Source organism: Lygodium microphyllum, chromosome 8, assembly GCF_053477565.2.
Source record: "Lygodium microphyllum isolate KBCC chromosome 8, Lygodium_microphyllum_v1.1.10, whole genome shotgun sequence".
Taxonomy (NCBI): domain Eukaryota; kingdom Viridiplantae; phylum Streptophyta; class Polypodiopsida; order Schizaeales; family Lygodiaceae; genus Lygodium; species Lygodium microphyllum.
Genome location: NC_141142.1, coordinates 62,712,245 through 62,784,333, shown reverse-complemented (window position 1 = coordinate 62,784,333; position 72,089 = coordinate 62,712,245).

Below are 72,089 nucleotides of genomic sequence, written 5' to 3'. Positions count from 1 at the left end.
AACAATGTGTGCAACACATCAAATTACTACCATGCATGCAACAATATCTCTTTGTGTTGTGCTTCTAGTTCTTTGAACCACTAGCCAATGAGGGTGAAGATATGGAACTATTTTTTCTCTTCCTATTGGATGCTTGTGAGTAGGCTTCAAAGATGTAATGGATGTTGGTGAGTAGGTTGGGGAGGGAGAGGAAAGTACATGTCTTTTTGAACTCTTGGAAGAACATTGGGGGGGGGGGGGGCAGTTTTACCTTTTCCATCTTTCAATTCCATTGAATAGATGACTTCTTTCCTGCTTGGTGGGTTTGTTGTTGAGCTTCATGTTGCTAGCCCTCAAAGACAATTTCCTAGTGGTGCAAACCACTACCTTCAACATTCAAGAGCCAACACAAACATAGCAAGCTTGTTGAGAACTAGAAAAATCTTTTTTCCCACTCATAATATTTAATGATAACATTTGGAGGATCATTTGATATTTCCAAAGGTAGTATTAAAGTTTTTTTTCTTGGGCCTTTCTCTTCTCTAGAATTCACTAGCTACTAGAGTACTAAACCTCTTGTCACCACCCCCAAAAAATGGTAGCTAGTGTACCACCTATACATGCATACACCCCTCAACTCTCTCTCTCTCTCTCTCTCTCTCTCTCTCTCTCTCTCTCTCTCTCTCTCATCTTCCTACATATCAATGGTTTAATTATGGCTTCTCTATTTAATGGGCTTGTGATTCTCTCATCATAGCTTAAGCATGGTTCTTTGAGGCTTATTCTTTGCACTCAAAGTATGCTTGGTTTATGAGGCTCCTCCATTACACATTCTTCACTTATGCTTTGACCATGTTCCCAAGCTCATGGACCTAATTTGTGTCTTAATGCTTCTAGAGGCGTCCATGAAGGATGGTGATTTCCAACATCTTTAGCCATTGATATTCCTTAGTGACTATGCTTTAGGGATGAGATGATGCCATATTTCCAATCGGTGTCTTGCAGATGGAACAACTATGATTGATGTAGAGAAGGTCACCACATTTTTAATTGTGTGGCTCATTCTATCTAGATAGTGGATAAGTGGTTGCTACATCGATTGAGCTTTATTTCCTCAATCTAACTTGATTTCAATTCCCTAGCAAAGAAGGATACCTACATCTCTTACAAGGTGTATGGACAAGCCCAACTCTTGGACTATTGGGTGCTATGATCTTGAATCTCCAATGCATTCTTTCACACAAAGCATGAATGAATTTGTCCTATAGTGGAGAATTGACACTACTCATGTGTATTCAAACTAGAAAGGGACTATGAGAGTGGAGGTTGGGTGCGCTTATGCCTATTATACATCTATATGATGTAGTGAACATAGCATTCTATAGGAATCACTTTTATGGTTGCTAACAAATCCTAAAGATGGTGTACATTTTGCTAAGGAGCTGACTTTGCTTCTAGTTGGATCTCAAATGGGGAAATGGTAGGTGGTTGAATGTGATAAATCTATCATCATGTGTTCCTTTACAAGGTTATTTGGGACATGCAACGAGACTCACCTACTTTCACTTTCAATGTTCAATGTTTAAGCATTTTCAACATCATCATTCATACTTATATACTGAGGTGCATCTAGTATTGGCTAGTGATGGAGTGTCCATAATGTTCCTAGTGTCATTATTGTATGTACTATGATGTCACAAGTTATTACGAGGCTTACTACTATGATATGGGATGCAATGATGCTTTTGGGAGATTTGTATGCTATATCTTGTTATATTGATCACCCATGATCTGAGAGGGTGTGACAGACGGGGAAAATTCATAGCTAAAGTAGCAATCAATGCTGACAGCAATGGTGGAGTAATGAAAGGTAGTTGTCTACCCAAAGATAGTGACAAAAGGACTTCAAGACACGATAGGCAGCAAAGACTATAAAAGGAGAAAAAAGGAAGTGAGAACACCAACCATCACAATGTGTGACCTACCTTCCCTTTATTATTCCATAGTAAAAAATAAAGAATAAATATGACAGTGATGGAAAATCGCCACCTATAGTGTACAAGAGTGTAGACACTAAGTATAATATAAATATAGTAGCTAGACATAGGAAGCCTTCAACCCCCAACAACCTCCCAATTAAAGGTAAATGTTCCTATAGTAAGGAGAAAAAATACAAAAAATATACATACGAATACAAGTAGGTGAGGAAAGATGTCATCTCATCCAATATCCATTATCTTCATATGAAAGGCATAACATTACACTAGCAGACTTTCAATTAGTAGGTCAACAAGATTATCATCTATGGAGATCTTGACAAGCGCCACCTGCTTGTCCTCAATTACCTCTCTAATGAAGTGATAATGGATCTCATTGTGCTTGCTCTTTGTATGAAATACTAGGTTATGTACCAATTAGATAGTACTCATATAGTTTGAATATAGTGTTGTAGTTACAGGAGTGATACCAAGGTATGAAACTAGATGACCTAAGCATAGGGCCTCCTTGCAAGCCTCAGTGGTGGCTATAAGGTACTTAGCCTCAATAGTAGACAAGGTAGTGCATTTTTTGCACCCTAGTCATCCAATACCTACTATCTACATATCCTCCATAATCTGAGTCAATGTGGCCCATGACTCCAATATCCTAGTTGCAATAGTAAAGGCACAAGTCTGTAGTGCCCTTAAGGTATCTCATGATGCGCTTCATACCATCCCAATGTCACCTTCTAGGTATCGCTATTTAATGAGCCACAACTTCCATTGCAAATGCTATGTCACGTCTAGTGGCTATCATGGCATATATCAAGTTGCCTACTACGGATGTGTACGGGATCTTCGACATTTTGACCCTTTCATGAGATGAGTTTTCAGGTCTTGAAAATGCCTTTTAACATGTAGAGAGAGAGTTTTCTAGACCAATGGGAGGAAACCCTTGATAACGTAAGTTCTATTTTTGAAGTAAAAATTCATTTTATAAAAAGATATAGATACAATATTATTATAAATTTTTATTATAAATATCTATTTTCATAATCTCATAATTGTAATTATGACATCCTTTATGTTATTGACATAGGGTCTTAGTCACTTTACATTAATGATATATATGGGATTATGTGATAATGATAACTGATTCTAAATTTAAATTACAAAAAAGCTTAGTGTTCATCTTTTTTTCATCCCTTGTTTTGTTCTTTTCATCTCTTTCCTTTCTTAGTGGTAGCTTGATTATCTCTCTCCCCTCTCTTTACTATGGATACAAAAATTTGACCGAAGCTCTAAAATCACATCATTATTTGTGTTTAATTCATTCCAAACAGATGGAAGATGGATTCATATTATTATAGCATATGTAGTTGAATTACCATGCAACAAGCAAAACATAGAAGAAGACATAGATATGAGAGCTCTATCATCTTTGCTTGGAAGGGTAAGATCAAATAATTTAGACTTGGAGCAAACAAGAATAGCATAAAAGAGACTTTGGTACTACATGTATTTATGGATAGAGAGTCACATTTGAAACTTGAAGTTTCAAATCTTCCATTGCATAGGCTAAATTATAAGTATTTTATTCTCAATTATTTTCCTATATTAAACTTGGTATTGTCAAGATTGTGGGAGAGAACGAAGGAGTCTCACTTGTAGCTTTCTTGCTTGCACAATGGGGGAATACACACAAAGGTGGAGGCTAAAAACAGTTTTTCTCTTCTTAGTTGTGTAAGCCAAAAAGAACTCTCATACAAAAGAAATAGAAGAACCCTATATATGGGTCTCAAAACCAAACTCAACTAACTAAGGTGGCATACTAACTGAACCACGAACTAGAGTAGATAAGGATAGCTGTCATCTAGCTATTATTCATGGGCGGTGTACCAACCGCATCTGCAACTAACAAGTCGATGACATAAATGCACAACGGCCACCCTGGCATATCACGAGTCGAGCTCGATATCTCAACACTCCCCCTCGAGCTCAATCCCAATTCCTGCACACCAAGCAGGTCTCTGAACTTGCGCTGCTTCTCTGCGCCCAATGCCTTCGTGAATATGTCAGCTACCTGATCCTCTGTGCTGACATAAACTAGATCAATAAGACCTAGTAAAACCCTCTCCCACACATAGTGATAATGCACCTCAATGTGCTTTGTTATAGCATGATATACTGGGTTATTTTCCAAGTGTATACTACTCATGTTGTCACAATAAATGACAACTGGCCCATCTGTAGGCTGATGCATATCATAAAGTAGCTTATGCAACCAAGCTACCTCACATGCAGCCATTACTGCACCCCTGTACTCAGCCTCTGTACTCGACAAGGCAACTGTAGGCTATTTCTTGCTGCTCCAAGTGACTGCAACACTTCCAAAAGAGAATACATATCCACTAGTAGATCGTCTATCAGAAATACTACTAGCCCAATCAGCATCAGTGTATACATGCAACTGTATCTGAATCCCAGTTTCATAAAATAGTCCATACTACAATGTGGACTTCACATACCTGAGTATGCGTCTAGCCGCATCCAAATGCGGTTTCCTTGGAGCCTGCATAAACAGACTTACCAATCCAACAGCATAGCTCAAATTTGGCCTAGTAATAGTCATATAAATCAAACTTCCTACTATGCGCCTGTACATAGTAGGGTCTTCCAAAAGCTCACCTGCATTTGCGCTCAGCTTCACATTCTGCTCCAAAGGAACTGAAATAGGCTTACAGCCTGTCATCCCATATTTGGACAGCATGTCCAATCCATACTGCCTCTGCAAGAGTCATATCCCACTTGGTGATCTTATCACCTCAATGCCCAAGAAATAACGCAGCTCTCCCAAATCCTTCATCTCAAACTTCTGCTTCAATAGCATTTTCACATGAAGGATATCTTCATCACTATCACCTGTGATAATCAAATCATCAACATAAATGACAAGCAGCATAATATCTTTCTCTATTTTTCTTACATAAAGTGAGAAATCTGCCTTGGAAATCTGAAAGCCAATAGTGACAAGATACTGTCCTATCTTGTCAGACCATGCTCTAGGTGCTTGTTTCAAGCCATACAAGGCTTTCTTCAACCTGCAAACAAACTCAGGATGAATAGTATGTACATAACCTGGTGGCTGCTCCATATAGACCTCTTCTTGCAAATCACCATGCAAGAAGGCATTCTTTACATCCATCTGATGTAAAGACCATCCCTTTGATGCAGCCATAGCAATGACTGCTCTTATGGTTGCCATCCTTGCAACCGGACTGAATGTTTCTTCATAATCAATGCCATATGTTTGTGCATACCCCTTGACTACTAATCTTGCCTTGTATCTGTTCACAGAACCATCAGCATTGTGCTTCACCTTATAAATCCACTTACAACCAATTGCATTCTTATCTTTAGGCAAAGGTACCAATTCCCATGTAGCATTTGCTTCCAAGGCATCCATTTCTTCATCCATGACTTTCTCCCATTTTTCTTTTCCCATGGCTTGCTCAAAAGAAGTGGGTTCTGGTTCCTGTATTACTTTGACTATATAAGCATAGTGAATGGATGTAAATCCATCATATTTCAACCTATCCACAGGATACCTAGCTCTGGTAGACCTATGCAAAGTAGACTCACTTTTAGGTGCTCTCAAAACATCCCTGGTCTTCCTTACTCTAGGTGTAACAATAGAAGAAATACCCAACTCATCATCAATGCTCTGTTCTGAGCCACTGGATTCACCATCCACATAAGAGTGACCTGCATTCACATCAACCATGGGCTGATCTACCTTCTCTTTTCCTTTTCGTGATACTTGCATACCACTATTTGCATTGCTTTGAGAAGATTCTCCTGATCTCAATCTGCCTGTTCATGGCGAAGAATGTGAACCACTACTAGAGGACACTCCAGGTCCACTAATATCTTGTGACTGCTGCTGTGAATTCTGTGTAGCATTACCATTTTGTGCATCTACATTATCAATCGCATTTACTGGTTTATACTAGCTACTCATCTCATCAAAACAACATCTCTGCTCACTGTAAATTTACGAGTAGAAGGGTTATAGCATCTATACCCTTTCTGCTACAGAGAGTAACCAATAAAGATGCACTTCTCAGCTTTTGGATCCAACTTGGATCTCAACTCATCTGGCACATGAACATAGGCAATGCAACAAAAATTTTTCAAATGAGAAATATCTGGTTTCCTACCAGTATACCTCTCCTCTGGAGTCATGCCATGCACTGCTGCAGTGGAAGTCCTGTTCATTATGTAGACTGCTGTAGCAACTGCTTCAACCCAATAAAAATCTGGCAGGTCTTTTTCGTTGAGCATGGCACGAGACACCTCTCCAATATGCCTACTTTTCCTTTCTGCAATTCCATTTTGTTGTGGAGTATGACTGCATGAATATTGCTGCTTTATGCCATGCTCGTGTAGGAACCTTGCAAACTCATTTGAGAGGTACTCTCCCCCTCCATTTGACCTTAGGCATTTTATTTGCAGGCCTGTTTCTTTTTCAACCATAGCTTTAAGAGTTTTGAAATGCCCAAAAACTTCACTTTTCTTTTTCATAAAATACACCCAAACTTTTTTGCTATAGTCATCAATAAAAGTGACAAAATAATGACAGCCTCCAATAGATGCAGCTTTAGTAGTCCACACATCAGAGTGGATTAATTCCAATGGCTTTTTACTCTCTTGAACATGTCTAGGAAATGGTTTCCTTGCCTGCTTTCCAAATTGATAGGCTTCACATACCTTATGCATTTCTGCAACCTTGAATTTAGGCAATCCTGCAACAATATTTTGGGCCTGCATTGATTTAAGTCGCTGTACATTAACATGACCAATGCGTTTATGCCAGATATCAATATCTGCAACTACACCGGTCCCATGTGCAAACATTGCTGCACTCAATTCAGACATGTCTGCATCATGCAACGTAAACATTCTGCCCTTCTTCTTTCCTTTTGCTATCAAGTGACCTTTATTTTTCATATCCTCAACAAAGCATCCATGAGGATTAAATCTGACTTACAAGCCCTGCTCAACCATTTGACCAACAGAAACTAGATTCTTGGTGATATTCGGGACATGAAATACATCTGACAGGTATTTCTTTTTCCCATCCTGCATAGACAAAGGAATTTTTCCAATCTACACAATAGGATGTGCAATAAATCCTGGTTTTTCTATTTTCCTTGCATCCTGCATCCATTCTGCATGACCTGTCATGTGGTTTGATGCACTTGAGTCAACATACCACACATCGTTGCTTTCTTCTGCACTTGTCACAGAATTGTTCATGTGCTGCATCATAAACAAATACTCATTTTTTTCATCACCCTGTCTACTAGAAGATGCATAATTCCCTTGTTGCAATTTTCCATTCATGATGTCATTTTGCTTTTTATAGCAGTCTTTAGCCATATGACCCATTTTACCATAATAGTAGCATTCAACATTGCTGTTTGCGTTTTGGTTTCTTTGCCATCCACCACGACCTCTTTGGCTCCCCCTACCTCTAGAGTTACCACATCCTCCTCCATAGGACTGGTTTTCTTGAGTTTGCTGCATATTTTGATTTCTACCATGTCCTCCAGATCGTCCTCCTCTACCTCTGCCTCTACGTTTTCCAGCATTTGAGTAGAAGACGGTTTCTTTTGAAGTTCCTGCTGAAGAAGATGCACCACCATTTCTCTGCTCCTCAGAAATTAGAAGAGCAATCAACTCCTCAAAATCACGAAATCTTTCACGGACGGAAATGGATGTTCGAAACTGTGCATAATCCTTTCCTAGACCATTCAAGGTCACGGAAACTAAATCATCATCTTCCACTGGCGACCCAATGGAAGCAAGTGCATCTGCAATCTTCTTCACCTTCATGTGGTAGTCATTGATGCTCATACTTTCTCTTTGCACATTGTGCAACTCTTGCTTGAGCTGCATTTTCCTGGCTTGTGTATTTGTGCTATACATTTTTGACAAAGTATCCCATGCCTCCTTTGGCATACTTGCATCCTGAATATGCATAATCATAGAGTCTGAAATATTGATAGACAGCCAGTACATAACTTTTCTGGCTCTCTCATGCCATCCTTTAAATGCCTGCATTTTCTGTTGAGTGGGAACATCAGGAAGAACTGGTTTTTCTTCATTTCCTACAACAAATTTCCAATATCATTTTCCCATAAGGAAATTCATCATTCTAAACTTCCATGCTTGGAAGTTGTTCTTGTCAAGCTTTTCAGTGACAATCTGTGAAAGAGAATCAGACGCCATTACAGAACACTGCAAAAAATTCTGTCACTGCAAAAAACACAGCTTCAGCCTCACAAGCGCAAATCTGCAAAATTAACGAAAGTAGTATTTGACCACACAGTCACTTCCTAGTGACGATTTTACATCAACAGGCAACAAGGATGATTCTGTACCTCCCAATGTCTCTGCGCACAGGCATACAATGTAATTTCTATGGTAACTTTTCACCGACCTGTAGAACAGTGGTCGCACAGCAAAAAATAGGGCCTTTTTCTGAGTGCGTGCGGAAAACTTCTGCCTCCAAAACAGGCCCCGAAATGGCCTCAAATAAAAAAAACAGAGCAACCAAGGGCTAAAGCCCTTGCCCGCAGCATATACTGCCCTGTTGCTACACCGCGAAGGGTGTCTCAATCTGAGACAATGCACTCTTGCACTTTTCGGCTGTGCTACCTGTAGAGACTTGCTCCCAAAACAGAAAAATGAAAGCAACACTGGTCCTCTTACCAGAACTCCGCGAACTTGGTTTGCTTTCTTGAGCTCCTTACCACGAACAAGGATCTGATACCATGTCAAGATTGTGGGAGAGAAGGAAGGAGTCTCACTTGTAGCTTTCTTGCTTGCACAATGGGGGAATACACACAAAGGTGGAGGCTAAAAACGTTTTTTCTCTTCTTAGTTGTGTAAGCCAAAAAGAACTCTCATACAAAAGAAATAGAAGAACCCTATATATGGGTCTCAAAACCAAACTCAACTAACTAAGGTGGCATACTAATTGAACCACGAACTAGAATAGATAAGGATAACTGTCATCTAGCTATTATTCATGGGCGGTGTACCAACCGCATCTGCAACTAACAAGTTGGTGACATAAATGCACAACGGTCACCCTGGCATATCACGAGTGGAGCTCGATATCTCAACAGGTATTAGGTCTCATTATGATACATTTTATTTTTATTTGTAAATTGTTATTCTTTTAAATATTAAGAAACAGTATCTAGTTGGATCTATTATTAATATTATTGATGTTATATATGGTTTGATTGGAGAAAAAAATGTAAAAATATAGTAAGAGATACAACTTAGAAAGAATTGAATATTTTTTAATGATCATTCTTATGTTATCCCTATGTACCATGGCCAATGGAGAGTAATATCCTTTCTTTTTTTACTTAATTTTATAAGCCTTAAGTGGTCTTTGGCACTATAAAAGCTATAGATGTAAAATATTTTCTAGGATACATACAATATTAAAACCTCATATCTCAAATAGGCTAAGTAAGATTACTTAATTAATGCCAATTAATGCATTTTTAATTTCTTTTACAATGTTAAGATAAGAAGATCAAAGGCCATACTATCAATTAAGAGGCTGGCATATGATCATGTCTTATAGTTTGTCAATGGGGATTACGATACCATGATAGAATCCAAGAGAATTTGTAAGATAGATCAAGACTTTGTTGATTGCAAATACATGCTTGCTACTCAAAATTTCATCCTTAGCTTTTATTACAATAAATGGCATTAAACTGGCGGGGCAGCCTAGTTGCTTTAGATCAAAATCTTGAGGATTTTAGCAAAGATTCTATAGTGGATCTTGATGTTTGGCTCAATGAGGACATTATTATGATACTTGAGGTTAGACCATCATGTAAATTACATCGAGTGAGGATGGGTTTATAGAATGAAGATATTGAATTGTCATGTCCATTTGCATTCCCATATAATAACAAAAGGATAAGTTTCTACATCATGTTATATACATAGTAGATGTATGTTTGATTTCACTTCTTCTTGATATTTTTGATATTATGAAAAAAAATAAACTAAAAAGTGGGCTTTTCAGCCTCCCTCTCCCTTTTTCTCCTTAAAATAAGGAAAAGAGGAGAGAAGAATAGTAAAATAATACTATTATCTCTCCACTTTTGGAATCTTGTTTTATCTTTTTTATATTATCCACAAAGTATGTGCTTAGATTCTTTCTTCTCATTCAAGGATCCCCGTTCAACAAAATTTTATATTTATTCAAAAAGGAGTTAGTTACATGAGTATAGTACAAAACGATTAGTAGATACAAAGTAATTGATATTTTAATTTAAAAAGTAAAAATTTAAAAATTTAAAAAGATATTTTGGGGATTTTAAATATTCTATCCTTTTTTTAAAAAAAATCTATTGGTTAATTTTTTATTTTTTGAAAAAAAATTAAGGTAAAATTAAAATTTCTATAATATGAAAACTCTTGGATACCCCTCCTCTCTGAGCAAATTTCCCTCATTTCTTTACTCTCTCATGGCTCTAGTGTGACCTCTTCTCTGTGATTATGCAACCTTCATTAACATAAAGAACTACTTACACCTCTCTTGCTCACAATCACTCATCCATAACCAATGTATGCAATCTATCTCTATATGGCTTGAGTAAAAGACAAGGAAGTTATACCGGTAAGCTATTGCCTGATATATTGGATGTCCATATGATAGAAATGACTGAGGATACTCGGGAAAATTTAGCTATTGTCCCTTATAGGGCTTTACCCTTGGTACACTCTGTGAATGTGAGGGAAGAAGAACCAGAATCTAGTACAAGGCATAGTCTGATTGAAAGCATATCAATGGAAATATCGAAAGATGTGCCTACGGTCAAGCCTCGAAAAATAGCCTCTTTGTTTATTGAAGAGCCCGAAGTGGAAGTAGTTAAAATAGGAATGGCAGAAGGGAAATATTTAAATCTAGGAGCTCAATTGAAATTCCAAGATCGACAGAGGTTTGAAGAAGTATTACGAGCACATGTTGGGGAATTTGCTTGGTCTTATACGGACCTTAAATGTATTAAAGCTAAACTTTGTCAACATTATATTGATCTAGAACCAGGCACAAAACCCGTATGTCAACGCCAACGACGAACAAATCCTGTGTATGCAGAACTGGTTAAAGCTGAGATTACTAAGCTTCTTGATGCGGGATTTATATATCCTGTTGCATATAGTGAATGGGTATCTCCAATTGTGGTAGTACCCAATAAAAATAGCAAGAAAATCCACATTTGTGTTGATTATAGGAAGCTTAATAGTAAGACAAGGAAATATCATTTTCCTTTGCCATTTACAGACCAAGTACTTGATAAGGTTGCAGGCCATGAGCTATATTCTTTCATGGATGGGTTTAGTGGTTACAACCAGGTGTTAATTCATCCTGAAGATCAATCCAAAACTACTTTCAGTACTGAATGGGATACATTCGCTTATAAAATAATGCCTTTTGGCTTATGTAATGCACTTGCAACGTTTCAAAGAGTTATGATTGTAGCTTATCAAGATTTTCTTCGACAGTGGATGGAAGTTTTCCTAGATGACTTTTGTGTCTATGGAACAGCAAAAGAAATGCCTGATCAATTGGCGCAAGTATTTGAACGTAGTGATGAAGTAGGAATATCGTTAAATCCTGATAAATGTGTTTTTGGAGTTCCAAAAGGAACATTGTTGGGGCATATCGTTTCTAAAGAAGTCATTGCTATGGACCCAGCTAAAATTGCCAAGATTTCTGCACTTCCTCCACCAACAACTCTTAAACAACTTCGAGGTTTTTTAGGACATCTAAATTATTATCGACGATTCATTTCTGATTTTGCACAGGTGGCCTCACCTTTAACAAATTTGCTGCGGAAGGATACTCCTTTTAATTGGGATGATGCTTGCAAGAAAGCATTTGAATTTCTTAAGCAGAAGTTAATAGAAGGACCAGTATTGGCACCCCTAGATTGGACAAAAGAATTCCATATTCATGCCGATGCATCTATGTATGCTGTGGGAGCAGTTTTATGTCAAGCAGATGACAATAAGGTGGATCATCCAATTTATTATGCAAGCCGTAACCTAAGTGATGCGGAAAGAAATTATACTACCACTGAGAAAGAATGCCTATCAATGGTATTTGCGGTGGAGAAATTTCATCATTATTTATTAGGGAATAAATTTACCATATATGTTGATCATGAGGCGTTAAAGTACTTGCTTAATAAGCCAGAACTTTCAGGATGTGTGATTTGTTGGATGTTGTTATTCCAAGAATTTGATTTTCAAATAGTTACTCGTCCTGGTAGAGCTCATGTCTTAGCAGATCATCTTTCACGATTATTAACATCAGACAAGGAGGAAGGTGTAGAAGATGATTTGTCGGATGCATCACTTTTTACTGTGGAGACACAAGTTCCATGGTATGCTGATATTGCAAATTTTCTTAGTACTGCTCGTTATCCACCTGGTGGTGCTGATAAGCGTCGAAAACGTCAGATATTAATGCAGGCACACTCCTATGGATTATTAGGGGTTACCTTTATAAATTTTTTTCACGCGAGGGTATCTATCGACGATGTGTAAGGGAAGATGAAGTTCCAGTGGTTCTTAAGGCATTGCATGATGAGCCGTGTGGTGGCCATTTTGCCGGTGAATTGACTGCAAGGAAAGTTCTATTAGCTGGTTATTGGTGGCCTACCCTATTTAAAGATGCTTATTATTATTGCCGAAAATGTGATGTATGTCAAAGGACTGGTCATCCTTCCAAAAGTTTTGCAACGCCTTTGACACCCATATTAGCCTTAGCACCTTTTGAGAAGTGGGGAATTGATTTTGTGGGCCCAATTGATCTGCCTACGAGATATCAATCAAATCGTTATATTTTGGTCTGTACTGACTATATTACAAAGTGGGTGGAAGCGAAAGCGTTGAAGACAGATAAAGCCATTGACGTGGCTAAGTTTATGTATGAGAATATTATTACACGTTTTGGTTGCCCACTAGAATTAGTAAGTGACCGAGGTTCCCATTTCTTGAATGGTCTTATCAGCGAGCTAATGGAAATTTACACAATTAAGCATCGCAAATCAACGCCTTATTATCCCAGAGCTAACGGTCAGGTTGAAGTAACCAATCGCTTTATTTGTGGGATTTTAACCAAAACGGTTGCTTCTCATAGGCGAGATTGGGATGAACATTTATATGAGGTGCTATGGGCCTATAGAACTACTTATAAGGTGACAGTGCAAAACACACCCTTCAATTTAGTTTATGGAACCAATGCTATATTCCCCATTGAGCAAGAGTTGCCCACTTTATGAGTAGCTCTATCATTACGACTAGGTGAGGTTGAATCTTTGAAACAACGGGTTTTACAATTGGTAAAGTTGGATGAAGAGAGATTATTAGCTTTACAAAGTTTAGAAGCAATGCAAAAACGTCATAAAGCATGGCATGACCAGAATATTAAAGTACGGGAGTTTAAAGAAGATGATGTAGTTTTACTTTATGATAGTCGTTATTATAAGTTTCCTGGGAAGCTTAAAATTCGTTGGTTAGGACCTTTTAAGGTTGTTCAGGTTTATGATAATCGTTCTCTTGATGTTCAGGATATTAATGCTGAAACTGAGATATTTAGAGTCAATGGCCTGCGCCTTAAACATTTTGTGACTTAGGATAGCTCGGTATAGTTAGGTTAGTAGTTAAAATAATATTTTGACTAATCTACCTTTGGATTTCTTTTCTTTCTTGGGGGGGTTTTTAAATCGGATGCAGGTATGGCTTTTCTGTGGATGGATGCGCTTTACCCTCGTCTTGATGCTGATAGTTCTGATCCTATTCATGTTGGGCCGTATAGTATTCCGCGTTTTCAGACGCATGACGGGTTTTTGTATGCACCGAGGGGAGAGGCCTGTTGTGGTTCTTCTTTTGTGATTATTTTTTGTTGACAGTACCATCCACCATTTGGTTGTAGGTCTTGTCAGCGGCATTTATTTGTGCATGTGCAGCTCCTGTGTTGGCAGTGTCGCACATACTTTCGACGCTATGGTACCACTGCCATGCAGGATATGATTGGTTATACCTACCAGTGTCATGATTATACTAGTGTTTTTTCTCCTGAGCGTGGTGCTGGTCAGTCTAGGGTAGGTAGAGAGCATGCAGAATTTGCGAGATATCGTTCCATTGTCTACCGCCTTACTCCATCTTACCATGATTCGCAGACTAGAGTTCCATGTCCATGTTGGGATTATATTTGTTGGTATATGGATGCGACCAAGGGGCATTGTTTAGATGCTTTACCAGTGGCACCTATGCCCTACTATGATGAAGCAGCTTCGGCTCCGCTCCCTGATGTGATTGAGGTTCTTAGTGATGCACCTGATAGCGGATCTGTGACCTCTGATGTGCCTATGCTAGAGGTTATTCCTGAGCATCCTGTAGTTGATAATTTAGTTGCTAGGTTTGACTTAGATAGCGTGGATGATTTTGGGTTAGGGTTATTGTTTGCACTAGAAGATCTTAGAGAGTTTGAGGATTTTAGTTTAGATCTTTTGTTTTCTTAGAGTCTTTTGGTTTTTACTTTATTCTACATTTAAAAAGAAGGAAAAAAAATTTAAAAAAACGGTACCAAATAATCCTTTTAAAAAAAACTTTTGATTTGTTGTTAACTTCATATTTTAGGTTTTTGCACACCTTATCTTAGTTAGTCTTCACCTGGTTAGGTAGTTAGTTGCACGCACGGTCGGGATACTCCTTCAGTGCTAGGAACTTATTACACGGGAGTTTGACTAGGTGGCCAGTTTCTAAAGGAGTTTCATTCTTTATTGAGCTAACCTATTAATGGTTTAGTGGTTAGTGTTTGCGTTCTGTGCAGGTTTAATGATTTTTGCAAATTTGTGAACCACTACGTGTTTATTCTCACATTATTTTGGAGCCACCACGTCAACATTCATAACAGGTTGTTTCATATCTAATCTATCTATTTATATTCGTTTAAAATAAATGACAGTAACAATCTCTATAACTTGATTGAAATAATTTAGAGATTTCACAACCTAAGTAATTACAGAAGGAACATAAAACATTTAAAACATAAATACACTGAAAGATACATAAACAATTTAGTCTATATGAGAGTCCACTCACATGGGATGGGACTTAGTACCAGGGAGTGCTTAAAAGGGGGTGATGTGTGTGCATGACATAGTGAATTCCATTGTATGGATGTCTAATTAGGAATCCAATCGAGTTTTCCCTGGACTTTTTGTCGCTTTTTAGCGATGTGGGGTAGCTGAATAACAAGGTTCTCTCCATGAAATTTTGACTAGGAGTAGAGTGGAAGAGAGATGCTGAGCTGGTGAGTATATTTGCTTGTCATTTGCCTAGGCAAGGTGACTGATATTATGTGCTAGATTAGATTCCTCGCGCGACGCTGTTGAGCTAAAATGTTTGAAAGTTCAATTTGGTGATGTATTTCTAGCCTTCTAGTCATTCCTATAAGTCACGAGATTCAAAACTAAAGTAATAATAATAAATTAAGTTCAGGAGAGTCGATCTATTTATTCTTCTAAAAAGACAAAGAATAAAAAGAAAAAGAAAGAAAGGAAAAAAAAAACGCCATGAGACTACAGGGTTGAAAAAAAAAACCAAAAGAAGATAACCATCGCCTCTGAGGTCCTGGTAGGCTATAGGGATTTCCTTGACGGGTGCCCTGCATCCGATGCCTTGCATCTCTTTGGGGTGGGACCTTTTGGGAAGGAGAGTAAATATATATACTCTTTTGACTTTTAAAAAAAATCCAAAAACAAAACAAAGAAAAGTTATTCTTTAAAAAAAAATCAGGAAAGTTTGGAGTTCGGGACCATTTACTGGTTGTTCTAGTAGAACATGGAGGGTTAGCAGTTAAACCATAGGAGTCCTATTTGGTATTGTAGTATTGGATTGCCTTGTTTGGGTTCTTTGATAGACATGGACCTTATCAGTGATGCTATTTCAGAAGCAATATTTCTAGTAGAATAGTAGTGTGGCAATTTATTGCCTAGAGGGATTATTGTTGTTTAGCGGCTCTAGACAGCTTCCTAGTTGGTATATTCTATGCAATGGATGACGCTCTGTTATGCACTTTAGTGGGCAGAGTGAGTAAGGGGAATGTTAGTTTGCACTAGTTTTTACATAATTTCCTTGACATGTTTGTATTGTTTGCGTTTTATTATGACACCAATCAGTATTTTTCTACCTTTGCAGTGTCTACTAGTTGTCCATGTGTGGTTTTGCTACCTCCATTTTGGAGCCTTTCTCTTCTCTTCTCTCTTAGTCATCAACATAAAACCATGGAAGCTAAGCTCGTATGTTTGGACTTAATCAAGATTAAGTCTTAAAAGAGTTACAAGTGGCTTTTCCATGGCAACAATGCAATTGACCAATTGATCTCTTCGGAGAGGGAAAATGATGAGCTCACCATTGGGAACGATTGGATAGACTCCCCTTTGCTGGACTACAAAGAACACGGCTTCCAAAGACGCAATTACAAATCTCGTACTTTACGTAAGTGCCTTAACTTGTTTAACATTAAAAAAATAATTTTACATAAATATTTCTTTAGTTTGGAATTTTTATAAAATACCTTTGAATCTCCATTTCAACTTTGGATAGTTTTTAGAATTTATGTAGGTCTTATTTTATTTTAAAAATAAAAAACTTTTAAAAATATTTTAAATGGCTTAAAAATGATACATATAAATTTTTATGAAATATTTGGTTAAACAATTATGAGATATGATATTTTTTGATAAATTATGTATTTTTGGAAGTATTTTTTTTTCTAGAATTTTTGGAAACTGATAACTATATCTTAAAAATCAAAAATAGTTATTTAGGATGAACATTACATTATTTTTTGATAAAAATCATGTTTTTAATTCAACCAAAAATTAGGATCTTCTATAGAAAACCTAAGAATATAGTTTTGGTTGTTTTATGAAAAGTTCTTAGGGTTAGAGAAAAATAAAATTAATTTGATGTTATCTGTTTGTTTGAACATTATTAATATAAAAGATGATGTGTATAACTTTATGCAAATTAAAAGTGTTTCACGAGGTATTAAGTTATATCAACATTAGAAAAAGATTTTTTAAAAATAAAATTAGAGTTTATGGGATTGAGGGATGTTAGTTGATTTGATAATAAAAGGAATGAGAAAGAACTATAGGGTTTATGCTTTGAAGTTAATTCGCGAAGGGATTAAAATCCTAGGGTTAGTACTTAAGCATCCAGTATAGAAATAGAGATGAAGAGCAAGATTAAGCAAACTTTTTGAGTTTTCAATATTAAATTAGTTGGACTACTACAAACGAGTGTCGTAACTATTGAGGAAGGCTAGTACAAATCATAGAAATTAGTTATCAATATCACCTATTCAGTGCAACAACTCCTAGGAGTTGGCTTGACATCCGGGTTAAAAGTGGCTTGGTCTTTGGCCAGTCATGGGTAGGAGGAAACTGAAGGAGAATGGCTCCTTTCCTAGTTCCTACACCTCCCACACCACCAGTTCTGCGTGGAATCCCGCAGGAAGATCATCTGGGCACGGAGGGAGAGGCCCGGATGGTAGCCCAGCTTTTTTCACCTTTCTTTAGAGATGGCTTTTCTTTCTGCAGCTGGATCTTCTTGTGGCGGATCTTGGGCCTGTGGCGAGGGGGGTTGCGGGACCACGTCTTCCCTGAATAGATTCACATCGATTTCCAGCTCTGCTTCTTCCCCCTGCCGTTCTGCATGTACTGCTTCTTCCTCGAACCTGAGGGCATCTATCTCCTGGGGGGTTAGGCCGGCCCGCATTAGGTATTTCTGCTGTTCCTCCAAACTCAGCCTAACCTCCGCCGGTAGTGGTGGCATCTGTAGTCCAGCATGTAGGGCTCTTCTTGCCATGCCGAGCTTCCTCTGCACCGCTTCCAGTGGCTCTCCTTGTGCCGTGTGGGTGGTGTCCAAGATGGTATCGAGGAAGGCCTTCTATTGAGCGCTGAAGGCCACTTGGGCTGCCTCTGCCTTGCTCTCTGCGATGATTTTCTCTTTTTCTGTTAGAGCAAGGCGGCATGCCAGTGTCTTCACCCTCTTCTCGTTGTGCGCGACCCACTCCTCTGCCCTTTTGTTCATTACTTCCAGGCCCTCCCCCTGTCTAAAGGTCAGCATCATGATTTTCTGTCCATAATCCTCTAGTTCCCTAACTAGCCTCTCTTGTTCTTCTCGTTCAGAGGTTAGCTGATCTGTTAGGCGCTTGAGCTCCTTCTCTTGCTCCTCCATGCCTCGTTGCCTTTCTTCGTCCCTAGCATTCAGCTCCACCCCAAGTGCATCCACCTCAGCAGCTTTCGTAGCAAGCTCCTAGTACTACACTATTAGGAGCTTGTGCCCTCTTTGCATGCTTACTAACTCTTGCATCTCATTTTCGAGTAGCTACCTCCAATGTTCCTCCCTCTCATCCCTAGCCTTCAATTCTTGTTTCAAATCTGCAATCTCACGCTGCTGCAAGGCTATCATTCTTGTCTTGTCCAGCTGGAAGGCGGCCACGGTTTCCTTCTCGGCTACCAACTCAGCCACAGCTATTTTGCATTCCTCCTTCACTCTCTCCAATTGGGAGAGCAGCTCAACGGCGTATTCGTCATAATTAGCCGGTGGCATCATCGTTGGGTGAATGGGCGAGGTGGAGGCTTCAACTTTTTGCTTTTTGGGCTCTTGCCTGGACTCTGCATCCATGGCTGGCCTTTTCTGTCCTATGGCCATAGTCTCCGTGCTCTGCCCCTGGCCCATTTCTTTGTTGATAAAATACTGCATCCACGCCACGAAATTTGACACGTCTGTGCTAGTGGGGATGCTGGGGGTGACGGTGGTGAGTTCCGCGGGAGGTACCAAGAGGGTAGGGATCGGATGGAGCGGGGCCTTGCCTTTGCCTTCGGAGATTGGAGGTGGCACGAACTCTGGCACCTACGTGCTGGATCCTGGCCCCTCTTCTCTGCATGGGCTCAGGTTCCTTAGCTCGTCTACTCGGCACTGTTGTTCGATGGACCGTCGGGTGACCTCCGCTAGGTCCTCCTCCTCCTTACTTCGCAGCTCCTCCTCTTCTTCCTCCGCTTTTCTCTTCCTTTCCTCCTGCCTTTTCTTCTGCTCCTCCTCTTTTTTTCCCTTTTTGTTCTTTTTCCCTCCTTCCTTGGCTTTATGTAACTCCTCTTTTTCCCTCTGCTCCTCCTACCTCTTTGTTCTCTTCCTCTCCTTTGCTTCTTTCAGGGATTCCTTCTTTGACCTTTCCAAGTCTTCCCTTTCTTTCTTCCTGCCTTCATCACTCTTCTTCTTCCCCTGCGCCGCCTTCTTCTTTGTTTTCCTGATTGTCTTCTTACTAGTTTGTCCCTCCCCTTCTTCTTCTATTTTCGTTCTGTCGGTGGACCTGTCTTTGTCCTGTCGAGGGGGTGACTTCTCTGTCGTTTCTCCTCCTTCCTCCTCCGGCTCCTGTGCTGCCTTTACTGCCTCCTGAATGATTGCAGTCAAGACTCCTTCGTAGCCGATGAAAGAGGCCTTGGAGGAGCCTTTCTTCCTTTTTGTCACCTTAGAAGCCGGAGATTCTCCTCCTGTTGGGTGCACTTCCCAGGGCTAGTGCCTTGGCCGCTTGATCAATCGTCTTCTGCACGTAGCCATTCCAATCCACCTCGTCTAGAGTGCGGGCTGCTACATTCTCCAGCATTGGCATGCTAATCCGATGCATTAAGGAATTGTAACGTTGGCTGGAGAAGAGCATGTGCACCAACTTGGCTTGCAGCCTGGCGTTAGTGTCAGGGATGTCCTGGATGCTTATGCCGTCATTCGTGAGTACCTCTTCCTTCTTCATTTTCAGCAAGGCATAAACATCCCTTTTCTGTCGTTTTTCTATCCTAGGTACCAATCCCAGAGCCTTTTCCACCAAGCCCAGATCCAACCGGACTTGCACCTGCTTTGCACCCTCTCCTCGGCCCACTGTTACAATGCCACCTTCCTGGTCCGGATTGTATGTTCTAAGGAATTCTACGCATTTAAAGTGATCCGGCTCCTGCGAGAATTTTTCAATGTACTTTGTAAGGTTGCACTATTCCACTACCCTCCTGGCTGCCGCCTCCTTCGCCACCACGACTTCGATGTTGTGGATGGTTCGGAACTTGAGCTGGCCGAAGGTGCGGTTCTCCAATTGGATGCAATATAGCTCCCTTTCCTCGTCAGTGAATGGGAGTCGATGGGTGCGGTCTTGTTGCGACATTTTCTGCTCCTACCATAATTCGTGACTTCCGTTAGTATTTTCCACATAGCACTTTGCTGTTTATGCGAGAATAAAAACTCTTGACTTAATTTTTGGAAGCCATTTTTCTCATACTAATGCTTATGCCTTTCACTACTTTTACTTTACCATACCCCCTTTTTATTCATTTCCTATCTGATTCTTTTCACCTTCACCACATACCCCACATACATACCCACATACCCCCTCCTCTTCCGGCTGAGAGAAGAATCCTTCCTAGGATTGGGGGTTAAAAGGTGAAAGGCATTGGTCCTGTTGGGGTAGGACTTTATGTGTGAAGAAGCCACGTGTAGAATTTTGGATTGTATTCCAATTGAGCATGACAATCAAGAGCAGCTGGTTGGATAGAGACTTGGGAGATGTAGGTCAGGACATCATGAAAGAGATCTCCAATATTAAGGCAGCTGGCGACATGTAATTCCTCTTCCGTGAGGAATTGGACAATATAGGGGTGGGCGAGCACATGGTCGTCCAAATGCTGATTGCGAGTGATGGCCAAAACCCTAAAAGAGATGGGTGCCATATAAGTGGGGTCATATTCAATGGTTTTAACTGCCCTGTGTTGCTCAGCATTGGTCATTATTCGGCAACCTTTTTTCTCCCATTGGATTCTCAGAGCAAACCACTGCTGCAAGAATGTGGAAGGCGATCTTGCCATCTGCATGAGCTTGTATCTCGTGTTCAGGAACAAAACGAGGAGGCTTTCGATGTGAAGTGACTAGGCGTCTGAGGGCTGCTTGCTCCTTTGAGATTTCATCGTTTGCTATCAGTTTGGCAACGATTTTGGGGGATTTAGTAGTCATAAGTTCGTATTCTTCCCAAGTGCATGGTAATGCACGAACCTCCAAAGCAAGGGTTCTGTCAAGAAGGCCTAGGTCTAGCCTCTCATAACTTCTAGAAAATGTGGTGAAAGTTTCGTCCAACATCTTGATGCAGGTTATTAAGTCATCTCCAGAGGTCGCGGCAAGTTCCTTAGCCAAGGAGAGGAAAGGTCGTATCGCGTATGAAGGTTTAAGACTTGCTGGTGGGGATGGTGCAACTGGACTGGATAGTGGTGACTCCCTCATCGGTGTCACAGGTTGGGCTTTGCACTCCGAAGCATGTTGAGGCGCTGCAGGAAGCTCTGGGGGCCGAGGGGTTGTGCTGGGTTCTGAGTGAGCAGTCATAGGGCTTTTTAAGTCCTCTGGATTAGGCAGGTTTAAGGCTTGTGGCATTTTCTTTGGTCGATAGATGAGCTGAGGCTTACTAGCCACAGTTGGCAATGGCGTGCTGACTATGTTCTGGGCACCACGTGTGCAAGCCTCCCACACTAGGGTGAGATCGCTTGTAGATGAGCTTTTTAGTTGGCCATTTTTAGGCACCCAAATCCAGGGGTTGCCCTCGTAGTATCCTTGTGCCCGCAAGAGATCCTTGGGAATCCATCATGGCATGGTTGTGTGTCTACGGCGATAGCGTCTAGACTGCTTCTTAGGCTGGGATGGTTGATGATGTTGGTGGTTAGGATGTTTATGTCCTTTTATCGAGTATAGTAGAACAAGATCCCCTTGTTCGAAGTCTCGCTGCTTGACATGCTTGTCAAACCACATCTTTCGTCGAGCCTTTTCACAAATCAGAGAGTGAGTGGTGAGGAGTCGGGTCTCTGTTAAGCGCTTTAGCTCCACCAAGCAGTTGTTCCAAGCCTCTCTTCCCTCCCAACGCTCCTGGACTGCTAGCCTCAAGCTAGGGATGAAGAATTCTAAGGGCAAAATGGCTTCAGTTCCGTACGTCAGCCTAAAAGGCGTCTGTCCTACAGCCGTTTTATAAGCTATGCGATAGGCCCACAAGGCTGCCATTAGCTTGTTGTCCCAGTCTCTTCTTGAAGTAGACACGATTTTTGTAAGCACGTTGACTCAGATTTTATTCGTGGATTTGGCTTGGCCATTAGCCTAAGGGTAATAGGGAGAGGACTTCCGATGAATTATTAGGAAGGTAGAGAGCAAGTGGGCAATCACCTCATTAATGAAGTGCGTGCCTTGGTCGCTTACCAGCTCGATTGGATAGCCAAACCGTGAAATAACCTACTCCCACAAGAACTTTGCAGTGGTCCTAGCATCATTCTTTCTCGTGGCTCGTGCCTCCACCCATTTCATTAGATAGTCGGTTGCCACGATGATGTAGCGAGCTTGGGAATACTGTGCTGTAGGACTCATAGGCCCAATAAAATCGATGCCCCATTTTTCAAAGGGTTGTCGGGCTACGACAGGGGTCAACTCCATCTTGTCCTTGCGCACAGGCACTTTGGTCCTTTGGCACTCATCACAGTGCCTTACGAATTTAGCTGCATCACGGAAGAGGGTGGGCCACCATAGTTGGGATTGTAGCACCTTTCGGGCTGTTGTGTCCCCGCTAAAGTGTCCTCCAGCAATTCCGCCATGTGCTTCGTTCAATGCGTCATGCATCTCGTGCTCACATACGCATCTACGCAACAACCCGTCTTGTCCCAACCTGTAGAGTTGACCGGCTATCAGTTGGTATGGCTGGATAAGCCTCCTCAGCCTGGCCTTCTCAATGGGTCGCTCAGGTAGTCCGTTCTCTAGTACTCGCACTATGTCTTTGGCCCAATACGGCGTCAGATCAGCTTTAAATAATTCTTTCTCGCTAGACAAGTTAAAGAGATGAGCATCCGGAAAATCGTCAGGTATGCCTTGTCCAGCGGCTTCTCCTATGGGTATGCGAGACATGTGGTCAGCCATGTAATGCTGCTTTCCTTTGCGTACAACCACAGAGAAGTCGAACTCCAGTAGCAGGAGTAACCATCTAGCTATGTGTCCCGTAGCGCAAGGCTTACTCACAAGATACAGCAAGGCCTAATGGTCAACAAAGAAGATAAAGGGAGTGGCCAACAGGTAATGCCTGAATTTCTTTACCGCGAATACCATGGCCAACCCTTCCCTTTCCATCGTGGAATAGTTCATCTCGGTCTCTGTGAGCTGCCTGCTGGCAAAACTCACTAGGTAGTCTAGATTATGTTCACCTGGCTAGCATAGCACGGCTCCGATAGCAAACTTAGAGGCGTCTATGTGTACATGAAATGCTATGTTCCAGTTTGGGGCTCGTAAAATTGGTGCAGTAGTGAGAGCCTTTTTCAACTCCTCATATGCGCGCTGGCATTCCTCAGTCCACTCGAACACTATCAACAGCTTGTACAATGGTCTAGCAATTAGTGTGTAATTTAGTACAAAGCGTCGATAATATCCCGTGTGTCCTAAGAAGCACTGAACTCCCTTGTAGTTATCAGGTGGTGGTAAATCCACAATGACTCTGACTTTAGAAAAGTCAGTGGCAATGCCGTTCTTTGACACTACATGCCCTAAGATACATCCGTGTTTCACCCAGAACTAGCACTTTAAGGGGTTCAAGGAGAGACGATATAAGCGGCACTGTTCAAAGACTTCCCAGAGTTTGTTTAAGTGGTCGATCCAAGTCGAATGGACACATAGATCATCGACAAAGACCTCTAACTCCTTGCAAAGCATGTCTTTAAAGATGGTGCACATGAGGCGTTGGAAAGTGGCAGGGGCATTGGTCAACCCGAAGGGAATGACTATGTACACAAAGACACCCCACTTAGTGGCAAAGGTGGTCTTGTGCCTATCTGCAGGATGTACTTGCACCTGGTTGTACCCTGAGAAGCCATCCAGGAAACTGTAGGCTTCCTTGCCTGCCACCCTCTCAAGCATGTGCTCGGTATACGGCAAGGGATAGTTGTCTCTCTTTGTAGCAGCGTTCACCTTCTTGTAATTGATGCACACTCAAATTTTGCCATTCTTCTTCATCACAATGACTATGGGTGACACCCAGTCCGTGTGCTCAATTTCGTAGATGAATCCAGCTCTCATCAGCTTGTCGATTTCCTCTTTGACAGCATGAGCATGTTTTGGATTCATGGGGTACGGTCCCTACTTGACCGGTGTTGCGTCCGCCGACGTCATGGGTATGTTGTGAGTCACAACACTCAGATCTACCCCCCGTAGCTCTTCTAAGGACTAGGCAAATACGTCTATGTACTCCCGCAAGAGAGCAACAAGACTCAACTCTTCTTCACCAGTCAAGTCATCGGCAATGAACACTGGTCGGGGTATTTCCCCTTCGAGGGCTAAGTTTACCTCCTTGACCTTGGCTGGTCCTTCGATTGGTTTGCTCGTTTGCCTTTGACGCTTGGCACCTCACAAAACCACTACTCTATCCCCTTTTTTTAATTTAGTGAAGTGTTTAGGGAGGTCATGCCCCGTGTCGTTGGTCTGGAATCAGGGCCCAGTTATACATGAGGTTCAACTCGTGCACCCTGGTCCATCGCCACTTAGGATCCCCTAAAAGATCGTGGAGCGGTTTGAAGTTGGCAGCCGGGTTGCCCGCTAGCAGGTCCGCTAGGTATTCCAGTACCCCCTGGAGTTCCCTTTTGTTGGATGGCACTTGAAAGGTAACAGGCTTAGGCCTACCATGGAGACTTGCTGCCATCATGTAGATGAGTGTAGAGAGTGCTTCGTTTGTCTTGCTGATTGTTTTGATGGCCTGCTCATACGCCTCATGGTTTGAGAATGGCAAGTCAATTGTAGTGAGAATGTGCATCCAATCCCGCTCATCCTCTGGGCATGGGATGTCCTTAGTCAAGGGCCCATAGGGCTTCCTGACCTGAGTGTTCCCTTTGAGCATAGCAGAGATGGCGTCTAGGTTGACTAATGATGTCTTCCAAGTGTCCATCTCTATTCTTACGGCGTCAGTTCTATTGCCAAGGAAGATCAAGCCGTTAGCCCAATCTTCTATGACTCTAGCGTTGCGCATCCAGGGTCGGCCTAATAGGACATTGTAGTCCACTCCCTTCATGACTATAAAGTCGACAGAGAACTCGACACCTGCGATCTTCACTGGCCAATTCTTCAAGACCCCAAATGGCTTCACTCTCATACCGTTTGCTAGCATGGCATTAAATCGAGCAGCTTTGACAGGCGGGTTCCCCCAAGTCTGCAGCACTGTGTGGCTAAGCACACTAACCCCGGCTCCCGTGTCTACAATTCCCTTCCTTGTTGTGTCACCCAGGGCTAGGACCGGCAGGACTGTGTGCATCTCAGAGCCTTCCCAAAAGGTGTTGACGTGCAAGGATTTAGGCACAGAGTGCAGCGTCAGACTTAGCAATTGCGTTTCTGCATCCTAGTCTTGAGGGTTTGCCGTGACCTGCCCTTGTGATCCCTCAACCCACTACTTAAGGTCCTGCCATAGGGTAGGGTGGTGCCTAAGCAGATCTCCTAGGCTAAGTGTTACGGGGGTGGTCAAGAGGTGGTTAGATACCCGTCCTTCCTTTAGCCCTAGCTGTCCGAGCCAATGGCTGCGGCTGATCTGCGGCTCTGTTGCGTCTAGACTTGGTCTCAGAGGCACTGCTCGTGGCTTAGTGGCTTCGGCCGACTTAGGTTGAGGCAGTGACATTAGTGTGCTCACGCTGGAGAGGTCGTCGATCTCGTCCTCTATGATGGGTTCAACGTCTGTGAGATGCTGTTGAGCCTCCCTCACCCACTCCCTCACCTTTTCTATGGCCTCTAATTTTCACTTTGGATGAGGGTATTCCCCTATCTTAGTGCTTCCCTTTTCAGCTGTCTTAGGGGTTGAAGTTGTTGCCTCCGCGTCTGAGACTTTCTTCCCAGTAGGTAAAGATGTAGCACTCTAAGTCTTCAATGCGACCTTAGCTTCCGATCTCTTCTTTTTCCACCTGCAGCTTTTCTTTCCTATTGAGGTAGCATCAATATTGCTAGGTCTTGGCAGAGAGATGCCGGCCTGCTTCTTTTGGGCTCGGGTCATAACTCGCAAGGGAATAGGTGTGGCTTCCCCTTCAGGGTTTTCGACACCAAACAGCCCCAATGAAAAGATGGGTGATTCTGCACTCTGTGCACAGCCTTGTCCCTGTTTTGCTGCTCTCTTTTAGGGCAGTGTGATGAGACGTGACCGGGGTGGCCGCAAGTCCAACAAGTGACCGGATCCTGTGGCTGCCCTCCTAGGCCTCTACCCCGTCCCCGTCCTAATGCCATCACTGGAACGGGTCGATAATCCATGAGGATCGCATTGCCCTCGTCGTCATGCGAGACATAAGGGCATATGTAGGTCTCTTTGTCACTAGCCTCCTCCACGTAGTGTACTGGAGCGTCGCTCGGTGGGTGGGTCACATAAGGACCAGGCGGTCTAGGAATGCCGGTAGGATTTATGTCCATTCTAGGGACAGTTGGTTTCATGTCATTAGGCGTGGGTAGAGCCAATGGGGCTCCCCTTCCGAAGACTGGCTGTGGCCTGTTAGCTAGATAAGGCTGGCCGTAGGGCTGCGAGTATGAAAGTTTTCGTGGTAGTCTGTAATGTGCGGCATCATGGCCGAACCTACCACAGTTAGCACAAGGTCTTGACCTAGGGTCTTGACACTCAGCTGGCAAGTGGTTTCTGCCACAGTACATGCACTGGATGTGCGGGCGTGTTGGTCGTCTCAACATGTCGTGTATCTTGGCTAATTCCATCTTGACCTCAGCCAAGCCTTGGTCTGACTCGGTGGCCTTCCCCTTATCTTGGGGTGATGGGTTTGACCGCTCACTTGAGGCTGACGTTCTCTCCAAGCTTACCGGGTTAGTCTCTTCTAGAGTTGAGTTCCTAGAGCTTCGCTCTTTCAGCTGGTCATCGACTCTGATGGCTTCCTAAAAAACTCTAGCCACTACGTCCCGTTGCAAGCTTGAATTGCTTGCCAATGCCTTATATAACTCCCCATCTCTAATTCTGCTGATGAATATAGTTGAAATTGCTCTGTCAATCGGTCGCTCGCCTAGAGGGATTCTCTTAAAGAGACTCCTCACATGGGTCACGTAGTCGCGGATGTCCTCCTTCTCTTTCTGCTTGACATTCATCAAGCGTACTAGCAGGTTATCGGAGTACCCGGGCTTGGAGAACCTCTTGACGAAGAGATCCTTGAGATTATTGAAGTTGGCTCGCTCCACGGCATCCAGGCTTGTGTACCACGTCCTACCCTTGTCGCCTAAACAAAGCTCGAATTCTTGCGAACATTGAGTCTAGTCGTTGAGGCTGTTGGCTTCGCAGACTTGCTCAAACTGCTCGACAAAGCTATATGGGTCATCGTGCGGCTGGTACTTGTCAAGTTGTTTGGCCACAATCGGTATTTTGGCCTGGCTCTTTGAGCCCTGGTTTGCCCCTAATCCTGCAAGCAGAGATGTCGCTAGTGCGGTGGCACTCTGCTCTACTGTGGTATTATCGAGCAGCCGTTTCATGAGGAGCTCGCTCAGTGTCAAGTCTCCCTCTAGTGCTCTCTCATGGTCTGTTCGGTTCCAGCCAGCCAAGTTCAGCACTCGTTGCACCTCATGCATCTCCATGCTTTGCCTTTGGCTGCTAGCCTGTTGATCCCTATTATAATCAGCTATGCCTTGCGGCCTAGCCTTCTCTCCTCCTTTAGGTCTGCAATGATTGCATCTGTTGTCCTGCCCCAGTGCTCATACCGGGCGTGCGCATCTTAGCTGCTTATCATCTACTGTATAGCATCTGGGAATACACTCAAATCGAGCTCCTCATTAGATTGATTGTCTGAGCCTTCTTCCATCATGGTGGAATTCTGGCGCCCCGTTGTGCTGTTAATTAGGTCGAATAGTCATGACGGATCCTCGTCGCTGGCGGTCCTTGCTTGGTTCTACCCTGCGCTTCGTGTGTTTGTCTATGTCTTGGGTCCGCTCCTATTGGTGGGTTCCTTGAGTGACTTATCTGGGTGAGTTCCTTCGATTATTGAATACAAACCTCCATTTATGGTCACTCGGTGAGTGTGTCGATCCTCCTGCACTTGTGCCCAATCAGGCTTTCAGTTTCTTTAAGTGTACTTCAAGTGTGAAAATTCAATGTGAGTGTAGCAAGCAATTCCTCGGTGCCTCACTCACTCTCGCTCATTTCTGGCCTGATAAGCTTGTAGGTCCATTTTTCGGCCGTTTAGTCAGGGTTTAGGGTTCCTTGTATGTTTCCTTGTTTGCTTCCGATCGATTAGGTCTTTGTGGTTCAGCGGCTCGCGTCCTAGTCCTTGGGTCCCTCAACTGTCTACTACCCACTGCTAAGTGGCTGTGTACTACAATTTCTCTTATCCCGTGTGCCAGAATCAAGTTCTGAATGCCCAAAGGGTTTCGACAAGTTTGCGCTAATGCGTGTTTGCCGGGTCGGATCAAATTTCTGACAGATTTGACAAAAAATTGCATTCAGACCAACTGGTCCGAATTGCAGGGTCCGAGTGGGTCACTTGGACGGGCCGAATGGCACAGGGTCAAGGGCCGAATCTCCAGATCTGGCTAGGACGATTTTTATTCGAACGGGCTGAATGGCAGGTTTGGACAGGATAATTCGGACGGGTCGAACCTCAGTTGGCCGAGGGCTGAATCCCGAGTATGGCAGAGTTCCGAATTTGGGACTCGGACGAGTCGCTCGGACGGGCCGAACAGCACAGGGCCGAGTGTGCCACGTGGTCAAAAAGTTCTGGCTCGGACGGTCCGAGTAGGGTTACTCAGTTGGGTTGACTCGGACGGTCCGAGTGTCGACTAGGGTTCTGGGCCGAGTGGCCGAATGGCAAGGGCCAAGGGCCGATTCTAGGACTCGGCCCAGAAGCAACCACTTGGACGCGGGCCGAACGTGGCACGACGGAGATAGCGCGATGTCGATTTCAATCGATTCTTGGGATTTACACAATCATACCAAGCACAACCCTCCAGATCCTATCTAGGGGGATTGAGGGAGGGATTCATATATCTGAATGGGTCGGTGAGTGCGTCGGTGATGCGATCGAATCACACGGCCTGGGGCTCTCTAGCTCTCTCTCTCTCTCTCTCACTGAAATGGCACAAATGAGCTCTCTTTTGGCCTCCTGGCTCTTATATGCCTTCCCAGCTGTGGCTTTGATGCCCCCAATCACTCTTTTGTTGATCTTAGTCCTCATTAGCGAGCATTTTGCGCATTTTGCACGATTTTCTCCATGTTTTTGCCATGTTTTGAAACAGTGAACCCTACCCTTTTCCGGTTTGATTTCGTAACTCTAACCTACACTAAATGCAACAAAAATCGAAGGCAAAAAATTGAAATAGATCCTCCATGCTTTCCAATCATCAAACAACCAAAATATCCCAAAATACTTACTTGTTCCGAAGATTAAAAGCACCCAACTTCTTACCTATCTCAAGCTCTGTTTCGGGGATGAATACCCTACTTCGATGCTCAATGTGAGGTGCGCAAGTGCTCAAGCTTGAATCCGTTGGTCCTGGCAAACGGAACCAAAATGTGGGAGCTTTCGCTCAACCGCCAAGACCCACGGACCGCTTATTGTTTCAAGCGTTCCAAGCGAGCTCTAATGGCTATCTCTCACCTAGCCGATGCGCCGTCGATCCTACGAGTGTTGTGAGCTTACCTTGATGCCTGATCGAGTACCCTCCTCTCTCTTGCACTCCGGTAGCTCCATGATTCTTGATGCTAGCTCAAGCATCCTCAAGCCTCCTCCATCTCCAAGCTCCATCCTCCATAGCCACGCGCGCAAGAGAGGAGAAGAGAAGAGAAGAGAAGAGAAGAAGAGAAGAGGAGATGGTGAAGAGCTTCACCCTCTTGATCCCTCACTCTCACACACACTCACTCCCTCACACTCTTACACTCCCTCTCTCAAGAGCACTCACAACCAAGAAGGAGAGAAGAAGAGAGGAAGAAGAAGACTCTTTTTGCCACACCAAAGAATGAGCTTCTCATTCACTTTTCAACTTTATATACAAAACCCTAAATGTCTTTTGGGCGGTCATTCCCCTTTTCCTCTTTTACATTGCCGGCCGTAGCCTAGGCCCTTTTTCCCATTTCCCACCATTCTAATTTATCCTATTCCCACTAATGCATACACTTTGCACAGGAGCGATCCTGGCACTCTTTTACACAGATTCGGGGTGCTTCTATATTTTAATGGTGCGCCTTTTCCTCTTTTGTTGCCGTGGCCCGACACCAAAGCCTCTTGAGGGTCATGTCCGAACATTTGAATTTTTCAGGGATTGGTTGCCAGTCAAGGCGCCTTTTTCTGCTTTTATTTTTTTCTACTTTTATTCTGTGCCTTTTTTGCTATTTTCTCTTCTTCCCAGTTTTCGCTCCTTTGTGCTGTGGTAACGCGGTCGAAAACATGGTAACACTATGGAAACACGATAACAGTCGTGATGTTCAAGATCATGTGGTGTATCTTAATCAGCATATCATGTGTCCTTGCTCTCAATGCAAGCTGACAATCAGACAAAAGCATCACTTATTTATAGAACACGTACGACACTTTGACGAGTCTCAATTGGAGATCATTGATCAAGCGATCTCAGACTTTGAGCAAACAGTAAGAAAAATGTGTATCAATCATACCTTATATTCACAAATTAATTAAATATCATATACAAAAACGTTAGATGTGGTCATAAAATTTATACAAGGAGGTGACATCTCATCCCAAGGAGGAATGCACCTATTCCGACAAGTTAGAAGAGTTCGTAGATGTGCGATAGATGGAGTGCCTGAGCCAATCCACACTTGGAAGGCACGACCCAGTCAATACCATCAATACCAAAGAAGACAGGTAGCCTTTCAAACTTTCTGACAATCTTGAAGCTTAAGATGGAGGCAATGATTGATGCATTAATACCCATGGATGTCAAGACATTTGATCCGCTAAGAGAGGAAACATCCATACCATTATATGATGTGTGCCTAGCATCTTTCTTGAAGACACTGCTTGCACTCCTAAGTGTGTAAGAAAAATACGAGTGGAGCGATCTGAGTGTGACCGAGTTGTTCATGCACCTTCTACGTACGCTTCATTGATTTCTTTTCGGCACCATTATAAAAAACAATTGTGATTTTTCAAGGTGTTTTATGATTTCTTTTCAGGTTGCTAAAGTATCATATATTACCACTTGGAAATACCATACCTGAGTCTCATGATGATGCATGACATGTTTTGCAAAAGCTTGGTATAGACTACCACAACATCCATGCCAGTGTCAATGATTGCATACTGTTTTGAGGAGAGTACGAGACTATGGAGACATGTCCAAAGTGTGGTGCTCATAGGTATCCACAAGACTTGCAAGGGCAAACCATCCCTCAAAAATTTCTTAGACACTTTCCACTTATCCCCCGCATATGTCACATGTTTTGTATATCGGGCAGCTTGACAACATGGCATGCGCAGAATAGATCCATAGGTGGAGTCCAACGAATATCAGGGAATTCATGTGCATGGAACCACATTGACTCTATCTTTCCAATCTTTTCACGAGAGCCAAGGAATCTTTGGCTCTGTCTTGCTATGGATGGTGTGAACCTATTTGGTCTCCACTCAACTTCTTACAAGTGTGTTGCATGTAGTCCTTGTTAGCTACAACATCCCATTGTGGCTTTCTATGAAGAAAGGACACCTGATCCTTAGCTTGCTCGTTCTTAGCCGCTACAAAGTCAAGAATATGGATGCCTATCTTTGTCCATTAGTCGATGAGCTTAAGATTTTGTGGGAGGAGGGGGTCATCGTGGAAGATATGAGCAAGTGCGATGGTGGACAACAGTCCATCGCCAATATATGATCCATTCTCATGTGGGCTATGCATGACTTTCTGGGATTTGGAGAGTGCTCAGGTAAGTAGGATTCCATTCTCGCTGGTCATATCTATCATAGCTTGTTCAAGTTTGTGATCACTAAATAGAGGTGTTCGGATAGGTTTGGTTACCTCAAGTTATCATGCATGTCCATTGTGTGGGCCATAGTTAGAATCCCAAAGGTCATAAACCATGAAGAAGATGGTATATCAAGGGCACATCTCTTTCTTGTTGGAGGATCATGAACTGAGGAAAGGCTTTCCGGGATGACCTCCAACATGAATGAACGCCCAAAGTTGGTACGAGTTGAAAATATTCCACACAAAGTCGCATCCAAACAGAATGTGACAGTTCTCAGTTTTCTATGAGTTGCCGTATTGGACCCACTTACAGATCAATCACTTGTTGGATCCCATGTATAATTTCAAGAATCTAGGCAGCTTACTATGGGACCACATCATAGGAAAGAGAGACACTGCAGGTCACAAATGGATTTGAAGAAGGAAGGCAAGATGGAGGTGCTTTCGAGTGCTGATGGTCGCTTGCAACTACCTCGTGCTCCTTGGGTTTTGTCCACTAAAGAAGAGCACATTGTGAAGCAAATTATTAGGTCTATCTGCACTCCAACGAGTATGATGCATTCTCTTAGATCTGCTTTTTCTAAAGACGACTAACTATTACGGTTACAATCCCATGATTGGCATAAGATATGTCAAGCTTACTACAAATGGATTGTAAGTGTCTTGCGTATTTTGCTATTTGGAGTAGTCTAGTCAATGTTCGTAATGCTTTTTAATTTGTGGTAGTTTATACTACATCATGATCGTAGGATGCCTTACTCGAGAAATACACGGGGTGATTTACAGGTTGTCAGATTTAGTGCAATGGATCTTAGAGAAGAATATCAAGACATCCTCTATTGAATCCGCAAGGTAGGGAGCACTAGAGATGATAGTTTCTCTCTTTGAGAAGTACCTTCCCACTAGCATGCTCATGATATAAACCCATCTCCTAGTGCATCTTGTAGATAAAGTGAAGATTACGGGACCTATCTATACGCGATGGATGCTCTTCTTGGAGTGCTTCATGAAAACCCTTAAAAGGCTTTGTGCAACAACAAGCTTGGCCAAAAGGTAGCATGGCTGAAGGCTGGTTGGTGTCCGAGGTGTTAGTGTATATTTCACTGAGGCTACCAACGGTGGATTCAAACAACAATATGCTATGGTCATTGAAGGATGTTGATAGACTAAGATGAGATGTGGTGGTTGGAAATGGGGTAGAAAAAATGATGAATACTACAATGGAGGAGAAAGTGAATAGTTTTTGTATGTTGCACCATGCATCCATGGAGACGTGGCTCGCTAGGTACGAGCAAGTTAGGAAAGATCGAGAAGAAGCACGATCGGAATTTCGACGCAATACACACTATCAACCAATTTGATATCTCGAGGGCATAGAGGAGATGCCATGGTTTATGTCTATGTGATGGTTACATGGAGCTTTGATCATAGCCTCTCGCAAAGGGGTGGAGGTCTCTACTGAGGAGTGGGAATTCTCAAGGGGATGCAGTCCAAAGAGGACCACATGTTTTATAAGATGTCATATCTAGCTTTTATATGTGACAACTAATTTAATTGTTTTAATGTACAGTACAAAATATACAATGCGACACAATCATGCGTGTGACATTTCTGTATCAAGCACATTGACAAAATGCACTCCACAATGGATTGTGGCATCATGGCAAAGTTTGAGCAAGAGAGCCGACGATGAGCCATGGATCCAAATACCATTATAGAAGAGATGGAGTATTTTGGGAACTTGCAAAGTGTTATCACGGCGGATTACCGTAGCTTCTCCATGATCATATTCGATGTGCAATGGTTCAAAGTGGTACTGGAAGGAGCCGAGGCAACCGTTCGATGAGGCCCATCTATATTTCTCAAAATAGATTCCAACAAAAGATGGATGGATCTGCACGACATATTTGTCTTGCCGGCCCATTGTGAACATGTGCATGAACTGTTTTTAAAAATTTTATTACAACATGGTATATGTCACAAATGTTGAATCTCTCCGTATGTGATTTTGAGCAAGTAATTTTCTATCCAAAACCTGACAACCTCGATGGTGGTATGTTGTGCCTTTAGCTCCCCAAAGTGCGAGAGTATATGATGAAAGTAATGTTCCTAGCATAGATGAGGACAGTGTATAGATAGAGGGGTCGATATTTCAAGGGGTGGAGGTTAGTATGTAAAGGAGGCAGAATCAGGTAACGATGACAAAAAGACAGGAAGCCAATAATTCTTTGAGAATGAGGTGGATGCATCCTTTTGTGGTGACCTATCTATCGACCTTCCAGTGTATGCAGAGTTGTGCCAGAAGATTGACATGGAACCATAGGCTACATTATACTTGCAGCATCCATCTAATTCATTGATGAATCACTTATAAGGGTACTCTAGAATATGCATTTTAAGAAACATCATTTTTTTCAGAGTTATATTATCATGCTTTGCTTGAATCTTTATATTAATTATGCTAACATCACTTTTTGTTTGTGCATGTGATCTTTGATGATATTTTGGAGAGCATGATGAGTCAAGGGATGAGGGACGCGGAGTTGCAAGATATATTCACATATATGTCTTCAAATTAGATGACTCGATTCAAACATATGGCGGACCAGGAGCCCTGTCTTGGACACCATCAAGCCATTCCGTTAGATCTACATGCAGACCAAAAGCCCTATCTCGAACACTATCAAGCCCTTCCGTTAGATCTACATCGACATGCTCTAATGCTTCGGTTTCCAGTTGATGAGGTCGATTCTCCAGACTTGGGCCAAACTTGGGCCGCCGGATGGGGGGAGTGGTTCTGGGGGATGTTGTGGAGATGTGGATGCATTGAGCCTGTGGTCGACTCAAGATACAGGTGCTCCTCCTTGCTCTCGTGCATGTTCGAGAGAGGGTAACACCATATTGGGGATATGGGAATTTCCCATAATTTTGGGATATGTGGTCAAATCTTTGGATTTGTCATAACTTGAACACTGTAACTCCAAATCGAGCGCTCTATAACTCAATAGATTCCATTTTTCAAGCGCTTTCCAATGATAGGTCACATCATATGGTTTTGAGAAACTTATTGGCATGTTATTCATGTGCCATCTTCTTAGTATTCGAAAAATGAGAATTTGTAGATTTTCAAACTCACTAATAATGTGTTGGATGGCTTAGGTGATTGTTGTGGAGGCATTGATGCAGTGTTTCCATCTCGTTGTTCTGGTGGAGTTGCATCACTTGTAGGATTTGTCACACCTATGGGGACATCTACTCTAGTGACTCTAGCTTTTGCTCAACCGTTTGCAGGTGGTACCCCCTATGGGTGCTACTCCGAGAGATACCACCCCTGTGGGTACACCAGATGTATAGGGGTCTCTTGGTTATGCCTATGAGTGTGGTCATAGGTGGGAGAGGACACATCTTAGACATATCTTAGAGGGGTATAGATACCTTGTAGATGATAGAACATGAGCCATGATCATGAAGAACAATAAGGGGAGGAGGATGATGGCTTGTATAAGAGAGTGGTGCCAATAAGTTTTTCAGCACAACATCTTGGACCATTGGAAGAACATGCCCGAGGGGAGGAGGATGATGGCTTGTATAAGATAGTGGTGCCAATAAGTTTTTTGGCACAACATCTTGGACCATTGGAAGAACATACCCGAGGGGAGCAAGGACTACATAGTAGCATCCTTGCATGAGGAGTTTCCAATACCTACCATGGCAAAGAGGTTTTCCATAGGCTGGATGATGGAGTGCATGCATGCATACATGTCACACAAACGATCGAGATGCATGCAAGGCACTCAAGAGTGGCGCCTCCAAGCCCAAGTGGCTCGACACAAATGACTAGTAGAGACTCAGGGAGGAGGCTATAGATTCTTCAGGACGTTGGAGACAACAATGTGAGGCAACGAGGACATGACTAAAGATAGGGGTGGTCCATCATCTTGGGAGTGATGGCCTTAAGACTTATCTGGAGGACTTTGTAAGTTTTTTGTTTGTTCTTCTCACTTTCTTTTTTGCAATATCACTTGTACCGACAATCATGTTTCTAACACTTGTATTTTGCTTTCTTTGCAGCACTCCAGTACAAACCGCGATCCCACCGGCCTAGCGACTCAATATGTAGAGATACACGATCTCACTACATTGATCGATAGACTATATACACATGACGGCCCAGTAAGTCACTCATCTTTCTCATATGTAGTTACTATTTTTACTAAAATTCATTATGTATGGTGGATTGATGTGTAGTTGTTTTTTTATTGTAAACTTTGTTCGATGCTCCTTTATGTCAGGACGAGCTTTCAGATCGCGAGGATCTATAGCTCGCACTTGGATTCTTGGAGTGCACATCCTCTTCCTTTTTGGTCCTATGATTTATGCAGGCATCTTCTACGTATTATATTATTATCATCCTTTGTATCTTGCCATGATTCCATGAGTTTTCATAAGCGATCTTGTATTTATTCTATCTTTCAATCTTGTGGATTCTAGTACATTTTGCGCTCATTTTGACAACCATTGTACACTTAACATATAATCCATTTGTAGAATGTAAACATAGCATAGAGTGCTACATGTGGCAGAGCAGCTTGTTGCCTTGCCATAAATTGGATGATAGCCACTTCACTCATTTTAATCATCCATTTCTTTCTACTACTCCTCTCCAGGCACAAATGAACCTCAAAGGATACATGCAAGGTTGGAATTTCCTTAACAAATCTCTTAAGTCCCCAACTCCTCCCTCTCATGACTTTGATGACAAAGATTAGATTTTTATCTATTCAAAAAAAGAAAGAGAAAGAAATAAAAAATAAGAAAATAAAATAAGAGAAAAGACAAAGAAAAGAAAATAATAAGAGATCATGAGAATAAAATCACAGGAGAAAGCAAACGAATCATCTCACTATATGTAGGCCACAGGCACTACAACTAGGGGTCCTCAAGTTAGGTACATCCGGTGGCTTCATTCAGCCCACTCTGCCCCTAAACCCCTATTCTATTTTGATTCCTCACATCACGCTTTTAGGACACTGACATACCTAGGGAGGTCACCCTTGCCTATGGTTACATACCTATCTCCCTAAGCTACACTCACAACACCACCCTTGGGCACGAACTGGCTCCTCAAGTGTGGGACAACACCCAAGCTTGAAGACCTAGCTCCTAGTTCCACTAGCACGAGCACAATGCACCACATAGTAAGGTAGAAACACCTCCCGCCAGGTAGTGCACCTCCTTTTCTTTTGAGGAAAATCCAAATGCTACAAACCACCAATTTCAAAGGCCCCATCATCCACTTAATACACTCTCAACATCCATCACCTTAATCATGTGATCAACTTCTCCCCATGACCAATCCCCCATGAGTCCCCATCATCATTGACTCACACAACCACCCTTCACATCACCAAACCCTCATCAACACATATATCTGCAAGTGCCATGGGACTGTCACTCATCTAGGAGGGGGTAATGTTAACCCCAATGCAAGATAGGAAAAAGAAAATTTAAAAATATGGAATAATGGGAAAAAAAGTAGTCAAGCAAAGGAATAAGAGAAGAAATGCCAAAAGTGCAAGGGCAACCTCAAAGGCTAAGTTGAAGACAAAGGCGCATCTTAAAATGTAAAGGTACCACTATAATTTGGCAAAAGAGTGCTAGGCTCCCTCCTGTGCAAATTGTAAAGTCTACATGGGCATAGGTGAAGGGATAAGGAAAGTAGAAGGGAATAGGAAAAGAGGATGGGTGCCCAAGGGATTGAGGGCTTGTATATAAACTCAAAAAGTGAATGAGAAGCTCATTCTTTGGTGTATGACTAAAGTAGACTCTTCTTCTTCTCTTCTTCTCTCCTTCATGCTTGCTTGTGTGTGCTTGAGAGAGCGAGTGTGAGAGTGAGAGGGAGTGAGTGTGTGAGGGTGTGAGGGTGAGGGATCTTGTAGAAGAAGCTCTCCATCATCTCCTCTCTTCTCTTCTTCTTCTTCTTCTCGTGTCTCACATGCAACTATGGAGAATGGAGCTTGGAGGTGGAGGTTTGAGGTTGCTTGAGCTCACATCTCGAATTGTGGAGCTTTTGGTTTGCTTAAGGGAGGAGGCTACTCATTCGGGCATCAAGGTAAACTCACAAGACCCTCATGGGATTGAAGGTGTGTCGGTTAGGAGAGAGATAGCCATTTGTGCTCACTTGAAATGCTTGAGGCAATAAGTAATCTGTGGGTCTTGGCGGATGAGCGTGAGCTCCCACTACACAACCCTACCTATACTACGGCCAACACATTGTTTGTTGATGATACACTTGCAAAAGTGTATGGAAATCCCAAACAAACTTTCTAGTTATTCCAAGATTGGATGTTCTTGTTGACATGGAGGAGGTAAGAAATTTCAAATTATTCTTGATTAAGAAACTAGGTAGTTTTCTTTACAAGTGGCTCTACTTTACTAGCCCTATAGAGTTTATGTAGTTTGATCCTTAGCGATAGTAAAAATATGAGAGGTGGGTTAGGAAAATGGAGTTGGCTAGAAATGCAATAGGGAAAGGAAGGATGATGGCCTGCATGGATTGGGTCTAGAGTTCAAATATATAATAGGTCGCCATCCTGCCACCATAATGACAGCACCCCCTTTTTTTTCTCCTGCCACCATCGTCGTAAATCCCCCCTTTTATTAGAAAAATAAATAAAATAAAATAAAAAATTTCTTTCATCACCTCTCCTTGTCAACGCCATCTAGGTGGTAGAGGGAGAGGGAGTTCAAATGCACAGGTCGACGAGGACAGGAGGAGTCAAACCACGGAGTGGAGGTGAAGTCGAACTGTGAGATGAGGGAGGGAGCCAGACAAAATTGATGATTGCATGGTGGAAAGGCCATTTTGGCCATCTAAATGGAGGAAGAGGAAGGGGGCCTCGTGTCACACCCCCTCCCCGTAATACCCTTCTCCCCCCTCCCTATAAATCCCCCCCCCCCTTGGACAAGGGGGGTAGTCTTCTTTTTTTCGTCCCCCTTAATCAACATCCCCCCTCCATTATAATTCATTTTCCTCCCCTTTTTCTTTTAGGAGACCCATTATTCCTCTTTTTCACTCCTTTTGTTTTTTTGAGAAAGAGAAGGAGAGGGAGAGGTAGTGAAGGACAGAATGAGAGATAGAGGAGAGGGAAGGGAAATCTAGAGTAAAGAAGAGTAAGAGAGGGAAAGAAGTGGTTCAAGAATAACTCCCTTATTGGGCAAAGGCCCGAGTACTGCTTCCTATAGTCACTCCATTGATGGCCTCCGGCGAGAGTCAAGGCAAGCGTGGGGAACCCTAGGTGACAGACCCCGGAACATTCCATGGCAGTGCTAGGCAGCGACGCTTGGATTCATTTCTCGATGGACCGCTAAAAACATGCTTGGACAGTCGTTAGGCGGGAACATTACAAAATAATACCTAGATTACGTCGGAAAGCCTACTTATAGATTGTCAAGAAATGCATGAGAATTACTTTTGTGTTATGTCGTCTATGTATGCTTACAAGCTTGTATGTTATATGTATCCACTTGAATGTTACCCCTTCTCAATTTTTTGTATACCATCGTATTACACTCAATGTAAAGTATGAAGCCCTATACACATTGTAAGATAGAAAGTCATACATTATACCATGGATCTAATGTTTGTATCCTACACCATATAGTGATGTATACTTGACAAATTGTAAATATACTGATACAAAAATATAAAGCGACTTGGTGCCAATTTTGAAAGTCTTGTTTTTTCTTTTTCATATATATATATATATATATATATATATATATATAAATGTTAACTTATCACATTCATAGTTTTTGAAGAAAGAAGCCAAAGTGAGAGCATGAGCAAGCAAAAGTAATGCGGGAGTGAGCTATGGTGGATGGAGATATATATATATGTATATATATTGAACTCTAATAGTCACAATGTGTGACTCACCTTTTCTTATTCAAATATCATTGAAAGAATAAAGAATGAAGTGATAGTGATGGGCGCCTGTGTCACGAGTCTACCTAACAATTCCATGGCAACATGTTTTAGTGGTCCATTGAGGAACAATCCTAGACGGCTTTGCTCGGAACTCACGAGAATGCACGGGGTCCATCATATAGGTTTCCTAGAGCCCACCCCGTAATAACGAAAGGTATTAGCCATCCCCACGAGGATCAACCTGCAAGAGTGAGGTCCTAATTTGAAACTGAGGTCTAGATACATGAGCTAGCTCCATCAAAGGTGTCCCACAAGGGCTTCTCGTCCGACTAGAGCAATCATAGTTACCCTTGGTTTATGGAGTGCAATGTTTTTTTCCAGTAAACTACTTAGGATTCAGGAAACCTTAACAGAGTTCTGGCACAATTAGTTGCAGCGCCTTTTCCCTAAGATAATTACTGATCAAGGTTTTAAGACCTGTGACCCTAGGTAAGTCAACGGTCAGCTCTACCTAATTTTTCCTAATTAACATTTCGTTCAATATCTTGAGAGAAGCTCCCAGCTTATAGGGACCACCTATCCATAGTAGGATAGCGGATCCATCAGGGATCTCGCCCACCTGCTTTCCACAAATTATTTTCTTTAATTTTCTAATTACCACATTAAGTTATGGCATATAAAAGAAACTTCATTAATTAAACTATTATCAGAGGTTCCTTTGCATAATTTTACAGCACAATACAAAGATAGAGAAAACACTCTTTTGGGAAAACATATTTATTTATTATTTTTCAAAGTTATTTACAATGATTTTTTCCTTCTACCTATGTAGAAGATAAACCTCTATTCACCAGAAAATCCCTTCTATCTGTGCCAAAGAAAAGAAACCCTCCAAGAATTCTGTCCCTTCACTAGTACCAAGGACTTCAGGATTCCATCCTCATTTGTGTGAGGGTCAGGCAGTTCATAGAAGCGATCGAGAGATTTACTACCATAGCCCCCTTGGCACTCTCGCCTCCTACCTAACGGATTCCTCACAAGCGACCTCTCGCCATCAGGGTTAGTCCAAAGCTCCTCGCGGCGATACAAAACAATCCCCCTTGGAGCAAGGTTTCGCATCTAGCCATGGGGGAGGCATTGCGCGATCTTTCCTTTTATTATCCTAATTATATATTTACAATAAGATCTAACTGCTACATCAAGGTTCTAGGCCACTGAAGCATTAGTTGCTCTATAGGATATCCAGCTAGCTATATAGTGATAGAAGGCTCCTCCTAAAATATCACCTTGCATACCTCAACAACTTGCTCAAGCTTCTTATGCATTTTCTCCTCATAAAAAACAACATCATGGCTACAGATGACCTTCCAAGCTTGTGGATCCCATAGGCAATAGCGCATCTCACCTACATCCCCATAACCAAGGAAGATGTATTTCATGGACTTAGGGTCCAGTCTATTGTGCTTTTCCTTGGAAACTTAGCAAAAAGCCTCATAACAAAAGATATGAAAATGAGCATATGATGATGGAGGTTTTTCGAACCATGCCTTCTTAGTAACTTAATAGTCAAGATTAGTGCATGGCAATTGATTAATCAAATATATGGTAGTAGTCACTTTCTTAGGCCAAAAGTGCTATGGGAAGTTTGCTTGGCTAAGCATACTATGGACTCACTCTTGAGTCATCCTATTCATGCACTCAACCATACCATTCTGGAATAGAGTGTATAAGGTAGTCAAATGATGCTTAATGCTAGTCCTATCTAGATTCAAAGGTGTTTGTATAGCTTCATGCACTCATCATTGTACAATCTATTCTGAGGCATGGTCTTATGCCTTATGAGTTTGCTTATGTGTGTAGAATGTGAAAAACTATGCAAAGAGGCTAAGGGTAGGATAGAGATGAGTTGGGAGGTGAGCATGTCTAGGGAGGCAATATGCTTGAACTATGTAAACCCATCATATACATAATGGTTGTATATGTTAGCTAGCTCATGCATGAAATAGAACATAGTGGAATGGGTGTGGGTGGGAGTTGGCACATGTGAGCATGGGGAGGCATATATAGTGAGGGGTAAATAGATATGATCTACTCTAATCAACTAAGAAAGGATGGTGAAGGATATAATTAGTTTCATAGTCTTAATGGAACCTAGTGCATAATCCACCATGCTAGAGCCGATGGGAGATGGAAACAAGTCAGTGCTTTAGATCTAGGACACTTTCTTATCCTGTTGTAGACAACCATATGATGCTATTACACTATATCTAGAAGATACTTGCCATAATTTAGTACTATCTCCCCTTGTATCATTTGATAACATGTCCATGCTTGCCTCCTCTACATCCATCATCTGTAGACCACCATGCATCCACAAAGTCATATGTGTGACACTATCTAGTATGTGTCATGGCATTAAAGACTCCTACCATGAGGATCTCTCTCAATCTAGAGTGGAGAGGTCTATGAAAGGGGACTCTCCTCCTCCATCTCCATCTCTCCTATTGTTGAGGTTGGTTGGTAGCATATCTCAATCTCTATGAGGGAAGTAGCAAAGGGAAATGTATAGCATCTGATCGCAAGAGATCTCCACTTTTTTCCACATGTATCATGTGTTAAGGTATCATGCCATGATGGATATCTCCACTCCTCTTGATCCTTAAGTGGTACCCTGATATTTCATGCAACTACTATGTGTGGGCTCCCAAGCATGTCTTTGTACTCTAGGCAGTCCACTCTGGAGACTCTATATACATATGTTACTAGAATCAGCTGCATCACCTCTTCCATCCTCCCTATTTGTGTCTATAGTGAGCTGTTACAACTCCATACTATCATCCATATCTCTAATGTGTTTGTCTCATAGGCCACATGTCCCTATTAAACTATGGTGCCATCAATCATGACTCAACCATGTTTATACATTGCCTTCTCTTTCCTAGCTTTGATTATTTTGGGCATAATCGCATACCTATGCTCCACTTGCCTCCTAGGTAAGGTCATCATCCAAGTAAATGAGATCCCTTGTTTGCAAGTACATAATGTGGCCTTATTCTTCATGATTACCATCCTCCTTAAGTGATGAGCCATCTTTGTTGGGTATGCCATTTCCCTTATGTTCAATCCCCTCACTTGTCTCATTCTCTCTTCTTCAAGTGCGATGTTAATGACATGCATCTCCTCCTTTTGATTGTCTTTCTCTATGTCTTTTTTCATATTCTTTTCACTATCTCTATCCTTGCCAACAACACATAGTCTAGCTCATTTAATATCATAAAGATAAGAAGGCATGTGATAGATAAGCTTCCTTCCCACATGCATTGGATGGTTGCACATTCTCCAGCTTGTTAGGGGCAATAGCTAGAGTTGACTCAAAACTTTATAGAGCAATATCCATTCTCTTATGTTCTATATCAAAGGTATCACCTTATCTAGCTCTTAAACCTCTCTAAAAATAACGACATGATATCTACCATTTTCCTCTACATGTAATGCTTGTGAATACTCTTTTGAGCCATCCTCATTTGTAAGACTCTACGAATAGCAAAGAAAAGAAAAAGAATATCATATTATATGACACTTCTTTCAGTATACCTGGAAGTTCTTTCTATACAAATAGCATAAACCACAAGGGGTCACCACCTAGTGATATGAGGGCTCTATAGTTTTGGAAAATGCCTCTCTTACTCAGTTTTGGTGACCCATTTGGGATTCACTCCACATGAGAGTCACCACCTAGAGATATGAGGGCTCTATACTTCTAGGAGTAGCCTCTCTTTCTTCGTGTGATTCATTCAGGCTTCAACCTACATGGGGATCCCCACCTAGTCATATGAGGGATATCCACTCTAGGAGGAACCTCTCTTAATTGATGGTGACCCATTCAAGGCTCATCCCATATGAGGGTTACCACCTAGAAAAATGAGTACTCTCCACCTCTAGGAGGAGCCTCTTATGCTTAATGGTGACCCATTCGGGGCTCATCTTGTTGAGATGGCAACAAGCTCAACACGGGCATACATTGGTAATAGACTCCCTAGTTAGATGGGTCTGCACATCTACACTTAGCCTGCTAGTAGTCATTATGATCCTCACATGGCCATTGAATTATCACTTATTATATTTAGTTTATTACACCTGCTTATAATTGGTATAATTATAGTACTAACTGATTAGTATAGTTAGTTATGCATTGTTTAACTTAGTAGGTCACTTTTCTTTATGTTGTATCTTATCTATAGTTTGTGTATATTATATTGTGTGTAAAAGAATAAGAAAAAACCAACAAGAAAATATTTTGGTTTCCATTTCTCTTGTGTTCTTGAGTGAGATCCCTCTTGTATGTATGATGTGTATTTGGTGTAGCAGCTCAAGCAAGTTCCCTCATCATGTGATTTGTGATATGGTATCAAAGCGGTGCCACTGAGAGAGACTAGTTTTGAAGACTGAAGTGAAGGAAAAGAAGCAAAGATTCAAGTAAATAAGAAAGAGGTAAAAAGCTCTCTCATTCTTCCACTCTTTCTCTAGGAAAGTAGAGTAGGCAAAAATCTCACATTGTTGTGAGATTTGGGCCCATTTTAGACCCATAAGGTTGCAAACAACAGTTTCAAAATATACTATGATTGGGTTGTGTCAATCAAAATTGGTGCATAGGTTACAAATTTCAAATCTGTAAGTTTTGAAGTGTTTGCTAGGAAGAAAAAACAAGTTTTATTTACTAACAAGTTGTAGATTATGTATAGTATTAAATGACTAGTAAAAAAATATGCTTGGTATATTAGTATGTACTTGTCATGAAAGGTTGTAGAAGACTTGCTTGTTGTTCTGTATCAATTTTGTGACAATGGAAAAGAGCAGTGTATCTAATCATATAATCAGCCATGTTGAATGGTTTGGAGAGATGCAAGATTTACAAAATCCAAGTTACGAATAAATGAGTAATGATTCATATCACCCAATTTCATACATTTGAAAAGTTTCCTTGTCCTTGCATGATGGTCTGACAAAGAGTGTGTCAGATGATAGTAAAGCAAGGGTTGCAAAATTTATTTTGTGGAAGACTTTAATTATAAGTGCAGGTTTGTTCTAAAAGTAGAGTTGGCCGCATATTTACTTTAGATGCTAGAATTCCTACTATGAATGATGTTATGTATGCTAAAGACAAAGAAGTGGTTATAGACATTGAAATATAACACAAATGTATTGGACATGCAAATGCACAAATGCTAAAATTAATGCAATCCAAAGGGTTGGTTATAGGGTTGATTGCTTTTAGAGTTCTAAAATTTCATAAAGTGTGTGAGACATGTCAATTTGGTAAGCATGCAAAACAACCTTTTTCACATGATGATAGAGATGTGAGCAAGAATATACTTGATGTTTTGTAGACAAATGTTTGGGGACCTACACAAAACATATCTCTTGGTGGTGGTAGCAAATATTTTGCCATGTTTATTGATGATTGTTCAAGAAAGCTGTGGTTATATTTTATGAAGGAAAACAATGGTGTATTTGAGTACTTAAAAACTTTCAAGGCTATAGTTGAAACAGAAATATGCTTAAAAGTTAAGTGCTTGAGGTCAGATAGAGAGAAAAAGTACATCTCTAATGAGTTCAGTGACTTTTTGAGGTCACATGGAATAAAGAGACAGTTTACTTGTAGGTATATCGCATAGCAAAATGGGGTTGCAAAAAGGAAAAATAAGCATATTGCAAAGTTGCATAAGCATTGATGGCTAAAAAGAATTTACCAAAACATTTTCAATCTGAAGTTGTATATATAGCTACTTATATTATGAACAAAACCCCTACAACTATAATTCATGGAATGATCCCTAAAGAATGCTTTATAGGCAAGAAGCCCAAAGTGTCATACTTGAAAGTGTTTGATTATATTGTATATGTTCATGTGTTACATGAGTTGTGAAAGAAGCTTGATCCAAAGGCTGAAAAATGCATTTTTCATTATATACCTCGAGAAAGTTACATTATGTATATCCTCTACATCACGGGAGTTTATGGTATATTTATAAATATCCTTATCTTTGATTTTTTCCTAAATAAAGCATAGCCCTTTTCTATTAAATCTGTAAATAACCCATTTATATTACACCCTTCTGTATGTAAAAAATGTATGAAAATGGTATTTTAAAAATACCTTATTTTGAACCTATGTGATGCACACATATATTAATGAGTAACTTACTCGAGTTAGATACTCTTTAGAACAAAAAGGATATCATTGTTATAACCATCTCACAAGTTCAAGGTGGGTATGGATATTATTTTTTATGAGATAAGTAGTTGGTATGCATCTAGTAGTGATGCATTGGATGATGATTATGATCATGATAGTCATATACAGACAAAAAAGCAAGAATCACACAACCTTAGTGGATCAAAAACATCATCTAGTACTATGTCTATAGTTCACCCTTGGTCTGGAAGACTAAGGAGTAGCTCCACATCTTCAGGTGCATCTACAAGTGTTGCACATAAAGACAAAGGGAAAAAGAAAGTATCAATTGTTTAGTAATGATGCATCTGCTAGTCATTTGGGGTTTGATGGAGATTTTAGTGGTTCAGAGAGTTGCCGATGAGCTTGGTATTCCTTCAATTAGTACACCTGTGTAAAGAGAGCACATGGTAATGTAAAGGCTCCACTGAATGATCCAATGGTGTACATGTTTAGAAGGGTTAGATACCCTATTAAAAGATTTGGTTTTGAAAGTTATGTAGCTCACCATTATTCTTATATGATAAATATGGTTAAGGATATTGAGCCACTTGTTTTGAGGATGCATTGGTCATACTCATTGGGATGCAATAATGGATGAGGAGATGGCTGCATTAGAGGCAAATAAGACTTGGGATCTAGTACCATTGCCTAAAAGGGTAAGAAATCTATTGGTTGTAAGTGGGTCTATAAAATTAAGCATAATACAAATGGCCCTATTAGCAAGTATAAAACTAGGCTAGTTGCAAAAGGCTATGTTTAAACATATGGCATAGCTTATGAAGAGACATTTGGTCTAGTTGCTAGGATGGAAATTGTTAGATATATGATTGCTTCAACAGCAACCAAAGGTTAGAATTTGTAGTACATTTATGTAAAAAATACCTTCTTGTATGGTGAATTGCAAGAAGAGGTGTATATGGAGCAGCCAACAGGTTATGAGGATTTAGAGCATCCCACATATATATGCAAGTTAAAGAAGACTCTCTATGGGCTAAATCAAACAACTAGAGCATGGTCTAACAAGAGGGTGAGCTAAGCTATTTTCTTGGTATTGAGGTGATCAAATGTGATAATGGTATATGGTTGTGCCAAAGGTAGTTTGTCTTGGATATGTTGTCCAAGAATTGTATGGTAGCAAGTAAGCCTCTTTTAATGCCATTGAAGCAAAATGTGAAGTTGAGTGTTGATGTTGGGGATGAGATAAAAGACCCTACTATGTTCAAGAGAATAGTAAAAAGTTTGATTTACATGACTATCACAAGGTTAGACTTGAGCTATGATGTTGGCATTGTTAGTCAATTTATGCAGATGTCTAGAAAGCCTCACTTGGATGCAATTAGACGCACATTGAGGTATGTAAAGTTTATTTTGCAGTATGGAATTTTTAATGAGAAAATTAAGGATATATAGGTGTTTGGATATATAGATTCAAATTGGATATACATGTAAGAATATACAGGTGTTTTGATATATAGATTCAAATTGGGATGGATGTCTGATAGAAGATCTATCAGGTGATTTATGCTTTCTTGTAGTGCAATTGTTATGTGGAGCAGCAAAAAGCAACCTACAGTTGCTTTATTGAGTACAAAGGTGCTGCTGTAGTAACATGTGAGGTTGTATGGTTGTAGAAGTATTGGGTGATTTTGATGTGCAGGGAGATGGTCTAGTTGTTATTCATTTGTGACAACATGAGTAGCATACAATTAGCTAAGAATCCAATGTTCTATGCTGGGAAAAAACACATTGAGGTGCATTACCACTTTGTGAGGGAGAAGGTACTTGTAAGAGAGATTGACTTAGTATATGTTAGTACATAGGATCAAATAGCTGACATCTTCATAAAGGCATTGGGCATAGAGAAGCTTTAAAAACTTTGAAGCTTACTTAGAGTTGCACAGATATAGTTGAGCTTGAGGGGGAATATTGAGATGGCAAGCTCAACACGTGTAAACATTGATGATGGACCACCTAGCTAGATAGGTTTGCACATCTACACTTAGCACGTCAATGGTCATTATGATCCTTACATGGCCATTGACTTATCACTTATTATATTTGGTTTATTGCACCTACTTACAATTGGCATAGTTATAGTGCTAATTGATTAGTATAGTCAATTATGCATTGTTTGACTTAGTGGACCACTTTTCTTTATATTGCATCTTATGTATCATTTGTGTATATTATATTGTGTATAAAAGAAGAAGAAGAAATCAACAAGAAAACATTTTTACCTCCATCTCTCTTCTTGTGCTCTTGAGTGAGCTTCCTCTTGTGCATATGGTGTACGTTTGGTGTAGTAAGAACTGAAGCAAGTCCCCCACCATGCAATTTATGACATACCTAGTGAAGAATCTCCACCTCTAGAAGGGGTCTCCCTTGATTGCGATATGAGGGTTCTCTACTTTTGAGAGGCATCTCTCTTGCTTTGTGATAACCCATTCAAGATTCACCCACACGAGAGTCACTATAGACCAATATGAGATCTCTCTACCTTCAGGAGGGGCCTTTCTAGTTGCATTGACCAATTTGGGGTTTACACCAAACCAAGGTTGGCATCATACCATAGAGCGCTTTTAGAAAACTTCCCATGATTTTAGTAATGACAAATTATAAAATGAGTGAGGCTATCTTGTTGAGTTTTACATCACATCAGGGCCACCATAGAGGCATAGGCATTTAGAAAACTATCATATATTTTTAGTGAATGACAAATTAGAAAATGATAGAGGCTATCCTAAACTACTATTGATTTTCATTTCTTCTTTAGGAAACTATGCAAATTCCTTTAAAGAGCTTCTAGATATCTAAAGTTGCAATTTTTTTGTTTATTTTATTTTAAAAATATGGCATATTTGTCTATCATGACTACCCTAATGGCATATGGAGTTAAAAATAGGTCACACATACTACATTGTTGGATGGTACCTCATATGAAGAATAGGTAGCATGGTAGGGTGGGCTCCTTGATCTACAATGTTGAGGGAGTAAGGAGAAGGGGTGAAACGAGAGGGCTAGACGAGAGAAATTTGTTGAGAGATATGCATGTGAACCCTATGGATGTAAGGGTGGATAATGGTAGTTGGGTGTGAATGAACTGGAGGGCAGGGGAAACCCTAACCCTAGCCATCCAGAGGCTATATAAATAGCCTAAAGGTCACTCTCACAATAGAGGAGAGTATACTAGTTGTACTTATGAACAACTCACTAAGCAAGTTCTTCTTCCTACACTTGAGCTCTCTCTCTCTCTCTCCCTCTTCTTATACTCTCATGCTTCCACTCTGACATTTCAACATGGTATTAGAGCTATCTCTGATTCAACAAGCTTTCTTTAGCTACATCCTGACTTGAGTGCATAAGAAAATCTCTTTCTTTCTCATTTACCTCATTAGGGAAGTTTTAAGGTCTCAAAAATGACTTTTAGAAGACAGAGAGAGAGTGCTCTAGACCAATAGGAGTAGAGCCTCCGTAACGGAAGTTTTATTTTTAAAAATAAAAAAAATATTTTACAAAAAGATATATACATATATATATATATATATAATATTACGACTTTGTATTATCAATATCTATTTTTGGCCTCTTATATTCATGGTGATTATGATCTTCTTTGCATTAATGATATATAGTCTCCATCACTTTTATTTAATGATATGTTTGGATTAATAATAATGATATATTTATTCAAATTAATAAAGGGTTTGGCACTTATTTTTTTCCCTCCTTTCTTTTATTCCTCTCGTGTTTTTCCCTCCTTTCTTGTGGTAGCTTAGTCCTCTCTCTCTCTCTCTCTCTCTCTCTCTCTCTCTCTCTCATATGGATACAAAAATTTGACCTTCAACAAGGCGTCCAAGCTCCCAAATCACATCCATATCAATATTTAACTCATTCCAAAAAGATGGAAGATGGATTCCTACAATCATTAGCAAAGGCAATTGGATCACCATGCAACAGGCAAAATGTGGAAAAAGGGGAAGATATGAGAGCTCATTCATATCTGGTTAGAAGGATAGAATTCAAAATTTCAAGCTTTGAGTAAATAAGAATAGCATAAAAGATATTCTAGTGCAACATGTGTTTATGCACAGAGAGCTATATGTGGAACCTGGAAGTTCAAATCTTCCAATGCATAAACCAAATTGTAAGGATTTGATTCTTAAAGTATTTCTTTTCTTGAACTTGGTTTAAGGTTTTCCATTATAATATTTATTCATTTGTCTTGTAGATGTCTATCCCTCTAATCTTGAGGAATGGCAACCGGTTGATGTGATTGATGTGATGCATGGCTTAATTGGAGAAGAGATGTGCAAAGGTAGAACGAAGACAGAGCTTGTAGAGAAGGGAATATTGTTCTATGACCATTCTTATATTGTCCCCATGCAGCATAGCCAATGGGGATCAATATCTCCCCTTCCTTTGCTCAATTTTTCAAGCTTTGAGTGGCCTTTGCCAAGTCCAGCTACTAGTGAGGGCTATAGATGTAAAATATTTTCTGAGATACAGAGAGCATCAAAACCTAGTGTCTCAAGTAGGCTAAGAAAAGTTACTTTGTTAATGTCTATCAATATATTTGTTGACTTCTTTTCTAATGCTGAGATAAGAAAATTAAAGGCCATGCTTTCAGTGAAGAGACTAACATATGATCATGTTATACAATTTGTTGATGAGGGATGGGACACTGGGACACTAGGACATAAGGAAAATTTATATGTAAGATAGATCAAGACTCTATAGCTTGTAAATATATAATTTCTACTCAAAATTTCATCCTTAGCTTTTATTATAGTAGATGGCAATATGTTGGTGGTAGTTTGGTTGCTTTAGACTAAAATCTTGATAATTTTAGCAAAGATCCTATAGTAGATCTTGATGTTTGGTACAATGAGGACATTACTGAAATCCTAAAGGTTAGATCATCATGTACACTACATCAAGTGAGGATGGATTTACAAAATGAAGATATTGAACTATTATTCTCATTTGTGTTCCAACTTAATAATAAACGAGTAAGTTTTTATATCATATTATATCCACTTAGGTGTATATTTTATTTCACTTTTTTATTAATAAATATTTATTTAAAAAATTTTCAGATATCAACAAGGAGAGAGAAGAATATACAATGCAAGGATATTGAAGAAAATATATATTTACTATCAATATAAAATACATGTACAAATTTTGTGGCAAATTTTTGTCAGCCATCTCCATGAGTTATATACAAGGGCTTATAATCATTGAGGCAAAGCCACTTTCTTTTAGGACTTTTCTTAGGAGAAGGGACATCCTTTCTAGGAGTCATTTTTCATATCTTTGATGCTTTGGTTGCCTTGGGTGTTGAAGGCTTAGCTTTACTTGGAGTAGTTACATGCACCTCCTCTCCTTCAATGTCCAAGCCCCCACTATTGTCCATTCTTGTCGGCTGTATACAATTGACCATTATATACTTCATGAGCTTTGCTCTTATATACCAAACATGCTCACTTGTATAGCAATTCCTTATAAACTATCATACATTTGCAAGAAAATATTTTTAGTTCATTGGTATTTTTTACAATGAATATATTATTTTATCATCAATGAACTATTTTGTAATAAACCTCTATCTTAAAGTTTAATATGTTTCACATTACCTTTATAAGTTTATCACCATTGAGATAAATAAACTGAACCAATCTTCTGGCATTTACAATTACTCTCCAGCCAACAAGAGTAAGTATCATCCTGATGAGGACAATATAATCAACAATGTAAAGTAAAACTATGAAACTTGTTTATGGTATTTTTTAGAATAAATTTTCTTAGTATATTCCAACTATATTAATCAAGACCTTACCGCAACTTGTCTACATTGCATTGTTGCAAGTAAGTCAGAATTCATGGGATACCTTTTCTCTAGCACTTGAATCAATCTTTTTACAGCTTTGTACCAAAAAGGAAATAAACTTTAGAGTTATTACAAAAGAAGGATCAAAATATTTAGAGTATCTACAACAAAAAGACCAAAATATCAAGGAGACCCTAGATTATATAACTTACGACTTGGCATTTTCATAGCTTCATTTTATAGAATTGATGAGGAAACATTGCCTCTCCACATAGTCTATTCCAATTAGGCTCCAATGAGAACTGAAAACAAAAATGTTTCAATAATCTAGCAAAACAAGATCTCATAAAATCTAACAAAATATCAAATTACTTACTTTTCATTGTATGGAATTAGAAGAAGCTCCAAAGTTTTAAAGTCAAATGAATTGAACCAATGGTTAAATGCACGTGCATCAAGCTCACTCCTCATATCGTATGAGATAGATGGATCAAGAACCTCAAATTTTTTGTTGTATATCAAAGGGGAGCTCATGCATTATACACCTAGCAAAGGAATGGAGATAGTAAGCATCAACATGAAAGTCTATTGCTAGAAAAATATAGTAAGTAAAAACAATTTTGGTATACTATATCTCATCCTAGCTAGAAGAAAAGATTCATTTACTTCTCTTACTTTATTCTTGAGAATTTGAACACAATCAGAGTCCAAAAATACCATATCAGATCTTTTGTTAATATCACCAGGTTAAAATCAACAAACATTCAAGCCCTTAAGGTCAGCCCTTTCAAGAAGGGTAGATAACTCCTCTTCAAAATATGGGAGTTGTTCTGCTTTCTTTTCTTCTTTTTTCTTTTATACTCCCTCCATTTATCTGCCTACTCTTTTGTGGCCTTTTATTCTTTCCCATGTTGTCTTGTGTCCTTTTCATGGGTGACATCTTCAGCCTTAAGACCTCGATCATTTTTCTTCTTTCTACATGGAGGCACATTTAAAATATTGAAAGCCTTCACATCAGAAAGGGGGATTGGCTCAAGGACCTTTGAAAACTTGTATCTCAATCTCTTGAGAATTATCATGTCTTTATCAATAAGTGTAAGCCTATGTGCATGAGCAGCACAGATATAAGACTCTTGGAAAAACTCAATCAAAAAATCTTCTATATGCTCATGAATATTGTTGAGAGCTATCCTACTTCATCTAAAACTATCAAGACTATGCTTGTCACAAATTTCTCTAACAAGCCTTTGAAAAGGTAGTTTTGGAATTGCATTGTTTAGAGCCTTCATTGCACTTCTAATCTCCTTTAGGCACCTAACATGTTGTGAGAACCTTCTTCTTGGCTTTGATTTCCTTGTAAGTTTGGAAGGCTTGGAGGACTGATGGATCTTTGAAGCAAGACCTCTAGGATAAACTTTTTGCTTCCTTGCAGTGGCCTTAGTTCTAGCCATTTGAAACATCCAAAAAGACAAATAATACAACCAAATTAGGAAAGATCTCCAAATATCTCATATAATGTTATCTACAATCACTAAGTAGCAAACAAACACTAAATCACATAGTCTAAATCCAATTTTAATAAAACAATGCAAGCACAAGATGTATAAAATCCGAGGAGGCCTTTTGGACAAGAGAATCTAACACCCTCTCACGTTTCATACATCACAAGAGAAACAATGCAGGACTTAGTCGTATGAAATGTGAGGAGGCCTCACATGAATGAGAGAAACTAACACAATCTTGTGTTTCATACATATTTGATCAAAGACAATTAATATCATGAAGTTTTACAAGTCTCACGAATAGTTCTCATTTTGCAAATCTCACATCTTATTCTCAATTATTTCAACCCTTGAAAGCTGATCTATCTAAATGTTCACATCAATAATATATCAATATTATCTAACTACTTATTATCAACATAATATTTCAATTATTTCAACCCTTGAAAGCTGATCTATATGAATGTTCACATCAATAATATATCAATATTATCTAACTACTTATTATCAACATAAGTGAAAAAGAATTTGTTTTTGCGTGTGATCAAGCTCTATTGATCCATGATTCTATTTGAAGAAACTTGCCCTCCAGGCAATGCATGAAACATGAAATACCTTTTGTCCATGTGAAGAGCCATGACTAATCGTGTTTCATACATTGGGCTTTTTTGGGGATCGTTTGGTAGGAATTGTCAAGTGATTGAGAGCTAACTCATATTTATCAAAAAACTTATATTTTCGAGGATACGGCGTGTATTACTAGTGGGCACTGAAGCCTTCTTTAGTCACCTTGCGTCTAAAAATTAATTTTGCACTGTGATCAAGTTAGCACTGTGTTGGTGTGATGGAGCATAGAAATAGCTTTGTCTTCGAAAAAACTCTTTTTCCATTCAAAAATTGGGTTTGCAAGGATGTTGGTTTACACGTGTGGCTACTGTAATGTGTAGTTAATTTCACACGTGTGATGAGTAGACTGTTTTTGCTTGGGAAGTTGTGCCACGTGTCACTTACTTTTTTGGCATGATAGTGCTTTTATGGCTCCGCTTTTTAAATGTTAAAGGTAATTCTTAGCATTTTCTTTTTCATTTTAAGCACACCTCCTCCGAATTAGTGTAATGTACTTCTTAAACAAATGTGTAGTGACCTATATATATATATATATATATATATATATATATATATATGACAACTTAGGGTCAAGTTTTTGTTACTATTTCTTTCAGGTATCTTGTCTTGTCTTCAATGAGCTATTTATCTTATAAGCACCACAAGAAAAATGAGGTGTATTCTTACAAAAAACCATTTATTCTCAGCAGCAGTAGCAGAGGGACTATAAATATCAGGTATCACACTTTTCTTAGTATTTTTTCTCTACAATCCTGAATTTTGAGGCATTGAAGACGTTAGCTAGTTTAAGAGGAGAAAGATATATCAAAAACTTAGAAATTTTATAAGCGTTTCACTTTGTTTTTCTATCAATATTGGTCTTGTATACATGTTAAATGATGGGGTTTTAATGTTCTTGATGCATTGTTTTGTTCAAAATTTTTAGATGTATAAAATGTGAATTTATCAAGTTTTTTGGTCAAAGTGATATGTGAATTGTGATTTTATGAACTATGAACTGGTTTGGATTATTGTTTTCGTGATTCATGAGTCATGAATGTAAAATAAAATTTGATTGATGAGACTTGGAATTCCATACTTTCTCTACTGCATAAAGGGAAAATTCTGTAATATTTCCACACAATAAAAGCTAGTTGGTTAGTTCGAAAGTTAGTCAATCAATTAACAAGTTAGTAAGGTTACTAACTAAATACTAACTAAGGTAAAAATAACTAATATTAATAACTAATCATTTTATTTAATTAAAAATATTTTATTTAGAAAAATTGAGAGTCGTAAATTTGATATTTTTCTCAGATTAACAAGGACCGTAGCCACCCTTCACGGAAGTTACAATGTGAACGAGACTTATGAGCTATATGATGTGTATAGTTTGGATGGTCCAAAAATATAAGATTTTGGAAAAAACTAGTATATTTTAGATATTATCCTAAAAAGATAGAACTAGATGTCATTTAAAAGAAAAGACAAGTGATGTTTTAGTTAGTTTTGGAGATTTTATCGAAAGAAAAAAAAATAAAGAAAAGTGATTGGCAAAATCGTGTGCGCCTACAATCGCAGTCTACTGATAGAAAACAACACTTCAAATAGAGAAAAGAATAAGGAGTGAACTGAGAGCTTTCTAACCAAGTGTCTAGGAGTTTTACCCCCCCTTTGGAGCCAATGGAATCATCAGATTTATGATCTGAGCATCAGATCACTGATTCTTCCAAGAGATCCTCCACTCTTGTTCTCAATCTCATCCCCTCCTCTCTAATTCATTATAAATATGAGGCATGGGGAGGCACAAGAGAGCATAAGAGACCCCGAGAGGCTACGAGAGAGAGATAGAGAGAAGGATACCCCTCCAAGAGATTGTGAGAGAGAACTTGAGAGAGAGAGAGAGAGAGAGAGAGAGAGAGAGAGAGAAGAGATTACCCCGAGAGGCTACACAATTCCCTCTATCTCAATCCTTAACCATCTTCTCTTATGCTCTCCCATCTCAAATCTATTTCGCCTTCTTAATCTCTTGAGTCTACTTGCAGAAGATGGCCTCCAAGCGAAGAATGTCACGTGTGGATGGCAATCCTACACCCAGCAATGAAGCCTTGGGCGAAGGCATCATTGTCAATCCAACTGCGGTTCGTAAGTAATGTGTTTCTAGATTGATAGATATTTTCTTTGATTCTCGCATGAGATACATTAGGCTCTATACTATGATGTACAAGAATAGGTCATGAGAAGGGATAGGCCTCTTCTCACATATTTCAAAGATGGAGTTTCCAAAGTGCATGTATTAAGGAAAGTTAATTGCAGCTAGTTGCGTATGGCTTATTCATTGATAGAGCAATCGGTCAGGGATTATGAATAGCATAATCGTAAAAAGAATAACATTAGGAATTGTGCATACAAGTATTAAGAAAATTTTGCATAGAAGTGCTCTTTGATCCCAAGGGGGAGAGAAAATATGCAATGGAATTATTATCGCGTCTATTCTTGTATTTTTTGAAAAAGATACAATTAGTTTTGTTGATTGATTGGGCAACACCCTAAATGTTTTTCTTTCAATCAACCGATTGTTGCATTATAATTTGGATAAATATTCCAAGTGCCTATGTTTGATGGTAAAAGCATGGCAAGGGTCAGAAATGACAAGTAGCCATGGGAAATAAAGGAATGTTTCACTAGAAGATGATATTAGGCTGATTGCCTTGGTTGTGCTTGATTCCTAAATGGATTAATTAAGGAAGGATATTTTGCGTGGGTGGATCATCTCCAAGGTCGCACCATGGATTACCCCAAGAAGGCACTGCTAGATTCACGAGCCGAAGGCTGAGTGGTGAAAAGAACAACCGCGTAATTTGTGTCTCGCTCCTAGGTTGCTTGGGGTCAGTGGAGCTCTAGACACCCCTTGCTGAGTCTGGAAAAAAGCTGTAGATTACGTGAGCCCAATGTCTAGGACAATGTAAGATCCTATTCTAGATAAAGGATGGAAATTATGGTGCCATGTGATTTGGACCAGGTACTTCTGCTTCTGTTGGACAGAAGGGATACATAATTCTCATGTATGGGCAAGGAACAAAGATTAACTTGAAGATAAGTTAAGGAACTTGTTTGTCAAAAGGACTGCTTATTTTGTTTTCGTGTATGTGCTATAAATTATGCGAATGAACCATGTTTTCTAAAAGGCTTAATTAATGAAGCTGATTTTAAATGTCGCACATAAATGTGGTAGGATCTAATTAGAAAACTAAAGCTATCAAGGGAAGCGAGTGGATAGAATCCCTAATGGGTCCATCCTATGGTAGGGTGGTCCCAGAGAACTGGGAGGCTTCTCACAAGGATTTATCACCATTCGACTTTAGGTATTGTTAAGTTAGAACCCGATTCATGCCATTTTAGGGGATTGGAATGGGACTATACCCTACGGGCAGAGAGGTTGAGTGGCATATCCCTCTCATTTCCCATTCTCTTTGAACCAAGTGTGGTATGGATCTGCTTCGAATTTGGTATCTCTGCATAAAGTAGGATGTCCAAAACTCGACACTAGGATGCTATCAAGAGACCTTGTCTACTAGGAACCCGAATTTCATGTCGATCCTAGTGGGTTCAGTCACGAACATTCCGTTGCGAGACGGACTCGGGAAACCCTAGGCGACAAACCCTGGAACATTCCAAGGGAGTGCCGGGCGGCAACGCATAGATTCGTTTCTCAATGGACCGCTAAAACATGCTTGGATAGCCAATAGGCAGGCACATTACAAATTCACTTCATTCATCTTGTATTTCTAAATATTTAACATAGCAAACACGTTGAATTTGTCAAAATACAAAAGTATTGCCTTGTAGGTTTTGACTAAATTTTTTTAGCAATCTTTCTTTAGTCTTCTGGATATGAGCAAAGGTGGATTAGTATATTATGCCCCTAATTTTAATTTTTTGTTTTCTTGATTTGGTTTTGTGAGTAATCAGAATGACTAAAATGAAGTTTTATTTAAAGGGAATGGAGGAGGAGGATCTTGAGGATACATGTGATGAAAAGCCGTTTGATTTTCTTCATGCAACTGGAAATTCATCTAAATTTGTTTACATAAGAGATATACTCAACATTCCCTTTGATTTGCAAGAGCTCTTGAAGGATCTTGAAGATAAAATAAATGATTTTAGGGAGTCTTATGATAGACATGCAGAAGGCCTAGAGATTGAGGGATTTGTCCATTATAGTGATGTAATGGAAGCTTCCAATGCTACTAGAACAACTTTGCAAACAAGGTTTAGCCTTATTGATGAGGAATTCAAGAAGTGGAAAGCAAATTGCCCTTGCCATCAGAATCAACATCAATGTCTTATCGTACAAAAGGATGTTGGGTTTGTTGTATATCTTCAATATATGAATAGTTTTTCTTCAAATATAATACAAGAGAAGAAGATAGAGGATATTGCATGCAAAGACAAAGAAGTTGAAGAGAAGGGGGAAATGTTTGAGGAGGATATTGAGAACCAGTTAGTGCAAGGATTTGATGGTGCTTTGTTTAAAAGTGAAAACATTACAAAAGTGGAAGAAAAGGAGATAGAGTTGAAAGATTGAAACATGTCCTCTTGAATGTGTCTCAACATTTCCCAGTTATCTCATCAACAAAAAGACATATGTATTGCTAAATGATATTTAACATATTTTTTATCTTAGAGAAGATTACTACTTGGCAATCCTTGCAGCATGGGGTCAAAATGATAAGAATTTTATAGGTTATGAAGAGGAATTGCTAGCAACTCTTGATGTTGAGGGAGAGATTTTTCAAGACAGCTCTGTAGCCTTGCATTCTTGTATTAATCAGATCGTGGAATATGAAAAGGGGGGGATAACTATAGAGGAAGAGTACTTACAAATTTAGCAGAGACTTGGTATTGATAACATGGGGAATGAAGAGAAACTGAAGTCTCCCCATTAAAGGAGAAACCAAAAAGTTCAATAGATCTATATGATGATAGTCTTCTTGAAAAAGATGAAAATCCTTAGGTATGAAAGATAATTCTAAGATATCCATTGTGATTTATATTACTATTGTGGTTTATTGTACAGATAGAAATTGAAGATCTAGACAAATTTCTTGGAAGAGCCAAGGGATCAAGGCCATTGAAGCTTGGCAAAAGTCAAGGACTTGGTCATTATATTGGAAGCTTAAATAATCAAACAATTGCAATTTATCATAGCAAGTTGTCAAGCTCTCCAAGCTTACCAATAATGGCTTTGAAAGCTATCTCCAAGGTGATTGGATCCCAAGCTCTCAATAGAGGTTTAGACAAGATAATTTTGAGGAAGAAGAAAGTAGTTGTAAGAGTTTTTGGCTTCATGCCTAGATACAATGGATCTAGGGCAAGATGCTTTGAAGTTCTTGGCTCTTATTTTCTCTCCCATGTAGGAGATGCCAAGAATTTGAAGCTCCTTCCAAGCTATATGAAATAAGAGTTCCTGAAATGTAGAGGTCTTATCGAGTGGGATGAAACAAATGATTCCTTTAGAGAACCTAGTGAATTCACTGAAACTAAAGACTCTTCTGCAAAAAAAAGTCAAACTAAAAGATGTTAAGGGTTTCTTGAAATCCATAATTTTCCATCTCTTTGTCTAGTTTGTAACCATTCTGAATATATTTGCTTTGCACAAGAGTTTAAATATCCCTATTTTCTTCTTTGGGCAAGAGTGGATATAGTCCTTACCAAAGTGTAATATCTCCGCACAATAAAAGTTAGTGGGTTAGTTTGAAAGTTAGTTAGTCAATTAATAAGTTAGTAAGCTTACTAACTAAAGACTAACTAAGGTAAAACTAACTAATATTAATTATTGATAATTTTATTTAATTTAAAATATTTTATTTAGAAAAATCAAGAGTCATAAATCTGATATTTTTCTCGGATTGAAAAGGACCGTAGTCACCCTTCATGTAAATTGCAACGTGAACGAGACTTATGAGTTATATTAATCACTAGGTTGATGTGTATAGTTTAGATGGTCCAAAAACATTAGATTTTGGGCAAAGCTAGTATATTTTAGATATTATCCTAAAAAAAGATATGGAGATTTTTAGAAACTGGATGTCATTTAAAAGAAAAGACGATATATTTTAGCTAGTTTGTAGATTTTATAAAAAGAAAAAAATAAAGAAAAGTGACTGGCGAAATCGCGCGCGCCGCGATCGCAGTTTATAGGCAGTAGACAGCACTTCGAACAGAGAAAAGAAGAAGAAGTGAACTGAGAGCTTTCTAAACAAGTGTCTTGGGGTTTTACCCCCCTTTCGGAGCCAATGAAACCATCAGATTTATGATCTGAGCATCAGATCACTGATCTTTCCAAGATCCCCCTCCATAAAGAGCTCTACTTCTCAACCACAAGCCCTCTTCTCTAATTCACTATAAATATGAGGCATGGGAGAGGCATAAAAAGCATAAGGAGACCCCGAGAGGCTGCGAGAGAGAGGTAGAGAGAAGGATACTCCTCCAAGAGATTGTGAGGAAGAGCTTGAAAGAGAGAGAGAGAGAGAGAGAGAGAGAAGAGTCACCCCGAGAGGCTGCAAGGAAGAGAATTAGCTCAATTCCCTTTATCTCGGTCCTCGACTTAACCATCTTCTCTTACGATCTCCCATCTTGAATCTATTCTACCTTCTTAATCTCTTGAGTCTATTTGCGGACGATGGCCTCCAAGCAAAGAATGTCGCGTGTGGATGACAATCCTACAACCAGCAACAACAAGGCTTTGGGCAAAGGCATCACTGTCAATCCAACTGCGGTTCCGGTCGTAAGTAATGTATTTTCAAATTAGATGCTTGCTTTGATTCTTGTATGAGATACGTTAGGTCCCACACTACGATGCACGAGAATAGGTCATGGGAAAGGATAAATTTCATCTCACCTACTTGAAAGATGGAGTTTGTGAAGTGCATATATCAAGGGAAGAGAATTGCACCTAGTTACATATGACTTATTTGCTAGTAGAGCAATTACAAGGAAGAATTAGTCAAGCGTTATGAATGGCATAGACATCAAAAGAACGACATTAAAAGATTGGGCATACAAGTGCTAGATTAAAGTACAGTCAAGGGTTATAAATAGCATAATTACTAAAAGAAGATGACATTGAGATTCATGAATAGAAAGTACTAGTTTAAAGTTTAGATACTTCAAAAGTACTTAGCTTAAGAGCCCAAATATTAAGAAGAATTATATTCTAGCTCAAGGCAAGGCATGTTAGAGTCTAATTACTTGAGATAATCTCGTACTTATCTTATTAAGTATTCACACATTATGCCTATAACATGTTTGATATATGAGGATAATTTTCTAGTTGTCTCATGACTTGACTAAGAGCTAGTACAAGAAATTGATCATAAGGGTTAAAACTAGGATGTCTTGAGATCCATTGGATAACGATGACTTTTGCCAATCCAAATCCAAGGTTGGGTTATCAAACAAGATAAGTGACCTATAGAACTTACATTATGAATAGTGTTTGAACCCTTAACATATGCCCTAGCCGAAGGAAGGAAGTGTTAAGAACATTTTTTGCATAATATTGCTCCTAGATCCCAAGGGAGAGAGTAAATATGCAATGGAAAATATTATTTCATCTACTCTTGCATTGTTTTGGAAAGAATGCAATTGGTTTTGTTGGTTGATCAAACAATATCCTAAATGCTTTTACATTCAACTGGTTGTTAGTTGTTGTTTGGATGATTATTCCAAGTGCTTGTGATTTATAGTAAATGCATGGCAAGGGTCTGTGATGACAAGTCACCATGGGAATAAAGGAATGTTTTCTTGGAAAATGATATTAGGCTGAATGCCTTGTTTGTGCTTGATTCTTAAAGGATTTAATTAAGGAAGGATATATTGTACGGGTGGATCACCTCCATGGTCGTACCGCGTATTAACCCGAGGGGGCACTGCTCGATTCATGGGCCGAAGGTCGAGTGGTGAAAAGGCCAACCACGGGATGTTTCGCTCCTAGACAGCTTGCGAATCAGTTGGAGCTCTGGACACCCCTTGCTAGGTCTAGAATGGAGTTGAAGACCTCCGTGGCCCCCAACATCTGGGCATGTTGGGAGATCCTATTCTAGATAAAGGATTGAGTTTGTGGTGCCATGTGAATTGGACCAGTTACTTCTACAGGGCAGAAGGGATACTTCTGTTGGACAGAAGCGACACATAATTTCTCCTGTATGGGCGGGAGACAAAGATTAACTTGAAGATAAGTTAAGGAACTTGTTTGAACTTGTTTGTCAATAGATTGCTTTGCTCTGTTTTCGTGTCTGTGCTATAAGTTATGCGAATGAACCCTGTTCCCTAAAAGGCTTAATTAATAAAGCTGACTTTAAGTGTCACACATAAATGTGGTAGGACCTAATTAGAAAACTAAAGCTATTAAGGGAAGCGGGTGGCCGAAACCCCCAACGGGTCCGTCCTATGGCAAGGTGGTTCCAGAAAACTGGGAGGCTTCTCATAAGTTTTTATCGTCATTCGACCTTTAGGTATTGTTAGGTAGAGAGGTTGAGCAGCGCATCCCTCTCGTTTCCCATTCTCTTTGATCCAAGTGCGGCATGGGTCTGCTTTGGATTGGGTATCTCTGCATAAAGTAGGATGTCCAAAACCCGACGCTAGAATGCTAATAGGAGACTTTGACAACTAGGAACCCGAATTTTAGGTTGATCCTAGTGGGTTCGGTCATGAACGTTCCGTTGCGAGGCGGATTCGGGAAACCCTAGGCGACAAAACTCGAAACATTCCCTGGGAGTGCCAGGCAGCGACGCTTAGATTCGTTTCTCGATAGACCGCTAAAAGAGTGCCTGGAAAGCCGATGGGCAGGCACCTCACAGTTTGTATCAGAGCGAAATTTTGTAATGATACGTGATTGATTAATGTATGGTTTGTAGGCATATCCTAAACAAAATAATCTAAGGAGTATGGCTTGATTGTTAGGCACCTTCTGCACCCACGAATGTTGACATGCAAGAGAAGAAATTCCTTCTCAAGCAAATTAAGGCACCCGAGTTTGATGGAGAAGGGATAGACATTGCAGCAGAGGCAGAGATATGGATTGAGTCGTTGGATGACTATTTCTTTGCTTCGGGAAATGCCTCTATCAATCAAGTAATGATAGCCAAACTTAAGTTAGTTGGCCAGGCTCGATTATGGTGGAAGCAATAGTGCAAAGATAAAGGTGTTTCTGAAGCCGCTATTACTTGGATTCAGCTGAAAGATGCTGTACGCAGACGATACCTTCCCCCAACCTACCAGACTTTGAAGATGAATGAATTCTTCAAGCTAAAGCAACTAGAATTAACTTTGGAAGCTTACTACTCAAAGTTTGTAACCCTACTAAAATACACACCACCTATGGATATTGCGCAGCAAGTATCCAAGTTTTTCCATGGCCTAAACACTCCTTTGAACCACCGTCTTGAAGCAATGCATCCAATGGACTTGCAAGATGCATTACTCCAAGCGAATCCAATCGTCCAAGAATTTAAATCGAAAAATTGTAGTAAGGATGACTCTCGATATCTAGATAAGAGATGCCATACATGTGGAGAGATAGGGCACATCCGTAGGAGATGTCCCTACCACCAATGTTTCCATTGCAATGAGCTAGGACATGTCCAAGTCGACTGCCCTAACTTAATTCTAGAAGCTATGGAGCCTCCAAGAAAACGAAGCAACACAAGTGCAGTCTTCGGATATATAGAGGAATCAGATGAAGACGAAGATTTAGAACCTACTACACCACTTCAAGATTATTAGAAATCCTAGAAATTTTATCGACATGAAATACAACTTGTATTGGAATAAACCTTACTCTTGTGACTACAGTTAACTTGAGTAATATGAGTTGCATCTATTTTGAGCCTTGAACTTGCAAATGATTAGAGATACTCTGGCAAGGAATGATAGTTATAATGTGCAATGAATTTCTCTTAAGTCATTTCTTCTAAACTAATATAGATTGGGTCTTACCAGAATGTCGAAGCTTGGAAGTATTCTTTAGTATTACAAGCAAAGCCAATTGTCCATGGAGCTCAGTCCCGAACTAAGGACAAGACAATCTAGGAATGTAGTTTCCAAGATAAAGGACCAGTCCAATATGCTAAAAGAATCCTAGGACACTTTGGTCTAAAGAACAAAATCCTACCAAGGACAACCAAAAATCTTGTGACCACAAGTGATAAAGCTCCGCGTTGTTTCTATTTCAGGGAGCTAGGTCATTTCAAAAGGGAATGTACAAAGCACCCTAAACACCAATACTCCGAGTGCCACTACATTGGACATAACTATATCAATTGTCCCAATGGAACTCGAAGAGAACTTGAAATAAGCCGTACAAGCTCCAGTGATCTAGAATATACCAAGTACTTAGAAAAAACCTAGAAGATATCCATGAGATATAACTACAATAAATTTTCTCTTGTCATCAAGACTCGGATATATCAAATACAATAGGTTGTTCTTTTTTTTTTCAAAAGACCGTATGTCTGTGAGAGATCAAAGTAGCGTAGCAAAAGCATGGTGGGCCCATAACCCACAGGTTCCAAAATGATACCCCCCGTTTCTCTCGAGATGAGAACATCTCGATTTCTCTAAGGGGAGGAGGATGTAATATCTCCGCACAATAAAAGTTAGTGGGTTAGTTCGAAAGTTAGTTAGTCAATTAATAAGTTAGTAAGGTTACTAACTAAAGACTAACTAAGGTAAAACTAACTAACATTAATTATTGATAATTTTATTTAATTTAAAATATTTTATTTATAAAAATCAAGAGTCATGAATTGGATATTTTTCTCGGATTGAAAAGGACCGTAGTCACCCTTCACGTAAATTGCAAAGTGAACGAGACTTATGAGTTATATTAATCACTAGGTTGATGTGTATAGTTTAGATGGTCCAAAAACATTAGATTTTGGGCAAAGCTAGTATATTTTAGATATTTTAGATATTATCCTAAAAAAGATATGGAGAATTTTAGAAACTGGATGTCATTTAAAATAAAAGACGAGATATTTTAGCTAGTTTGAAGATTTTATAAAAAGAAAAAAATAAAGAAAAGTGACTGGCGAAATTGCGCGCGCCGCGATCGCAGTTTACAGACAGTAGACAGCACTTCGAACAGAGAAAAGAAGAAGCAATGAACTGAGAGCTTTCTAAACAAGTTTCTTGAAGTTTTACCCCCCTTTCGGAGCCAATGGAACCATCATATTTATGATCTAAGCATCAAATCACTGATCTTTCCAAGATCCCTCTCCATAAAGAGCTCTACTTCTCAACCACAAGCCCTCTTCTCTAATTCACTATAAATATGAGGCATGGGAGAGGCATAACAAGCATAAGGAGACCCCGAGAGGCTGCGAGAGAGAGGTAGAGAGAAGGATACTCCTCCAAGAGATTGTGAGGAAGAGCTTGAAAGAGAGCTTGAGAGAGAGAGAGAGAGAGAGAAGAGTCACCCCGAGAGGCTGCAAGGAAGAGAATTAGCTCAATTCCCTCTATCTCGGTCCTTGACTTAACCATCTTCTCTTACGATCTCCCATCTTGAATCTATTCTACCTTCTTAACCTCTTGATTCTATTTGCGGACGATAGCCTCCAAGCAAAGAATGTCGCGTGTGGATGACAATCCTGCAACCAGCAACAAGGCTTCGGGCAAAGGCATCACTGTCAATCCAACTGCGGTTCCGGTCGTAAGTAATGTATTTTCAAATTAGATGCTTGATTTGATTCTTGTATGAGATACGTTAGGTCCCACACTACGATGCACGAGAATAGGTCATGGAAAAGGATAAATTTCATCTCACCTACTCGAAAGATGGAGTTTGTGAAGTGCATATATCAAGGGAAGAGAATTGCACCTAGTTACATATGACTTATTTGCTAGTAGAGCAATTACAATGAAGAATTAGTCAAGCGTTATGAATGGCATAGACGTCAAAAGAACGACATTAAAAGATTGGGCATACAAGTGCTAGATTAAAGTACAGTCAAGGGTTATAAATAGCATAATTACTAAAAGAAGATGACATTGAGATTCATGAATAGAAAGTACTAGTTTAAAGTTTAGATGCTTCAAAAGTAATTAGCTTAAGAGCCCAAATATTAAGAAGAATTATATTCTAGCTCAAGGCAAGGCATGTTAGAGTCTAATTACTTGAGATAATCTCGTACTTATCTTATTAAGTATTCACACATTATGCCTATAACATGTTTGATATATGAGGATAATTTTCTAGTTGTCTCATGACTTGATCATAAGGGTTAAAACTAGGATGTCTTGAGATCCATTGGATAACGATGACTTTTGCCAATCCAAATCCAGAGTTGGGTTATCAAACAAGATAAGTGACCTATAGAACTTACATCATGAATAGTGTTTGAACCCTTAACATATGCCCTAGCCGAAGGAAGGAAGTGTTAAGAATATTTTTTGCATAATATTGCTCTTAGATCCCAAGGGGGAGAGTAAATATGCAATGGAAAATATTATTTCATCTACTCTTGCATTGTTTTAGAAAGAATGCAATTGGTTTTGTTGGTTGATCAAACAAATCCTAAATGCTTTTACATTCAACTGGTTGTTAGTTGTTGTTTGGATGATTATTCCAAGTGCTTGTGATTTATAGTAAATGCATGGCAAGGGTCTGTGATGACAAGTCACCATGGGAATAAAGGAATGTTTTCTTGGAAAATGATATTAGGCTAAATGCCTTGTTTGTGCTTGATTCTTAAAGGATTTAATTAAGGAAGGATATATTGTATGGGTGGATCACCTCCATGGTCGCACCGCGTATTAACCCGAGAGGGCACTGCTTGATTCATGGGCCGAAGGTCGAGTGGTGAAAAGGCCAACCACGGGAATGATGTTTCACTCCTAGACAGCTTGCGGGTCAGTTGGAGCTCTGGACACCCCTTGCTAGGTCTAGAATGGAGTTGAAGACCTCCGTGGCCCCCAACATCTGGGCATGTTGGGAGATCCTATTCTAGATAAAGGATTGAGTTTGTGGTGCCATGTGAATTGGACCAGTTACTTCTACAGGGCAGAAGGGATACTTCTGTTGGACAGAAGCGACACATAATTTCTCCTGCATGGGCGGGAGACAAAGATTAACTTGAAGATAAGTTAAGGAACTTGTTTGAACTTGTTTGTCAATAGATTGCTTTGCTCTGTTTTCGTGTCTGTGCTACAAGTTATGCGAACGAACCCTGTTCCCTAAAAGGCTTAATTAATGAAGCTGACTTTAAGTGTCACACATAAATGTGGTAGGATCTAATTAGAAAACTAAAGCTATTAAGGGAAGCGGGTGGGCAGAACCCCCAACGGGTCCGTCCTACGGCAGGGTGGTCCTAGAAAACTGGGAGGCTTCTCATAAGTTTTTATCGTCATTCGACCTTTAGGTATTGTTAGGTTAGAACCCGATTCATGCCGTTTTAGGGAACCGGAATGGGACTATGCCCTATGGGTAGAGAGGTTGAGCAGCGCATCCCTCTCGTTTCCCATTCTCTTTGATCCAAGTGCGGCATGGGTCTGCTTCGGATTGGGTATCTCTGTGTAAAGTAGGATGTCCAAAACCCGACGCTAGAATGCTAATAGGAGACTTTGACAACTAGGAACCCGAATTTTAGGTCGATCCTAGTGGGTTCAGTTGTGAACGTTCCGTTGCGAGGCGGATTCGGGAAACCCTAGGCGACAAAACTCGGAACATTCCCTGGGAGTGCTGAGCAGCGACGCTTAGATTCGTTTCTCGATAGATCGCTAAAAGAGTACCTGGAAAGCCGATGGGCGGGCACCTCACAGTTTGGAGTGCCGAGCAGCGACGCTTAGATTTGTTTCTCGATAGACCGCTAAAAGAGTGCCTGGAACGCCGATGGGCGGGCACCTCACAGTTGGTATCAGAGCGAAATTTTGTAATGATACATGATTGATTAATGTATGGCTTGTAGACATATCCTAAACAAAATAATCTAAGCAGTATGGCTTGATTGTTAGGCACCTTCTGCACCCACGAATGTTGACATGCAAGAGAAGAAATTCCTTCTCAAGCAAATTAAGGCACCCGAGTTTAATGGAGAAGGGATAGACATCGTAGCAAAGGCAGAGATATGGATTGAGTCGATGGATGACTATTTCTTTGCTTTGGGAACTGCCTCTACCAATCAAGCAATGATAGCCAAACTTAAGTTAGTTGGCCAAGCTCGATTATGGTGGAAGCAAGGGTGCAAAGATGAGGGTATTTCTGAAGCCATTGTTACTTGGGTTCAGTTGAAAGATGCTGTACGCGGACGATACCTTCCGCCAACCTACCGGACTTTGAAGATGAATGAATTTTTCAAGCTAAAGCAACTAGAATTAACTTTGGAAATTTTGTAACCCTACTAAAATACGCACCACCTATGGATATTGTGCAGCAAGTATCTAAGTTTTGTCATGGCCTAAACACTCCTCTGAACCACCGTCTTGAAGCAATGCGTCCAACGAACTTGCAAGGTGCATTACTCCGAGCGAATCCAATCATCCAAGAATTTAAATTGGGAAATTGTAGTAAAGATGACTCTCAAGATCTAGATAACAGATGCCATGTTAGTTAGTTTTACCTTAGTTAGTCTTTAGTTAGTAACCTTACTAACTTATTAATTGACTAACTAACTTTCGAACTAATCCACTAACTTTTATTGTGCAGAGATATTACACAAAGATTATGTATTACATGATGCAACTGTGTCTTTGAGCTTGAATTTGTGCCAAATTTCTCTATAGAACCATCGGAAGACCTCTAATAAACTATTTTCTTTATATCTTCCACCTCCATGTCTTATTTGTTTAAAGCATTTTTTTCTTGCTTGATATGTGATTTTTCCATACCTTCTGTTGACCAAATAGATAGAGATCCATATTTCTTGATCAAATATCAATTAGAAAACCATATATGAGTCAAACAATAAAGAGGCATACATATGCAAACTTCTTACCATATAGTGAGTGAAGTGTTGATTACCGCAAGCTTTTGACATTGCCTTTTTAAAAAGGTTCAATTGGTTTTTGAAGTCTTTGAGATCATCGTCATTCCACTTTGTTTTATTATAATAAAATAATACTTTGTCTAGTGTTTCCCAAACATTGGCTTTTCTTTTTCTAGCTTGTCCATTATCAGCATGATCCTTAACTGCATTATGTAGGCAGCCTTTTGGGGACAATCGCCATCCTTAGACTTTTGAAGATGTGGTTCAATAACAACATTACCACCATGGAAACCAATTGCAAATAAGACTTTTCCAATCTTTGTTATAGCATATGTTCTAGTTGATAATGGCTTCATCTTCCATGCAAATCCTATATAAAGATGAACAAGCTTTTTAATTATTCTACAAAGCACATGAAGTGTACAGATATGGGCATTCACTAAAGGAATATCTAGGACTGGCTTAAATTGTGGATCCTTATTGTGCCTAGAGGGAGCTCTATTCCAATTGCTTGAGTTCAACTCTATGGCCGGGGACATGCAATATAGGCAAGGAGATCTAGAGTTAGTTCCCTTTTATACATTGTACGTACATTTAAGTGTCTTTAAGTCACCAACTATGTGCCACTCAATCTTATAGCTCCCAAATCCTTCAACAAATAGCTTTTCTCCTACTTGTTGTCTCTTAATAACATCATGTATTGGTGTTCGATGAAAAACCAAATACAATATATCAAAATACTCTATATCTACTTCGAATGCTGCTAGTCCCACCAGATTTTTGTTTTGATTGAAAACTAAATGACATTGAGTGATTGCAATGATTTGATGAAAGTGCTCTATTCATCAAGGTAATAGAGACCCTCTGTAGTTTTGTACATTTTAGAATCTCACTTTCATCAAGTTTAACCATAAATCTAGCCACTCCTTGTGCCTCTTCTAGTGAGGACAAGTCATAGAATCTAATCATTAAACCTTGTAGGGTGGGAAAATCAAGGAAAATATTGTTAAATTCATTGAATAAAACTTCATTTTTCTTGCCCTTGAAGCTATCCTTGATATGGAAAGGCTCACCCAGAATCTCCATTACTTTTTTATTCACTCTCTATCTAATAGTTCTAACCACAAATGGCCTTGGAAGTATGCAATTACGTACTTATCCTTGCTTCATATTTGATTGTAAAAACTGGAAAAGTTGTATATAAGCATCTCAATGATACCAATATTATCTAGTGTCTTCTGCACTAACTCAGTATCCAAAGAATGATCCTTTATAAATGACTCCAAGCATTGTTTTTTTGCCTTTTTAAATTTCTTCTTCTCCAAAATATCTTTTGAAACTACTAAAGGAAGAAGATGATAATAAAATTGAGATGTTTTCAAAGAATCTCTTTCACTTGCATTTTGTTGAGAAAGAGACCTAAGAAAAATCAACATCACAAATCAATACAAGTAATTATTTAAAAAAAGTCATATTTCATATTTTTAAAGTGGAAAAAAATGTACCTTGCTACTTGGATTCTTTTACTACAACCACCCCCTCCTCATTTGAGACTCTCAATATTTCTAAGAGCCTTTTGCCAATTTCAAAAGCCTAAAATAGTTAGCTTTCATTGATAATATTTGATGCATTTCTCCAACGAATGAATCCTCTGTTGATAGCCCTCTAGCTTCTGCAGTAACTTATTGTCATGTTTTGATAAAAAATGGTTCTCCAATTTGAGGACATCCTTTTCTGTAACTAAGCTAAGTACATAGTCTAGAAACCCATTATAATCATCCAATGAACCTCAACTATGAAGAGCTATTATGAAAAGACGAAGTGCTATTTTTGCTAAGATCTTTGGGATATAGCCTGTCATCTAACCAAAGATCAAGATTCTTCTTTCCTTCAGTAAGTATATGTTTCGTAGACTCTGTAATAGTAATGGGTTTTGTTCTCTTCCTTATTGGTTCATACTCACTATCCAACTCAATATGAAGATGATAGAGAGGTCTTTTACTAGAGCTACAAAGATCATTGGATGAATGATCCATAGTTAAGGATGTGATTAAAAAATTGGATTGAAAAACTATGCAAATTAGAAACAAGAAGGAAAACGAAGAAGAAACTAGTAAGGATGGGAAAGAAAGAAGAGAGTGAGAATGGAGGGAAGTAATCAAACGTCGAACAAAATTCAAATTGAATATTAATTTTCACTTTAATGAGGATGAGTAAGATCTTCATTATGACAATCTTTGTCACCTTTATGGTGGCCTAGATTTCTAGGTTTGATGTGACCACGAGAATATCACGACAATAACTTATTTAACAATTTTTTATATATTTACTTACCAAAATATAAAAGTTTCTAAAAATATAAAAAATGTTTTTATTTCTTAAAATATTTTTTGTCTTTAAGATCACTTACAAGGCATTTTCAAGACGTTGAAACTCCCCTAATGCCCTTCTCCACCATAGCCAACCTTTGCCATCTATCAATGGAGGACATGGGGTGAACAAAAGAGAGCATAGTTTGCCTTCTTTCTTCTAGATATTGTTCCTTGTCTCAAGGCACTCCAGCACAGTGCATCAAATGCAAACGTTGGGCAATGGGGAGGATAGCATTGTGGGTTTTTCTAAAATGGCGCAATCTGGGTAGCATAAATTTTACTGGCCTAGCACAATCAACAAGTGGCGCAATGTGGGAGGCTACCATGGAGCTTTGTTATCCCCCCTCACGGGCCATCTTCCCCTAAAAGGGTTTTAGTTAACTCCCCTTCTACTCGCTGCTGTAATCAAAACCCTAACCGTGGCTCACAGTGGCAGCCATAGCAACAAGCTTGAAAGCTTGACTTTCTTACTTTTTTCCTTTTTTTCTAACATTAATAGTGATTTTAATCACTAAATCACTAAATACAAAGTTATTCAATGACCTGTAGCCTTCATGTCAATGA